This window comes from Alosa alosa, chromosome 7 (assembly GCF_017589495.1).
Source record: "Alosa alosa isolate M-15738 ecotype Scorff River chromosome 7, AALO_Geno_1.1, whole genome shotgun sequence".
In the NCBI taxonomy this organism is placed as follows: Eukaryota; Metazoa; Chordata; class Actinopteri; order Clupeiformes; family Clupeidae; genus Alosa; species Alosa alosa.
In genome coordinates, this window is record NC_063195.1 from 27,035,514 (window position 1) to 27,107,602 (window position 72,089).

Below are 72,089 nucleotides of genomic sequence, written 5' to 3' on the forward strand. Positions count from 1 at the left end.
TGATTCTGCATGCAGTAGCCTTCTATGTTTCTGTGGCAATATCACTGTGACAGCAGTGTTATCAAGTGAAAGCACCTGCAGCATTGCCACAAAAAAAAAAAACACCTGAGCCGTTGGAATAAAGCGTCAGGTCAACGAGTAATGTCACTGTGAAAAACATCTCGTCTTCTGACAACATCAAAGCCACCATTAATCCCAACAATATTTTTTCCCCCCAGAGAGAAACAAAAATGTTGGTATGGATTAATCATTTAGATAATTTACAATTAGAAATACAATAAATGTATGTATAGATTTGACCTGCCCTTCCCTACAGTCATATTTTATGGCTTTTACCCATACACACAAAACAACAATGGCAACAACAGTAACCGTGGCCATTAATAACCCATCTGGATTCAGAATGAGGTGAGCATTTGAAAATGAGCTTCCATCCCAACTTCATTACCTGTATTTGAATGTATTTCCTTCTGAATTTAATTGTTTAGCAGACCCCTTTTGTCTGAAGCGGTTCTGTGAGGCCTCCATTTGAGCTGTTTGTGGGTATGAAGCCCTTGGCTCCTTAGCACTTTACGTCACCAGTCCGGCTAATGGGCCTTTAGCCTGTTAGCCTAAATAGGCCCCATGGTGAACCAGTTCAGGGCGGCACCCTCCAGACATGGATGGGCTGTGGAGTATGTTCCAGACTGCTTGTTTGGAAAGACTTCAGATGCACTTTTTGAGGAATGCAATGGTGAGACTGATTTGCTCAGCAATCACATGCCTCTCTCTAGAAGCTTCCATTTCTCTTTCTGTATATGCAGGCTGTGCTGTTTAACAAACTGATATTGACGATAACAAACAAACTAAACACTTGACACAAAAAAAAGAGGCAACCTATGTATGAATGTGTACTGTGGTTCCTATCGTCGCTGTGAAGTCTTCCTCCTCGTTGGCACAATTAGCAGATGACCTCAGGTCAGTTTGAGACGGTTGATCTAGATACTTGAGCTCTGGGCCACAAATAAGGAGGGCTGATTCTGCAATAGACAACAGCAAGTCAAACTTATCCTAATTTTTTTTTCAGTGGTTGAGTGTGTTATCAGATGCAACCAGGAGAGGGCGTACATTGAACGTGTGTATATAGCTTCTCTATTCCATGAATGCATTACTTTTTGATTGTGGTGGTGTATTACAGTGACATCTACTTTTGAGGTTTGCATATGAACTGTTCTTTATGAAATAATTCGCTTATTAAGCCTTGGTTTTCTAAAAAGATTAGCAACAGGAGAATGGCAACTCTTTGTGTGATATATTTATTTATATCAACCAATGCATAAAATAAGAATTTACTACATGGTGAGGCAATATATTTTATCCTTGTTATTTAACGTATAGGCTATGATAATATTTTGATAAGTAGGCATATCGTAGTTCATTAAAAGTGCATTAACTTTAAAGTGAATTTGTGTCTAATGAATTTGCTCTGAGAAGTGAGAATTGGAGAGTGGTTGTGTGCACGAGATGGTTTCAGTGAATTGGCACTTATTTGATCAACCTGTCAGATTTTGGCAGTTCTCAAAAAATGTGTAGTTGTCAACTATAATGGTGTGAACAAACAGTGACATATATTACGTCCGCAGACAACAATAATGTTAACAGCATCAAATAAGCAGATTCACAGCCATGAATTTGCATTTGGCTACTGTTTTGACCGTAGCTGTAAGATTTAAACAGTAACTATGGCTACTGTTAGTGGAATGTTTGGTGATTTGCTTGATTGCTTCTGTATCTGCGGTATTGCAATAAAAACACTGGCTCTAATGCAAGGATGAATGCAGTGTATGAGAGTGCAGTGAGTGCTGAGGGACATTACATCTTCAGTGCTACTTGTTGCATTTAGCACACAGAAAACAAGTGCTTTTGGTTGGTTAATAATGAAGGGAAGGTGACAAGTGAGTTGAGATACATATCCTATGGTCAAAAAGTAACCCTGGTCCAGGATTATGAAGCAATGTCTTTTTTTTTTTTTTTTTTGGGTGGGTCGCCAAAGATGACAAAAAAAAGTTACCGATGTGCTTTGCAGTTGGGTGCCTGAGACTTGTAATGTTAGCCCTTTCAACCTTTCCTATCTATGCAGTCCTCTTCATGTGCTTGAATTAGTGCTGCTTGAACACTTGAAAAATGACTCCACTTTCTTCAGTTTGGGTTGGGGCCCATTTTACATTTCAAAAAGAAATTATATGCATTTTATTATCCAATGATGAGATAATTTAAATAAAAGGCTAAATTCATAATCTCATTTGTTGTTTTTTTTCTAACATGAACATCAGTTTGTATGTTTGAATTATATAATTTAATGTGGAACTTAGAGTGCAAATTACTTTCACATTTACATCCAAAGCATCAAATATAACAGGCATTTCAGTAGAAAAGTGCAGTACAGTAACAAGCACTAAGAACCTGAGAAGTGGTCTCTTACATTACACATTACACATCCACATTACATCCACATTACATGTAGAATATATGTAAGGGATAATGCACGCACAGCGGAGGGGTCTTGTTCCGCCCTGAAGGGACTTATTTTCCCAATAATGACCGGCGTTCTATACATTATCCCGCTTATTACACGGCTACTTGCCAAAGCGAAACAATAAACTCCCCACGAAGTGACTCTTTAGCCTACATAACCTAGCCTATTTGTTACTGTTTCATCGTGGGTTTTGGTGAGAAACAAATAGTTCGACAACAGCACACGCTGAACTTGAATCAAACATTCTTTAGAACACAGCTCATTAACCGTCTGCTTTCACTTTTGAATGAAGTTCCAGTCCTTGCGTAGTGATATGAAAGACGTGAAATAGAAGCACAAAGCCCATTTTCCTTGACAGCGGTTTGTTATACTTAGCAACGGTCTGTTATTGAGAATTAGCAGACCACCGAACATTGGGAAGGCCCATTCAAGTGAATGGAGCATTCTCCAGCATTATGAAGAGCCGTGTAATAATCCAATGTATTGTGTACCTTATATAGATATATAAGCATATTCTGTATATATTTTCATGATTCACTATAAATATGTCTCTCACCAAAGCAGCCTGGTGGTTACAAAGCGGCCTAGTGGTCACAACTACAAGTGTGTTTGTAGACATGTGCAAAAGGCCTAGTAGCACTTCTGAAAGTATTGTCCGGTCCTCTTTGAGGGCAACGTGTAAAGCCATTCAAAGCAAGAGTATTCAGCTGAAGGAATTTTGCCCAATGAAGAATGGTCCATCAAAGCCATTTTGAAAGCAGTCACGCCATCTACTGGTCGTCCCCAGCATTTACACTAAGCGAATCCTCTGCCATGTAGAATCCTGCTGTTAGATCAGACGTTTTTTGTCGACATTTTTGTCGTCTGTAGTCCCATGTCACGCCAGCTCGGCGCGCTTACTCTCCATGCACGTTCCCTGAGGTCAGTGACCTCGACGACCCAGCCGACGACAGGTTGTCCGTGACTCTGTCGCTCTGCTCTCCTCACGCACCTGCGCGGCACAGGTGCCTATGCATGGGAGCTGGTGATGATGTTGTGGATGAGCTGAAGAGAGAGGCCGCAGGGCTGGAGCGGGTCGTACTCGGCGAAGACGTGGCACATGTTCTCCGCGCCGGCCTCCACACCTTTAGCCACGATCCCAAACATCCTGCAGGGAGGAGGGAAAGACAGGACACACTTAACTAACATGGCTCTCCTGTTACAGACACACTTAACTAACATGGCTCTCCTGCTACAGACACACTTAACTAACATGGCTCTCCTGCTACAGACACACTTAACTAACATGGCTCTCCTGCTACAGACACACTTAACTAACATGGCTCTCCTGTTACAGACACACTTAACTAACATGGCTCTCCTGCTACAGACACCCTTAACATGGCTCTCCTGCTACAGACACACTTAACTAACATGGCTCTCCTGCTACAGACACACTTAACATGGCTCTCCTGCTACAGACACACTTAACTAACATGGCTCTCCTGCTACAGACACCCTTAACTAACATGGCTCTCCTGCTACAGACACACCGTAACATGGCTCTCCTGCTACAGACACACTTAACGTGAATAACATGGCTCTCCTGCTAACATTAACATGGCTCTCCTGCTACAGACACCCTTAACATGGCTCTCCTGCTACAGACACACTTAACTAACATGGCTCTCCTGCTACAGACACACTTAACTAACATGGCTCTCCTGCTACAGACACACTTAACATGGCTCTCCTGCTACAGACACACTTACTAACATGGCTCTCCTGCTACAGACACCCTTAACATGGCTCTCCTGCTACAGACACACTTAACTAACATGGCTCTCCTGCTACAGTCATAAAAATATGCAGTATTTCATTTACGGATAGTCTAGTTTCACTTTTAGATTCTATTTATTTTGTACTAATAACTTAGATAAAATTAACTTAGATGGAATTCTTACCTGACTGATTTGCAGCTTTTCTGCCACCTACAGGAAAGAGTGACACATGTACAACATTACATTAGCAGCTATACTACAATCTTAGATAAAAACTGGTCTAAACCAGCCCAGGCTGCGGCTAGAACCCTGGCCCAGATCTTTTTTATCAGACCAGGGCCATACCGGCTCCTTGGGCACCTGCCACCTTGGTGTTCTAGGCCTGTGTGTAGTGTTTGATCTCTCTCACCTTCTCTCCTCGGGGTCCTCGCCACCATAGCTCAGCAAGTGGACAGGGAAGTGCCGTCTAAAGAAGAGCCTGTTGAAAAAAATAAAGATATAATTTAATGTCCAATTCACATTTCAGATGATGTTGAATGCTTTTGTTTAATTTATATTTCTTGTTTTTATAGCCATGCCCAAACTGGGCAAACATTAAGAGACACTATCTCTAATTGGTGTAGTTAATGCTTTATTGATGTTAAGTCAGTTAAAAGTCAGTCAATGTTAAGTCAGATAAAAGTGCAGTCCATGATTCTTACAAAATCATGTTATTGATGTGTGATCTCAGCAGCCAAATAAAATGACAATCCTCCCTTTCCTGCTACTGAAACAATGTGTTTTATTGACTGACAATGTTTCTGGCTCGATTCAAGCTATTGGTTTAGAAGCGCTGACTGCACCTTTAAGGAAAGTGTCTCATAAAGTGTCATTGGCTCCTGCACTTGAGTTGTCTTACTTTCTCTGAATGTCGGTCAGAGTCACACCCTTGGGTGACACTTTCAGGTTGACCACTGTGGGTGTGGCTGCCGCCTCCTTCTTAAAGACCATAGACACAGCCTTCTGCACAGCGCAGGGGCCCGTCAGCGTCTCCGTGGGAACCGCACATAAATACAGGAAGTTGCATGCTTCGAAGAGAAGATAACACAAACATTAGACAATCAGCAGTCTTCAATGTTGACAGATCAAATCTAATGTACAGAGGAGGAACTTTTTTGTTGCTCTGTTACTTCCCAAAACCCATTACTATTTATGCACTTGTTTCAACATTTACGTTTAAATGCATTTAGTTCTAGTTAAGAACTTTAAATGCTTTTAGTTCTAGATAAGAACTTTAAATGCTTTAAGTTCTAGATAAGAACTTCAAATGCTCTAGTTCTAGTGAAGAACTTTGAATGCTTTTAGTTTTACCACTTCTTCAGGATTGAGGATTGATGTTTGTGTGGTACTGCCTCATTATTGCAATAATCCCACTGATCCTATACAGTATCTGCCTGATTCCTCCATAGTCCCGTGTCCTTACCTGTCTTACTAGGCTCCTCACTGGGGGACGTGGTTGGGGATCCCTCCTCATCTCTCTTAACACCTGTGGGGCAACAAAAGAAAGTCCATCAGTAACTGAAATAATATGTCAATAATATCAGGTAACTTAAAGGTTTGATTCACTCATTTTTAAAAGGCTAAACTATTATTATTGTATATGAATATCTATTTTGATATTGTACGGATGCATGCATGACATTTTGACCTCAGAACTATGTCAGGTAGGATGATACAGTCAGATAGTGAGAGCAAGTAGATGCAAGCATCCTGCGTTACCTTGAGAGTGGATGACGAGTCTGCAGGGTAGTGCGTAAGGAGAAATGGTGTGCTGATAGACCAGGGCAGAGAGACTCCCTGTCAGAGAGAGAGAGACGACACGTGTTAATTACACTTATTAACACTGAACTACTCGAGATTCATCACTAACTATAGCAGCTGCTGCAGAGTTTTTTACATCACAGCAGAAAATAAAATGACTGTGACCTACTTTTTTCATGTAAACAATTCCCATACCTGGCCACAGGGGGGCAGTAGTAAGCCACTAAAGATAATATTGAAAATGTGACCACCTCTGTAGTTGATGAGAGTGAATGGCAATAGCCTACTTTATACATTTGCAAATTTTTCACATTTCAGAGGGTTAATCTCCATATATGAGTTTAAAATTAGAAGAGGACTACTCAACCTCATATTCACATCTCAGTCAGGAAGATTCATACTTTATGTAACTTCATCAATATATTTAATGGATTACAGTAATATTTAACTGTTTTTTTCCAAATGGAAGAGACTCATGAGTAACCTGACTCTCACCAGATGAATTTCGGCTAGGTGGAGCTAGGCGGAACGAAATTCATCTGGCGAGAGATGAATTCCCAAATACTTTTTTATCATGATATATCTCAGATGATGTCATAACTTTTAAAACGCGTCACTTCCTGTGTTCCTGAGTTTGTACTTAGGAATTTGGTGATAACAATCAGTATGATGCACATCTCCACTGTACCTTCGTAAAAGGGCTTGTGCAATGCATGTCTTTGGTTATCACTTCTTGGGTGGTCTTCCATTTTGATTCTAGTCTATTTGATTTTATTATTAATGCCTCACGACATGCTTCAGCCTGTAAAACATTCCTCTTTGTCACTACAGTATTTAATGCTTTGGAAATATGTTTGTTATTTTAATTTTGTTAAATTATGTTAGGGAAACGTTATCAATCATAATAGTGTTTCAATTAAGATAAGGATTATATAAGCCTGATTGATTCTAAAAAATGTACTTTATTTTGATCAAATGATCCTGATCCTGTCCATTTATAGCCATGCGCTGGCTTTGGCTAAGCCTAAGGAGTGTTGTGTCATCAGCACTGTCTGCATGCCCAAGAGTGACAAACACAAAGGCATGCACACTCCCAAAGGCATACACACACACACACACACACACACACACACACACACACACACACACAGCCCTTATGACTCTGCACTGTTGAGGTGAGTGAGGGTAAATATGATAGGGCAAGGATCAAGGATATGGCCTCTTTAAAGTGGGGTGTGAGCGTTTGAGCGTGAGTGTGCAGGGTGGGAGTGTTTGGGGGTGGAGTGAGGGTGTGTGGGGGCTGGTGTCCAAGTAAGAGTATTATAAAAGTGTTGAAGCACTGCTATTGCAAATTTCTGAATCCTTAGCATGTGTGAGTCAGAGTGATTTGAACTGATAAGAGTATATGAAAGTGTTGAAGCACGGCTATCGCAGATTTCAGATTAGGATGTGTAAGTCAGGGTGCCATTCACTGATAAGGCAGGTAAACAGACATCAGTCAGTCCCATAGCGACAGTGCCCATGGCGTCATCCAGTGTGAGTGACATGACAGCCATGAGACACAGAGTGTGTATGGATATGGAACAGAGGTGTGCAGGTTGTATCCAGGTGATAGTGGAACAGCCTGTGTCGCACCACTATTGTACAAGGCTACAACATTTTGCGTAAACCCTGTTTAACAAAAAAACTATAACCAAGACCTACAGTAAGTTGATTGACCGTTATGTGTTCAACCTTTTTCCAGTGGTGACTGAAAATATGGAATAATGTTTAAACCAGTCTGTGTCTTTGCAAATACAGTGTATTATTAACTTAGTATATGTAATTTTCATAATCATTGTCAACACTCTCTATATTAGCTGCTGTGGTTGTTGCACAATGATGCTTTTAGGAAACACATCGATGGTACTGCAGCACCTGGTTTGGTCCATGTTTCCAGTGGGTTCAAGCAAGATCAGGGGGAAGCACTCACCGAAGTAGGGCTCATGTGAAGATCCTCTGACACGCACCCCCTTAGCAGAGGACTCGATAAGGAAGTGTTTGATTTGATCTGTGGAATCATCTACCAATGAAACGAGACAGGAAAAGGTCACAAGAGAAGAAGCACTGTGAAATTTTATACAATTTGTGAGAAAACTGAAAAACTACAGCGCCAATAATTGTGGCACGTGTTTTTGTCAAAAATATATATTTATGGTGCATTGTTTTTCCTTAATATTATTTTTTTCCCTTTAAAGGCTAGATTTTTTCCTCATTAGTTTCATTTTGAGATAGATAGATACATAGAGATAGAATATATAAATTGCCAAAATAAAATACCGGTATATAGATTTATTTTACTTCCTCTTTTTTCTTAACTTTAGCAATACGGGTAGCAATACCTGTGGAGGTCACTGTGAGTACGTGAGTACTTTTAATTGTGCGCTGTGGTAAGATACTATATATACATATAGGCTTATCACATGTGCTCTGATTTACGTCACCAAGAGTTACAATAAAACAAAAACATGTGGGAGGACAGTAGGAAATGTGTCTTTGGGCACACCCAGATCAGAAGTAGACTGACCGTCTGCATACAAGTTAAGACTGGAAAGAGGAATCCTGCACACTCAGTGAAAGTCCCTGTTAGTCACTGACTTTTGTCTGAGTTTGTCTGTGTAAGTCATTGTCTCACATTAGCCCAAAGCTACGCGCTCTGAATAAATATTACTCATTGTTTTTGGTTTGTTATGTCCAGTGTCTGGCCTACATGCCTGAAAAGGTGTCAGTTCCTCAATTACTGGTCACTGGTGTTTCATAAGGGAGATAAACCTGTGAGCCAGGTCATTGACGTGTGAATATGTAGACAGTGTGACTCGCAGCGCACACATACCTGGTTTGCAGAGGGAAACAGGATCGGTGGCCGCTGGGTGGATCTTCATCGCTAGGTCAAAGCAGCCCCTGTATGATGTGCTGTCTCTCACTACAAAGGAACCTGGGTCCTGGACACGGAGGATGGCATCAGCTATTGTCAGGTCAAGAGAAAAGAACAATGTTTGTTTTGGTGTTGCCAAGCAGCAATTATTGGGTCATCCATTACAGAGTTGTTGTTGCTGTTGACAATGAACAGTTACGGTACACTGCAAGGAATGTCGTGTTTGATTCCCAAAATCTACAGTTCACCACAGGATCTCCAACATTAGAGTGCAAGCGGACTTAAGTTAATATAGCATTTGAGTCATGTACTGCACAGAGAGAGTACAATATTGCAAAGACTCATGATTATGTACTACAATGAATAACTAACACCATGGCTTCAACGCCCTGCACAGCTGTGATGATATTTTTTTCATATCATTCTCCCTCTGTGGTTTTGCTGCTCAGATAGAAGCTGAGATCATGAAGGACCTTACCTTCTTCACGGGTGATCTGTGGTCGAAACCAGTACTGGGAGGTGTCCATAACAAATTTCATATTAGGTTGGCTGCCTGAAAGTCAAAGATACAGGATAAAATGCATTTGTTTCATATTCAGTTAAAAATACCTGTCTGTGCATATGGGGAATGTAAGTCCCATCACAACTGAACACTGCACTCCTCTAATCAGGACTATTTGACTTTAGTCTCTGATCATGTGTCTCAGTACAATAATGTGAATTAGACCATCCCTGTGTTTGGAACATCAGCTCACCCACTCCATAGTGCACCGAACTGGGGAATAGCTAAATGGTGGCTATTCACTAGTGCGCTATATGGGGAATAGCTAAATGGTGGTTTTCACTAGTGCACTATATAGGGAATAGCTAAATGGTGGTTTTCACTAGTGCACTATATGGGGAATAGCTAAATGGTGGTAATGATAACAATAGTGTTATAGTGGATGTTCCAAACACAGGGCATGGAACAGCAGTGACACACACTACATACCTTGAAATGGCCTCCTGTCCATGGACGTGGGTGTCTCCTGGGGCGACGGTGACCTGGACGTGCTCCTGACGCTCAGGCCGTGGTGGTGGTCTCTGATATGGCCCTCGGGCGTCCCGCTCTGCGGAGCTCCGTTGATGAGAACTACGGGGATATCGGTGAGGGAGCCGGACGGACTGGAGTTGAGGTACGGCGACAGCGGCACGCCATGGAGCTGCCGGCTGCCGTAGGGTCTGTGGGAACGGGACACGTCGCCGAGGGAACCGCACAAGCTGGGCGTCAGACCCTCTGGACTGCTGTCGGTGTCATCGCTGAGGAGCGACTGACAACTGAGAGATAGAGAGAGAGACAGAGAGAGGATAAGAATTGGCATACATGAGTACTTTCAATTGTGCTCTGTGGTAAGATACTATGAAGAAGTGGACTGATCTGGGTGATTCCAGTTAAGACTGAAAAGAGGAATCCTGCATACTCAGTGAAAGTCCCTGTTAGTCACTGACAGAAGACACATATGACTTCATGTCTCAATGCAATAATACAAGTAGCTTTAGACAAAAAGGGTACAGTACATAACAGGGTAGACAAAAGCAAAGGAGAATACATTGATTTTGCAAAATGTCTTCAGCACAGGGGCAGGCTGTACATTGGAATGCATTTCTTTTCTTCATTCTTCTTTATGATTAAAGCACGGTCTGATTCTGATTCATTGGGCACTGCTGTTAATACTAACATTGACTCATCAGTCTCTCACACTGTTAGCACCACTCCCTTTTAAACAACATACCTCTGCCTTCAGTGCATCGGTTAAGGAGCCCATATACTTATTTTTATGATGGTTATTATTGGCCAATTTGCCCTGGTGATTAAACTAACCCTAACATAATTAATACACATATTATTTGCTTATCTGAATACCATTCAAAACATGTCTATTCATATAGAGGTAAGGTGTGTGTGGGGGTGTGGGGGTCAAATATGAGTATTGTTAAGTTTGATCACAAGTCAGTTTTCACAGATTATGTATAGTGTGTACCTATAGTATTGTGTTTGCATTTTTAGGCACACTGTTATGATTGGCAGCAGTAATACATCCTAAAGGCCTTTCAAAGATTGATGATAAGACAACACCATTGTACAGGCAGGTTGCAGAGGAGTGTGGAGAAAGGGCTGGATGCCATCTGTTGCAAAAAGATTGTGGTATTAAACTCAGAACAGGCACTTCCCACTACCACTCACTGCTGTTGTTGTAAGACTTAAAGTCTGCAGCTGCGGATAGATAACAGTTTGAACGTTTCATTCACTGTGATCTCTTAGAAAGATATGACTGTGCTCATTATTTCAGCAAGTGTAATGGCATTATCTGATGAGTATGCTTCTGTTTTCATCAAATGCATCATAATGAAAGCCTGCCAAGCCATGCTGTGCTGTATTCACTCTGCTCTCTCATCAGTCCTTTGACACACGCCAATCAAGTAAATTCGACAAGAGCATTAGCAACTCAATCAGCTGTCATTCAACAAGACCTATTAGTCAGACAGACAAATGACACTAATTAATTTGACATGGATTCAATGCTAGGCAAATAAATAAAATAAAAACATGTCATCCACAAAAATGTGATGTGTTCATAGAACATTATCGAAGCTGACATTAATTAATTACTCAATTAAATAGAAATCTGTGGCATGATTCAATTATTTGTTGAGTGATATGTAATGTGACACATACACAGACTATTATGACATGTCTCCATTGACTATTATGACATGTCTCCATTGACTATTATGACATGTCTCCATTGACTTCACTTCCACTGTCAAATTGAAAGGAAACAAGCCCTCTGTAGGGACAGGCTACAGCTAAAAATACTCCAGTCATCCCTCAGCCATGCTGCTTGGGCCTGAGTGTTTATGTCTCCCGATGACCTGGCTAAGCTATTTACCAACATTAATCCTACCTGTACTATACCAAACACCTCCTCAACCATTTCACCTTGGAGCCCTTCAGCTTCAAAAATGTCATGAGCCATCCCTCACATGCGTTGGCTTGTGAGAGTTAAATCTTCATGGTCCCTGATGGTCTGTTGTCTTGTACTGTAACACTCTCAATCTACTTTGAGAAAAAGGTTTTCTCAGTAGGGCCAAGTGAACAACCTTTTGTTCAGAGATTGTACTTGTTGCCTATTATGATGACCACTCCATTAACCCAGGAGTCCTCCCATGCTCACCTGCCCATGATGTAGCTGGTGTCGGAGCCTGGAGAAGTGGACAGGAGCGAGTTTGCGCTGCCCCGGAGTGAGTTGCGGAACAGCGATAGGTTCCCAGGGGAACCGGCCACCTCCGTCTGTTGGGACGGCGGCTGGGGTCTCCTCCTCTGCACACCTCCCATCATGCCACCTCCCATAATGCCGCAGGGCAGCGGGGGCCGCGAGGAGGGGTTGGAGGAGGGCGAGTCGGAGAAGATGACGGAGCCGTGAGGGCTGACGGAGCCGGCGAGCTGTGGGATGGCCACGATGCGGGTGGCGCCGACGGAGACGGTGGGAGTGCAGGGGGAGACGCGGGCTCTGGAGGAGGTGGAGGTTGCGTAGTCCACCTCCACGGTGGAGGAGCAGCCTCGGGACACCAGCATGCAGGGACCCATGTCCTCCTCCTCGGGGGAGTCCTCTGGAGAGGAGACTACAGAGAAACAAAAGGGTAGATAGAGGTCAGCAGATTAACAACAGATGTGTCTTTACTACTGTACACTTGTGCCTTTACTATTTATTATTATCATATAGTATATATATATATATATATATATATATATATATATATATATATAGCCTGTCTTTTATATACTATATATATATATATATATATATATATATATACATATATATAGCCTGTCTTTTCCCATTGGTTTGTATGTTTCCTTGCATCAAACCGTTTCCTGGCATCCAAACATGACCATGTAATTGTTAGAACCTTACTGTAGGCTACTGTATCGATGATGCATTGGGTGAATTCCAACATTCCAATTCCTGGGAGAGCAATTAGTCAACCACCACAATTCCTGGGAGAGCAATTAGTCAACCACCACAACATTGCATCTCAGACAGCTAATTGTTATTAGTCATTGTCTCCCAACACCTCTGACTGACAGAAGCCTCAGGTGACCTGATCTGATCTGTCAGCCTGTTAAGGGTATTTCCTGTCCAAGTGTTGCCAAGTTGTGTATCTTAAGAGCTGGTTTAAACTACGATCCCAGCATGCTCTAACTGTTTTAAACTACAATCCCAGAATACTTTGCTATTTTTTTTTTTTACTTTACTTCAACAAGGATGAACTCCTTCATACATTCACTGTAGAGTCTGCACCACATCACTTTTAAACATATAGACTTTGCATAAGGTTTGAACACTGCTTTCTCAAGCCCTTAGGGGAGACCGGGGTTGGTTGTAACAATTTGTACTCATGCATGAATTGCTCATCTTCAAAAACTCTTTTAGCAGTAATTCCTACATGAAATGAAAGCTTGGGGTCTTGGCTTTAAATGTGTATAATTTTTACTTTTAGAATGTATTGTAACAGGGAGTAATTAACCATCAAAGACACTCTGACACAATGTGACAATCAGCCCCATCACGGGGTTGGTTGTCACAGGGTATGGGGTTGGTTGTCCCTATGGAGTTTCAATGGGATTTCAGTGATAAAATGGGATCTTAAAAAATGATGTGTAACTTTTTAGTTTTTTAAGATAGAAACTGCAAATAAGTTTTAATATGAATACCACCCCTTTGATAGTTGTCATCAATGCCCCTTATGTCTAAACAATGGGATTAAAGGAGGTGATCAGTTGTACACGCATACACTTCAGTCGTACACGCATACACTTGTCCCAACCCTGTACACACTCACCGGGCCTGGCTTGGCCTTCTATTCAAACACCCCAAAACAAACACGCGGGCCTCCCAGTGGTGCTGGCAAAACACCACACACAGCCTATCAGTCTGAGCGTGGGCTTGGTCTTGTTCAAACTTCACAGCTTTAATAGCTTAATGCCAGGGCACAGATACACTGCACTGAAGCGTGCTGCAGAAACCAAAGCCATGTATATCTTATGCATTTGTCATCATCAGTGCTTTTCATTATGTGACCGTATGCGAACCAGTGGGTAAAAGGGTGGTAATATATCTAAGCCAATATGCTCGAAATGGGATTCCAGACATTGTGAAATAATGTAATATGGCGTTGAAAGTTTTGCATTCACAGGACAGTATGTGCTCTAAAGTTTGCTATGTACCCAAACATTGTTCTCAGTAAAGATGAAGAACGTTTTGGAAGCGGGAGGGGGGAAAAAAGGATCGCTCGAGGCAGCAGGGAGCGGCTCTTTGGCTGGGCATCTGAGCCAAGGCGTTGCCAAAGCAGAATAATTACAGTTTTGCGTAACCGTGGATTGAAAAAAGAAAGAAGACATGGATACTTCTCCATCCCCTGAGGCCCCTGGTAACAGTGGGGTAGGCTACCTGGCTGGTAAGCCACCTGATGCAGCTCTATTTTAAATAACTCCAGATTTGATGGACTGATAAATATGACACCACCATGACACCACCACCAAATATGACGCCACAATTCCCACTATATCTGATTTAATAATTTGATCCTTGAAGGAGAATGCCCTCAGGCAACACATTCTAGTATGAGTAAGGTTTGAAAAATATGTCCACAGTTGGCAGTGTGCTGCTTTTGCTCTCAGCAATTTTTCAGACCTTTTAGCTACGGATTAGTATGGATTATGTGCGCGGACAATTTTACACCTGTTGATCTGTAGGTTGTTGATACTTGTTTTAATGCATGGATTTCATGCCTTTTCATTGCACTCTGTCTCCTCTACTTCTCACTGTCATGTTAAAACAGGTAAGGATTCCAGGCTAACTGTCTGCAGTAGCATCTTTCTGTAGCATCGCTTTGCTAAATAGTCTGTCTGATTCTGCTTGATTTGTCTCCAAACAGTTAGACACCCAAGACTTGTTAAAGATGTGTTATTGTCCAAATATAGTAATAAGTAATAATAGTAATATAATAAAACCATGCATAATGCAAAATAATTGCTTCCATTAGCTGGTTGTGGACCTCTTTGGCTGGGATTAACCAGTGCAGTGAGGTGGCTAACAATGTACAGTATTAGCCATACAGGGAATTTTTAAACAGAGAACTGATTGTTGAACCAGTTCGTAATCAAGGATGTGTCGTCAACAGAGGGTGTTGTGTGTATAACTTTACTGTAGAATTACATAAATTCTGGTGATGAATCGATTTTTTTTTTTTTTTTGTTCAATGGTTCAACATCTGGAGCATAAACCAGAACAGAACTGGTTCTCTGCTGATAGAGTTGGCTGCTGTGGCATCATATATCATGCGTACACTGGTCCAGCCTGTCACATTACTGGCACTGACCACCACTAGAGGACATCTTGGACAAGTCAAGGGGCCTCAGACTTGAGCCTCAAGACCTTTTATTGTCAGCCTGGCCCATACACCAGTATGCAGCAAGGTTGGAAGAGCGTTTCTCGGTGGCCTACGGTGCAGACGTGGTGTAAACATATAGACATGCGCATGCACATGGTTCCTCAGACCACTATATGTAAATACTGCACCTGTGTGTTTGTTCCGTCCAGGACTGTGCCGGGAGATGGGCAGTGGCTCAAACGTGGGGTCCAGCTCCAGGATCATCTGGTTGAGGTTGTCCAGGGAGACGTCCAGGTCCTCCTCGGCCTGGTCCAGGCTCAGGCTCTGGGTGGCCTTCAGCGTGTGATTGGGTAAGAACTGGGACATGTCTGTGGCCATAGGCATTACTCGATTCAGGACAGGAAGTCTGAAATAGCCAAAATAGCCACAATATAACAAAATGTTTTTTTTAGGAACCACAGCTAGGATGATTTAAACCACATTATATATTTTTTTATTTTGACCAAATTGTTTTTAAGAGTGCGATAAGGACAGGTGAATGCTAAGGACAGTGAATGCTGCTCCATACAACGTCAGTTCTAGTGGGGTCATCCCTATCTTCCCTGGGTCCTATGTTCCCCGGGTCCTACAGGACCCGGGGAACATAGAACCCGGGGAACATAGGTACACTCCAGTTCTAGTCAGGTGGTATACATGCTAGAATTAGCAAGTCTTGTTATGGGTAGTGCTACAAGAGGAGAGACTCTCTGAAGAGCTGGGTCTTCAGGAGTTTTTTGAAGGTAGAGAGGGACGCCACTGCTCTGATAGGAACTGGTAGTACATTCCACCAATGGGGAACAACAGATGAGAAAAGTTTGGATTCCCCTGAGCGTACGGGTGGCAAACCCAGACGACGTTCATCTGAAGAGCGCAACGGGCATTCAAGTAAGTGGGTGCAGATGGTGTGAGAGAGATGTGCCAAATGTAGTAATAGTTGTTAACAACAAAAGTCACTTAAACTGTAACTGTACGTGAAACATTTCACAAAGGTGACCAAGAGGCTGCTAAAGATAGTCTCTCATGATTTAGACGTCTGCTGGTCAAGCTCTTCACGCTGATCCCTGGAGGGATGTGACACCCTCAGAGCGTAAGAGGGTGTGGTGGGTGATCTACAGTATGACCACCCACCCCACCCCATTCCCCACCCCCACCCACACAGACACACACACACACACACACACACACACACACACAGACAGACAGACACAGCGGAGGAACACAAACAGGGCAGGGCACACTGTGAGTCACCCATGACTGGGGTGGTTGCCAGGACGACAGCCACTGTGTTTTCCTGCAACAGCAAAACTTCTAGTAATCACAACTTTGACTGAACACAGACTTGCTCACTTCAAAACGCTGACATAACAGGACCGGTCTGCTGTATTGCAACCATACGCAAAAGTTTCTAAAACGCAGGGGCATTGGAACCATTGGACATAATGGCAGACCAGAGAGCAAACACCATGCAATTCATTGCTAATGCCATGTTAGTGTCATGGGCTCAGGTTCCACACAGGAGCCCACAAGATGTCCACCCACACTGCCCCTTTTGAAGACATTTTATAGACCCATGACATGAGAAGGACCATTATTTGGTCCGGTCGGGAGGTAATGTCATACTGTTATAAATCAATGCAGTGTGACCAAACAAAATATGCTAAAAATCTTTTGGAAACACATGTACTTGCTTTAACTATGTTACTGAGAAAAGAAACTTAAAAAAAGATCAGAAGAAATTACCATACACATCTTGCGCCAGATTGTTAGGCTACGTATAAATGCTACCTCCAGGCTACAAGGAGTGATAAAACAACACAGACTTTTTTTCATCTGCCAGATTTCTGACTAGCCTTCTGCATTATTGAATTACTCAACCATGAAATGTTATGTTTGAGTAAAGTCAAAATCACTGATTGATGACATGCTGTAAAAGGCCTTCAACTAACACGGTGCATCCAGCAACCTAAACACTGACATTATATATTTCTGAGAGGTAGCCTACTAGCTAAATCAAACATTTTACTTTATACCCTTGGTAATTTAAATATGTGATCTTAACTATACATTTTGTTTTCATACAATATATAACTATGTTTGAGTATTTATCAAGTTAGTGTTACATAAATTCTATTTTAACAGAGTACGGTAATTAGCACACTACACAGTAGTAAAGGTTGAGAATGACAGTCAATAACTTACTTCTCAGGAATAAATGAATCAATTCTCACCTGATGTGAATCTTGTTCTCTTCTTGTAAGTTTTCTCTGTGGGCTTGGTCAGGTTGTATCCCTGATACACTACTGTCAAGCTGTGGTTGCACTCTCTTTTTATGGATAAGCCCCACCCTGGCTCGCATGAGCCAATCAGAAGTCCAGCCCCCTTCTTCCGCTGTGTGATAGTGGTACTGAATGTGGTCACTGTTGGACTGCTGAGGTCACCAACATGTAAAAAATGGAAGGTAGAGGTTGTGTTGTTTCCACACATACACACACACACACACACGCACACGCACACAATTTAATCTTCCCCCATTTCATTATCCCCCGTAGAATCCAGCTCTTCTGAATCATGTGATTGATTGAAAATACAAGTACAGACAACAGGACCTTACCTTATGGCTGTATTTACTTTACTGGCATGATGGTTGTGTTCATGTTCTTTGTTTAGCCAGTGAAAAAATCTTAATTTCTACATGATGCAATATAATTCTAGTACAAACCTGAATCAGAAAAAGTTGGGACGTTGTGTAAAAAGCAAATAAAAACAGAATGTGATAATATACAAGTCGTATAAACCCATATTTACAAGTAAAAAGGACAACATATCAAATGTTGACAATGAAAATTTGTACTATTTCATGGAAAATATATAATCATTTTGAATTTTATGCCAGCAACATGTTCCAAAAAAAGTTGGGACAAAATTCTGTAAATGTTTAGGAACTGAGAAGACCAGTTACTAGAGTTTTGAAAATTAGATGTCCCATTCCTGCCCGATATAGGATTTCAGTTGCTCAACAGTATAAGGTATTCCTAATCATGTTTTTCATTCAATGATGCACCTAATTTGACAGGTCTGGATCTTACTTTAGCACCTGGACTCTTGCTCTATGGAGAAATACTCGTTAAATATGTGCAGCATATACAAAAACATTGCCTGGATGGCAGTATGTAGCTCAAAACCTGTATACATCATTCCGAATTGATTGTGCATTGCCAAATGCTAAACTGATGTTGGGTTTCGAATTGATGTTGGGTTTCGAATTGAGGACCAAAACAAGTTGGATAGGTTGGATACTTGGATAGGCCCTCTCATCTTTAGCCCAGATGAGTCAATGATTTGCAAAATTAATTGCAAATTTTGATGGGTCTTTTTCCACATCACCTCAGTCCATTTTAAACAAGCTCAGGCCCAGATAAGACGTTGGTATTTATGTACCGTGTCTAAATACAGTTTTGGCTGTTGCATGGTAAAGTTTAGCATTATACTCTAGCAAGTTAACTCGAGCACAGTTTGAATATTAAACTGTGCTGATAGACAGTGATTATCAGAGGTTTTCCTGCCCATACAATGATTTTCTTTACAGAAACAGGTTTGCTTTTAATACAGTGCTATCTGAGGTCCAAAAGACCACAGCCATCCAATATTGTTTTTCAGCTCTATCCCTATAGTTTTCAAAGATTTCTCTGAATATTGTAATGATATTATGTAGATGATAAACTCTCCAAATACTTCACAATTTCATGTTAAGAAGCATTAAAATGGCAATGTTTCATCATTTGTCCACACAGGTTAACACAGAGTGATGAATACCCCTAGATATTTACTTCTGAGAGACTCTGCCTCTCTGAGATGCTCTTTTTCATAAATCATGTTGCCAGTTACTCTAATTAGTTGTGAAACATTCCTCCTTTTGTTTTCTTTATCATTGCACAACTTTTCCAGCATTTTGTTGTCCCCGTCCCAATTTTTTTTCATGAAATAGTAAAATTTGTCATTTTCAACATTTGATATGTTGTTTGTGTCTTTTTGGTAACTAAATATAAGTTTGTGAGATTTACAGATTACATTCTGTTTTTATTCGCATTTTACACAACGTCCCAACTTTTCCTGATTTGGGGTTGTAAATCAATTTAAGTTTAGTAGCTGAATTATCAAACAGAATGTGCAAAACATGTACATGAATAAAAAGAGGATAGACCCATCAATATATCATGTACCCAAAATTGACTTTTCTCTTATTTTATGGCAGGTCAAGATATAATCTGCAGCTAGGCATGAGCAGTTTGCTTCCTCTCCCATAGAATACTGTACATACTTTCATTTCTGTCAGGTCCATTAAAGTCAAGAACAACACAGACAATAATTTCTTTAGGAAATTGTATCGAATATATTACAAATTAAATTTGGCGGAATGGCTCTGCTCCGAGGAGTCCCCAGACCTCTCATGAGCACCATGAAAAAGCAGTTAGGAACAAACTAAAGCAGCTTTAAATTAGGCGTCCTGTTTGCGTGTAGCTATTTAGAAGCAAGGGGAGTTGACCAGCTGATGCGCTGACGCTGATCAGCTGATACGACCTTGTTGATCAACAGCGGTCTTGACTACTTGGCCAGAACTGACACTGGACGCTCAATTTGTGGAGATAGATTTTCAAATTCTTTGTTTTTTGAATTCAGCAAAAAAAAAAAATCTTATATGTGCATATCTAAGATGTTCCTCGTTTTCTACATTGTTTATCCAGAAACTACAGTTTCTCATATTTCTAGGCACCGGATATTTGTGTATGTCTGCCCATTCTATGTGTAGGCTAAGGTCACTGATTTTGTAGTTTGTCAGTGTTGTTCTTTTTTTCTATATTTGATGTTGCAATACAATGCAACAGGGTTGTGTATATCTCCAAATTGTTATTACTTTTTATTTTTTACTTCCAGAATTTAGTATAATGCATCTGATTTGTGCTGTCAATTTATTTTAGCAAAACATTTGGCATCTAACTTTGATTGTTGGCATGTGATAGTTTATGTTATTTTTGTTTACAATTTGGAATAAGGGACTTGTACTTGAACGCCTTATGGTGGTACATGTAGGTGTCAGTATTGCTTCTTTAGCCAGGTGTAACCCAAATTTAGAGGCAGGCCAGGTTGGGTGATGTTCTATGTACACCGAAGACATCTTTGCAGATGTGTAACTGAAGGTGAAGGTCTCTCTATCTCTCTCTCTCTCTCTCTCTCTCTCTCTCTCTCCACTCACCCACTTACTCACTCACTCACTCACTCACTCACTCACACACACACACACACACACACACACACAGAATGCAGTTTAGCAGTGCTCAAATGAAGCCTTTCTTCTCTTGTTCAAAGCACAGGAAGGACACACTAAAGCTGTACACTGCAAACAGCCTGCTAGTAGAACCTTCTCTAAATACACATCTCACCCCACAGCCACAGAGAGACCACACACACACACACACACACACACACACACACAGCACACATCCTCAATAAAACATACATTAAAAAATGAACAATGCCGCCTTACCTATTTCCCTCTTATTCAAAATATGTGGGTTCATTTTGACGTACTGTGTGTGTGTGTGTGTGTGTGTGTCTCTGCGTTTTGTGTCTTGTACCATCTCAGTGACTCCAGATGACCCTAGGGGGACTGAAAGTCACTCTAACCTCTTCCAAGGCACCAGAAAGTGATCAACAGAAGGTTCAAACTGGTTTTATTGTGCAATGTTCACATAATTGATTACATCATTTGTCTGTGTGTGTGTGTGTGTGTGTGTATGTGTGTTTGTGTGTGTGTGTTACAAGAAGTAAGCACTATGTACATAGACAGACAGTATCTGCATGCTAGGATATGGTAAAAATAATATACATGACAGATACATTTATTACAAAAGGTGATAGGTACTGTAGGAATAATGTAGGTGTCAGAAGTGGATACTGTATTTACAGGTCTTACAGGAAATTACAAAAATAAGGATGGAAGATAAAACATTGAAGATAAAAAAAATATTAATACTATATGAAATGAAAACAGAAAAAGTGCTATCGCTCAAACATTCAAACATCAATGAAACTATTATTCGACCAATGTTTCAGTGGTGTGTGAAATACAGGGTTGAATACCATGTGAATGAACACGAATGTGCTGCCTTGGAATTTAGAATCATCATGAAACCTAGGGGCCACAGTACTTAGCAAGCTCGTTGCTCTTTGTTTTGACCAACCCCTTATTTGTGTGAACCCCTTTGTTTGTGTTTACCCCTTATTCGTGTCAACCCCTTGTTTGTGTCAACCCCTTGTTCCTGTTCCTGTTGTCACGGTGAGAAGGAGGTGGTGGTCTCGGTCTCCATGGCGCCCAGGGAACGTCTGCGTGTGCAGGAGGTGAGCTCGTAGAAGAGTGCGGGGCTCATGCAGCCCAGGTCCTTCAGCAACTTGAGCAGGTCGTGACGGAACTTGACGCCGATAAAGGCGTACAGGAAGGGGTTGACGCAGCAGCGTAGGAAGGCCAGTGCGCTGGTGACGTCGATGGCGTACATCAAGGCGTTGTCCAGGAAGCAATCCTTGGTGCCCCCAGTGGCTGTGTTCACGGTCTTCAGCACCAGCACGATGTTGTACGGTATCTGGCAGATCAGGAAGACGCTCACCACTGCGAAGATGACCTTGACGGCCTTGTTCTTCTCGAAGCTCCTGGCCAGGGCCAGGGTTCGGACGATGCTGCTGTAGCAGAACACCATGACCAGGGCAGGCACGGCGAAGCCCAGCACCATCTGGGTGACCTGCATGCCCACCACCAGCTGCTTGGACTGGTTGTAGTACAGGTCGCACGTGTCGTTGGCGCTGACGTGCGTGTAGATCATCTCCGGGATGGAGAAAAGCACGGCCACCAGCCAGATGACCAGGCTGGACACTTTGCTCACGTAGATGGCCCTCGAGCGGCAGCGGTGGGCCGAAACGGCCTTGGTGATGGCGAAGTAGCGGTCCACGCTGATGCTGGTGAGCAGGAACATGCCGCTGAAGAACGTGACACGGTACACGGCGTGCATGGCCTTGCACAGGAACGTGCCCAGAACCCACTTGGCCATGATGCTGGCAGCCCAGAATGGGAGGGTCAGGGCAAAGAGCAGGTCGGCGATGCCCAGGCTGAGCAGGTAGATGTCAGTCATGGTCTTCAGCCTGCTGAAGTAGATGTATGTGAGGATGACCAGAGAGTTGCCCACGAGCGCCATGAAGCAGATGACTGAGTAGACGGTGGGGAGGAACCAGGCCCGGAACTGACGGTTGTCCCCCTTCTCACAGAGGTACTCGACATTTGCGTAATCGTACGTGCCCACATAATAGTCTTCTTTAACGTCATAGGTGTAATCTGTAGTAAGACCCACGTCGGTCGCGTTGTCCACTGATGGGATGGTCTGTAAAGAAGGGGAGAGAAGAAGAGGTGCTGCAGTAATTAACAACTGTGGTGTTAATTAACATCCACGACCCATTAAAATGATTAATATGTTAGTTGCTTTTGACCAAACACACTTGTATTCCTGCAACTTGAGTTGCATTCATCATTATCAGTGACTTTGAGATGTTTGATTGGGATGTGGTTGTCTTTAAAATTGTGTGTTTGACCATAAAAATATTTCAGTTCAATTTGTTCTGATTGAATGATGATGACTATATGCCTACTGATGATTAAAATTCTCCAGAATAAGAACTTGTTGTCCAATAACAGTGGGAATATCACTGCTCAAAAAGTTGCCACATGCATCATCAGAATTATTACTTTTAAGTTTACCTTTTCCTATAATCAATTTATCACAGCTTCTCGGAATACTGTTGATGTGCCTTCAAGTTAATTGGTTTTTGTTTCGCAGCATTTGAGTCCAACTTACCGAATCTGGAACCATTCCTGGGCTATTTGGTGACATCATTTCTGTGGTGTTCTCTTGCCCAACACATTCCTTCAAGACAGAATTAAAAAAAAAAAACAACATGATAGCTCACTTTTATACACGACGGACCAGGACTGATTATGTAAAGGGATCTAGTAATGAATGAGTGCTGTTAAATTAAGATTTTTTTTTCAAAGCCCAACATAGTCCCAAAGTCTCTTGTACACTTCTTCATCTCCTGTGTGCACGGTGGCAAAAAGAGAGCCGATATACTTACTGTGAGCTGGCAGGCCAAGAGCAGATGGACGAGCCCAAAGACTTTGACTGCAGGAAAGAGAGAGACTATGTATCAATACAAACTGAAACAGACACTTAAAATGGGGCCAATGTTGCAAAGAAATGGATTTTTAATATGTGCTAATTCAGATGAAGGGATATCTCTGTAGAACCCATGGATTTTTAATATGTGCTGATTCAGATGAAGTTCTCTGTGGTTCTCTGTAGAACCCATGGGCTGCATGACTCATGCAGCGAGTGTGAAACAAGTTCAGACAGTTTAGTCGCGATTCCATCGTCAACAAGAATCAAGTAAATAGGGATTTACCCTGTCGCCTGACTTTCTTTCTCTCTCTCTTTTTCTCTGTACCTGTAAGTTTCCTGTTCTCTCACCTCATATCTCTCTCTCTCTCTCTCTCTCTCTCTCTCTCTCTCTCTCTCTCTCTCTCGCGTGTTAATGCATGTTTGTGCATGTGCAAACACAGATACTGTAAAGACTGAGGTGACAGTCAACATGAGCACCCTGGAAAAGAACCCTGAGCCACCACATCACCTTGCTCTGCTCAAAACGCTACTACTGCTGACCGCCTCCTAGCTAGCAGACTAAACCCGTCTCAGCACCCAGCCACACACTGACACAAACCCCAGAACATATGTATGTACTCTCGTTGGTCTGTCTGTAAGTCTATCCATCTGTCTGTCTGTCTGTCTCTGCACTGAGGGGGAATATATTGTATTTTGGCTTAGATCATTCCAGCTGGAAGTCTGTCTATGACTCCTCCTGGCTGCAGATGAGCATGTAGTGTAGAAGAAGTTTTGAATGATATTTAACACTCAGATTGTGTGGTTTTTATGATGTTTCGCCATGATGCTACTGAGTGGAAGAGTGCAAACTGTTTTGTTGTACAAACACATCATCACAAACACATAATCACAAATATGCACGCCCACACACACACACACACACACACACACACACACACACATGGACACGCACACACACACACACACACACACACACACACACACACACACACACACAAATACACACATGAAAGTTCACAAACTCAGACCCACAAAACACAACACCGCCATGCAAGTATAAATACTTACATAGTGGTGTTCTCTAAACAAGCTGCCATCTTCCTTTTTACGTTACAGTTTTTCTCAGTCACTTTGGTGCATTTCCCGAATCAATATGCACATTTTATGCCAATGAAATGGTCAGTGCAATCAAAATGACAAGTCATGATGCCATTGTTTATGTCAAGCTGGTCAAACTGTTTTGTCTTGTTGTCAATTTGACAGTTTACTCTGTATTTTAATAGTATTTTCTAATGAACAATGCGCACGACAGCACTATTTTCTATTTTCAAAACTACAAAGTTACACACTATTGTATGTGGAGGGAGTTGATTGCAAAACAGTGGATATGCTTCAAAGCTTTTATAAAGCATTGTGCAAATGACCAATATACCATAAAAAACACCCCTTGGCCAGACGTTCCTGTCTGTCAGGTCACATATATTTATATATGCTAGACAGACTATGACAACTAGTTATGACAGCTAGTTCAACATATTTGCATGTTTGACACAAGTGATGAAATAAGGCCAATTTGTTTTATAGGGTAGGACTATTCAGCAGGGGACCAGTATAGTGCATTCTGAACAACAAAATCAGTTGCATGGATGTACAAAACCATTGCTATTTGTTCAAAATGGGGAGAAACTGCTTCAATGATGTGCACAAGTAATAAGATGATATGGAGTTTGAAGACACACACACACCTTAATACAAATTGGCGCTACTGTGTCCTACAAAATGCGCTCCACAAAAGTAGCACCACTTAAGACAAAATTCATCTCTTCTCTGAGCTCCAAGCTTCTCATAACCTCCATATCTCAAGCTCACCTCATTTAATTACATGTGACACGTGGCAACCTGCCATGAAGCCCCTTTCTCTACTACGACATACATTCCAAAATTCTTAACCAATACAAGTTCAAATCACATACTTTCCTAATGCACAGATAAGAGGTTTTTCCTTTCATGCATGCATTTTTTTTTTTTTAATGTATTTATCCTTTATCCCATTGAGATCTTACATCTTTGTTTCAAAGGAGCCTACAAAGGACAGGACAGCAGAAATGCAACTGGACACTGCTATCACCACTCAATAAGTTGACCCAGTCTGACATGCACACAGAAATCAGCAAGCGTCAGGATGCACATGCTGCCCACAGTGTAAGTAGTAGTATTACCCAGGGTGGGTAATGTGTGTGCGGTTGGCACTGACTCACCCGTGCTGATGATCATTGTGCTGGTCGTGGTTGGAGTGCAGTGGGCCTTGCGCGGGGGGACAATGACCGGTGAGCGCCTGGCAGAGGATGCGGTTGCCGAGCGCTGGAGTGGAAACAACAGCCCTGTCCTGTCTCTGACTAAGGTGAGTTGAGTGTGAGTTCAAAGAGGAAGAGGACAGACGGATGATAGGTGCTTCCTCTCTCCTGTCACGCACACGCGCGCACAGAGTCGCATACGCACACACACACACACACACACACACACACACACACACACACACACGCACGTGCGCACGGGCATACTCTCCACCCCCTCCTCTCTGTCCTCCTCCCTCCTAGAGGTAGATGTAGTTGTGAAACTTGAGGGACCTTTTGGAGAGAGAGAGAGAGAGAGAGAGAGAGAGAGCAAGAGAAAAAAACACAGGTTGATCTTGTGGTCGATGTTTGTGTTCTTACTCTGAGTTGTTGGGGAGGGGGGTTTGTCGAGTTCTCTCCAAGGCACCAAGTGTTGATTGTTTTTTGACTTCAAAATAAGATTCACACGCAGCGAAAAAACAAAGAGTAAAGCACCTGTGTCATATCTGGAGCCGGTGTGTGGTGCAATGACAATTACAGTACCGTTTTTGCTCAAGATCACCACATATGTGGGCATTTATAACCTAGATTCATTTTTGTCATTTGCCAGCTGGTCGGTGGCATATATTGCGTCACTAATATTTTCAAGAGACCTTTAGATAAAACTAAAATGAATTATTGTTTAAAAACATAATCACAAGTTTCTGTAAGACAAATTCCTTTTGATTTCATGACAGAACTCATTGAAAAAACACAGGAGGAACTACAGCCTGACTAAACCACAGATAATGATCAGTCTTAATCTGGGGATTTTGTGCACTGGCAGTGTGGTACGGCTGTGATTTGCACTACAGTTGATGGTGTTGCTGATCATTAAGCTGATAAGGTGATATCTTCTCATATCAAAATGAGTGAACAAAAGTGATAGAAAATAATTTCTTATCAGTCTGTCTAGAGATTTACAGTCTCTGCAGTTTCAGGTTAGGAACAATTTTACTCTATCTAGTGATCATTGCTAATCTCTCATCTCTAAAGCCAGCAGGCCTTAAACTACAATTCCCATAAAAGGACCAAGTCCGCCCAGTGCATCCTTTATTCTGGAGGCCAGCAGACAGTATTTGGCTGTTCAGTATCTGTGGTTTGAAATGTAGTATAGGAAGAGTTTACCCTTCAGTGTATATGGTATTTTGTGATGTATGTATATGGTCTTTTGTGAGTATGTATATGGTATTTTGTGATTTATGTATATGGTATTTTGTAATGTATGTATATGGTATTTTGTGATGTATGTATATTTTGTAATGTATGTATATGGTATTTTGTAATGTATGTATATAGTATTTTGTGATGTATGTACTCTGTAAAATGTTGATTCAGAATGTAGCGGCACATCTGGTCTTTAATCAGCCAAAGAAGACACATTTAACTAATTTGTTAGTTACTCTTCATTGGCTTTCAATTGCAGCTAGAATTAAATTCAAACACTCTGGTTTGAAATACTGGGGCAGTATTTCTAATACATGTATTTAAAATATGTATTTCAAATACAAAAATACTATTTTGTCATTTGTATTTTATTGGGTTGAAGAAAATGACTCTGTATTTTGTATCAAAATACTATTGTACTTTTATATTTTAAAAATACTGCAATCTATGTGATGACAAGTAAGATGCTAAGTAAGGGATAATGCCCAACGAGGTGTCCATTATCAGAAATAAATGGACGACGCGGAGGCGTGAACCGTTTATTTCTGATAATGGACGCATTGAAGGGCATTATCCCGTTTATACCATGGTCACTAGAGCCCAACCGATAAAGGATTTTGAAGGCAGATACCGATACAAATATTTGATGATTTAAAAATCCGATATTCCGATATATCGGCCGATATATATATTTTTTTTTCAGAAACGCGCAACAAAACAGATTTCCCTAACATTAGTTATTTGTACTTATTTATGAGTATTGACTAAAATAATATGATAATGCATTTAAAAAACAAACTTGTTTATTTTTAAATAATATTGTCACAGAGGAACATCAAAATATATTCAAGTTCTGATAAATAAAAATAGAAACTTAAGATATGAAACTTAGTCTTTTGAACAAAAACACAATAACAACAACCAAATCAAAGTTACCAGTATTAAGACTTAGTAAGCTTCATAAATATAACTTTGAACTAAGACTTAATAATTACAAAAAATAATGATGACATTATTACTATCATCATCATTTGTATTATCATTAAACAAGATAAAGGTCACTCTTAAATGTTTGAGTGTGCGTGTGTAATAATTAGTCCCTATGCCTTATAAGCTACCTTATAATTACAATGTCAGTTTGCTTATCCCTTTACCTGCACTTTTAAAATGATTTCCATCAAGCTACATCGAACCATTTTCATCAGTTGCTGCCTGCCTTCTAAAACCTACTATTTAGTGATCTAAATCCATTATGTAACTCGTTAATGCTGCAGCTGACAGTCTGAAACGCACACTTGGCGTCATTGGATTTCACACACGTGTAAAAGAAAAGCTAACTTTTATGCAAAGCTACGTTTGATACTTTTTCTCTGTCTAAAAGTTCACTCCTCGCACGTCTAACTTACATTTTACAATGCAGGGACTATCTACAGATATACTAGTTATAAATCATTACTTTATTTAGGCAGAATAAGTTCGTTGTGGTTTCCAAGCTCATTAATGTTAACGTTAGCGGTCTTCCACTGATATTCATGGCATTAGCTAGCTTTGTGGTTAGCTAGTCTATGATGAGCCCAGGCGCGCGGGAACCTATTTTTGACCAGGGGTGCTGAATAACAAAAATAATGGATGTCCGACGATTTCTCTCCTCCTGGACATGTTTGGGATTTTGACTGCTAAATACATCATTTTAGTGCGGTGTGCGGGTGATAGAGAGAAGTTTTAGGGATCAATAAAGTATATCTATCTATCTATCTATCTATGTCCTGGGCAGCCACAAATTCCAATGTTCCTCGACAGCACTCCGACTCCAGTGCACCCACAGAAGCGCACTTGACATCATTAGCCTATTTCAGTATAGCTAAGGAAAATTACTTTTCTGATCGTCAAAACCACACCAGAGATGTTTGGCTTTAAATATAGGCTAATAATCAGGCTGCAATGATCTCGCAAATAATTCCTGAATAGCCTAAAGTGTGTCGTCTCCACAGCAAGAATGTGTCCTAATAATTTCTATCTGCGACTAGTGAAATGATTTCACTAGCTATAATTTATTAATTTTGCAAAACTGTACAACACAATTAAAGTTTCTTTCAGCTTATCCCCATGCTTTTTTGAACGTATAAATCGCACGGAATATGTAGGCCTGTATCGATCGTCGGCCTACACACTTGATCGCTATCACCAGAGCCAGTTTACAGATTAGACATTCTCTGGCTATCACCTAGCTGAAACCACGCTACGGTTCTTACAGTAACTGACTCACGTTCACGTTGATCTCTATAACTGTTAATTTTTAGTAGCCTATATTCCAACCAATCCATAACCCTTTTTTGCTATTTGACTCATCATTTCACATACACAAATATAAATAATGACAGACAGCGAATTACTGTAGTAGCCTAATTATTTAAAAATATAGGCCTAGGCTATATAACACATTTTAAAAATCTATCTCCTGCCAGCAAGGGGTGCTGCAGCACCCTCAGCACCCCCCTTCCCGCGCCCTTGGATGAGCCCTAATTTAGCAATGGATAAAGTCATACTGCAAATTGTAAAATATACGCTTTCAAAATAACAGGCCGGGGAGAGATGATACGTCTCACTTGCATGTGGATAATCCTGAAAACAATTATGCCAAGGAATTCATTGCACTAATCGATACTTTCTCCCTTACACAGCATGTACAGGGGCCAACACACTCTCTCGGCCATACCCTCGACCTTGTTATCACAAAGGGTCTCGATGTCTCTACAGCTGTTAAAGACCTGGCCTTATCTGATCATTTCTGCGTGTTCTTTGATGTGTCTATGTCCCCACACACTCAAAACACAGCTATGATGGTAAAAAGGAGAATCATAAATGATCAGACAAGTGCTCTCTTTGAGCAAGCACTTTCACTAAAAAGTCAAGTCAACTGTCAGACTCGGAAGACTTATTTAATCACTTTAATAGCAAACATTATGGATGACATTGCTCCATTACAATTCAAGAAAGTTAAGGATGAACAGAAAGCACCATGGAAACAAAATCACAACAAAAATCCAGTGGTTAAACTAAAAAGAGAGTGTAGGAAGACCGAAAGGAAATGGCATAAATACAAACTTCAGATCCACGATGAAATCCATAAAGAGATGCTCCACACATATAACTCTGAAATATGCAAAAGCAAGACAGTCTTTCTTTTTTATAACATTATCAATAGAAGTTCAAATAACACTCGTATTCTATTTTCAACTGTTGATAAGTTAACAAATCCCCCTCACAATTAGCCTGAACTTCTCTCAACTAATAAATGCAATGAGTTTTTCATCTTTTTTTTTAAAGGTAAAATTGACAAAATCAGACTCAACATATCTGCTCAATTACAAATTCAACAACCTGAACTTCCAGCAACAAACAGAGGGAAACTAAACTTGATGTCAGAGTTCAGCTTGATAGACTACTGAAACACTTGAAAAAAAGCGGTACAGAATCTCAGCTCTTCCACATGTGTCTTAGACACTCTGCCTACAATTTCTTCAAAACTGTTTTTCACCTCATAGCGGCGGATGTCCTTCAAATTGTAAATGTATCACTGCTGTCTGGCACTTTTCCTAAGTCACTGAAAACAGCTGTTGTAAAGCCACTTCTCAAGAAGAATAACCTGGATGCCTCCATGCTAAACAATTACAGGCCCATATCCAATCTACCTTTTATTGGCAAAATTATGGAAAAAGTAATCTTTAATCAATTAACCACCTTCCTAACATCAAATGGGTATTTTGATTACTTTCAGTCTGGTTTTCGGGCAAATCACAGCACTGAAACAGCTCTCATTAAAGTTTCCAATGACATACGCCTCAACACAGATTCAGGTAAAACATCAGTCCTAGTGCTACTGGACCTTAGTGCAGCATTTGACACTGTTGATCACAATATTTTACTACACAGACTAGAACACTGGGTTGGATTTACAGGCATAGTTATCAGCTGGCTAAAATCATATCTACAAGAAAGGAGCTTTGTTGCCATCGAAACTGTACCTCAACACTAACGCCTTGACCTGTGGTGTTCCCCAGGGGTCGATCTTGGGGCCACTATTATTTAACCTCTATATGCTACCACTTGGACAAATCATTCAAAATAATTTGATTTCATATCATAGCTATGCAGATGACACACAAATTTACTTAGCTCTATCACCAAATGACTATGGTCCTCTTGAATCTATGTCTCAGTGTATAGAACAAATCAACACCTGGATGTCTCAATTTTCTTCAGCTGAACAAAGAAAAAACTGAAGTAATTATATTTGGTAAAAATGAGGAAAGACTTAGGGTTGCCACTCTCCTTGACACAAAAGGGTTGAAGGCAAAGGATACTGTTAAAAATCTTGGTTTATTAATTGACAGTGATCTAAATTTCAACAGCCACGTGAAAGCGATAACTAAATCAGCTTTTTACCACCTCAAAAATATTGCCAAACTCAGAGGGCTGATGTCAAAACATGACTTAGAAAAACTCATTCATGCATTTATCTCCAGCAGGGTTGATTACTGCAATGGACTGTTCACAGGCCTTCCTAAAAAGACTATTAAACAGCTTCAGGTGATACAAAATGCAGCAGCTAGGACTCTAACAAAAACTAAAAGAACTGACCACATTACTCCAATTCTTAAGTCCTTGCACTGGCTTCCAGTAAGTCACAGAATTGACTTTAAAGCACTATTGCTTGTTTATAAATCAGTAAATGGAGCAGGACCTAAATACTTGTCAGACATGCTTCAGCAGTACACACCTTCTCGTCCTCTCTGGTCCCATGTGAAAAACCTGCTAGTAAAACCTACAGTTAGAACTAAACATGATGAAGCAGCTTCACTCTCGGCTTATTTAACAGCAGCAAAATTGGACATTGTTTTCACAAATTTTGTCATGCTTATTTGAGTTAAGAGAACTGATGGGAATGTTCTTTTAATTGTTATTTCAAGCAATGTATGTCTCGTGACCAAATCACCATGAACACACTTCACTGATGATCTCACTCGCGGATAACTGGTTCTTTCTGCCCGACTCGCTGGATCAGCAGGTTGCAGGATGTGTGGCACGTTATACACGAGTGTTGCCAGCAGGGACGGTGTAGAGTGCGCTCTGGTGGACAAACTACACAACGCCAACACTCATGACATGGTTGAAGGGTGTTCCGTTTTTATTTTATTTTTAAAATATTAATTTATCGGCCATTATAAATGCCGATACCGATAGTTTGGAAAATACCTAATATCGGCCGATAATATCGGCCTGCCAATAAATCGGTCGGGCTCTAATGGTCACTTACGAAGTTGGATCTGACAAACTTTTGGATCAAGTCTGGAAATTGTTGTGTAATTTGAGCAGGCTCACAACAGCCGGACCGATAAATAAGGTTAGCTACTGACAATAGTAGTAGTTAGCCACAATGATAGCATTAGCTAATGCCATTGTTTGTCTAGGGTGACCATTCTTACAGCTTGATGGACTTTTACAGCTTGATGGACTTTAGGGCCCCCAGGCAGCGCTGCCATACCTAACCCTAATTGTGATCCTATACCTAACCCTAACCCTAATTGTAATCCTATACCTAAACCTAACCCTAATTGTGATCCAACTGTACCTAACCCTAATTGTAATCCTATACCTAAACCTAACCCTAATTGTAATCCTATACCTAAACGTAACCCTTGCCTAACCTTAGTGATTATGAGATTCTCGATTACGCTGCCTTGAAGTCGACGGTGGGGTCCAAAAGACCATATATCAATCCTAAGCCCTCTATGCGGACCTAAGTAGAGTGTCCTTCTTTGTGGGTTCCACAAGTGCTCCACAGCAAATGAGGCTCATAAGTAGTGATTGATGATAAAAAAAAACAGCATATTCTCTGCGGTCGCAGATAAGGGGGGCAGATACAGATAGCAAGCAGCACTTGCTGCACTTGCTGAAAGGTTGCGCTGGGTTGAGTGAATGGCCCAAAGACTTATGTTGTGGTAATGCTATTTCTGCTACTTTATGGTACACATATAGCCCCCACTTCCCCTTTTCAAGACAAATTGCGTGTTCATGTCTAAACCCTGAGTTGGGTCATGGCACCAATGCCCTGTGCTGATTTGCATGGCTCAGCCCTGCACTCGCCCGGACACAAACCCACAAACAGCAGCACCTTGGATAGGGGAGTCAAGCGTGCTAACAATCGATCTAAAAGCCTGGTCTGCTGGCTCTCTTACTAGCACAACTCTTAAAGCAACACCAAAGCACTTTTCCTCTGTCGCACGCACACTATTTGTTTATCCAGCACCGGCTTTGATAATAGCGATTTCCACAGACAAGGTAGACAATTTTGCATAATTTTATGAAAGTATGATGTATTAAGACATCAGAAGCAAGTCAATTTGTAGTTTCTTATCTCTCATCACAGATCCGCTACCCGATCTGGCAAACTTACATAGTGCGGTTATAGCCGATAGAGGGCCGCGAAGCGAATGCAGAAGTGCCGTTCACCCTGTTACGAGTTGATGAACAACTGAAACCATTTTGGAAACATTATTTTAAGGTACAAAAAACTCTTTGGTGTTGCTTTAAGGTGTTGGGAAGGAAATTCACACAGCATACACACTACACAGATATGTACCAGCAGGCTACAGTACAGACATTGGGGGCGTGTCCTCACTTTGGCTAATTTGTCCTCACTTTATAGATAACTTGTCCTCCTTTTCAGAGTCTGGTTGGTGGTCACCCTTGTTCTGCTACATTATAGCACACATCACATATAGCCTTATACTTCCCCTTTTAAACACAAATTATGACTATCAACTGGTCTTATATTTCTGCACAGAACAACTTTGGGCTTCAGGGATCTAAAAAGAGGGTATTTGGTATTTTATTTTAAAATAGGCTACGTCCTGATGCATGTTTGCCCTCCCTGTATGTATTGAAACACATAAACAAAATGTAATCAAGTAATCTTTGACAATGTAACTATAATCTGATTACACATTTCTGTTATGTAATCTGGTCTGATTATAGTTACTTGTTTTTTTGTAATCTGATTACGTAATCCAGATTACTTGTAATCAGTTACTACCCAACCCTGCCCACAATACTGTTACAAGAATGCCTTCTAGCTATTTAATTAGACACATTTTCCCCAAGAATAGTGTACGAAGACCCTCCTAATAATATAATAATTAATTCGGGAGGCACAAATTACTAGTAATAATCCTAGTGTGAAAGTCGGTCAGAGGCTACAGTGCTGACCTGGATCACTATGCTCACCTGGACAAAACACCTTACCAAAGCGACAGAGGGTTCAGGGTGTGCTAAGGTTAGCTGTCTAACTTGTAGTGTAATGTAATGTAAATACAATTTAAAATACCGATTTTATAAACTACTTAGAAAATACAAAATACACAGAAAAACTACTCAATACAGTAACGTGAGTAAATGTATTTCGTTACGTTCCACCTCTGCTAATTCCAGACTAATAATACAATCAGTGATCCATCACAATACAATACAATGGTCAGTTCTTCTGGTAACATGCCTACTTTCAACTGATTAGCCCCCACGGCACCAGAGACTAATCCTAGCCGTTCCCCATGGCACATCATAACCTGGGGGATATCTAAAGAAATGCTAGAAAGCTACGGGTCAAAGCTTAACAATTTATTTGTCAGGTATAAGTTACTCATCCAATACATTTTAGAAGTACATCTAAATTAATGTAAAAGTTACGAAAACAGGTTAAAGGAACATTTAGGAAACCATATAAAACAATCAGAGAATGAACATACCAGCTCAGGGGATGATGGCTACACACCAAAGTGGTGCGGGAGATTCTGACTACAGAATGGCTCCAAGAATAATCTGTGAACTTCCCTTAAATAGGCTACCCAGTTTGTGATTGGTTACATTGATATGGATCACATGACCCATCCTCAGGTCAGTTGATTTGGGATCACATGAGGAGGTCAGCTGATGAGACTTGAGACCATTGTTGTAGTGAGAGTGAATCAATCAAGACATGACAAGGTATACATTTGATTACATTTCCTGGCCCTATAGTTAACTGTTCCTGTGGACATGTGACAATAGGCCCACACTTGATCAAGAGTCCATATATGATTGAAAGGATTATCACCAGCCTGGTAATTAGGATCTTTACAGTTTTAATAACAAATGTCTAAATGGCATATGCACATCTGGCAACACAGACCACACAGTGAGTGACACACCCATGCTTCAGACTCACACATTCACCACTCGAGATATGTTTTCACGCTGTACTTTCAACTATAGCAACAGTAATTGGTCATTCCAGTTACTACCATCAGGCAGACAGTATAATCTTAGACAGTAGGATCTTCTCCAACACACATCCTCTACATACTTACAGCACACTGCCCCCACCTACACACTACACACACACACACAGTCACTGCTCCACTCCCCTCCCGCCCACACACACATCTTCACTGTCATCACTCACATACATCATACATACAGTACTCTGCTTTATAGTAAGTCCCTGCCCCCCCCCATACATACACAGCACATTATTTCATCAGGAAGCTTCTCCAACACACATCCCCAACATACTTACAGCACACTGCCCACACACACACAGTCACTGCTCCACTCCCCTCCCACCCACACACACATCTTCACTGTCATCACTCACATATATCATACATACAGTACTCTGCTTGCAATAGTAAGTCCCTGCCCCCACATACACACAGCACATTATTTCATCAGGAAGCTTCTCCAACACACATCTCCAACATACTTACAGCACACTGCCCCCCCCCCCCCCCCATACACAGCACATTTGTCTCATGAGGGAAGCTTCTCCAACACACATACTGCACACTGCCCTCTCCCCCACATACACAGCACACTATCCCATCTCCCCTGTCATCCCCCCAACACACACACCAAGACCCCTGGCAGTTGGGTTAGCCCCTTGAGCCGTGGATCTGCCCAAGGTTTCTTCCTTGGTAAAGGAGTTTTTCCTTGCCCCTGTTGCTCTTGGGTGCTCCTTGTTGGTGCCCCCCACCCAATCCCAATCCTCCCCCCATTTTTGTATGCAGCCCTTGCCACTTAATCTACTAAACCCCTCTTCTACTGCACTTTTTTACCTCCCCATTAATGCACAAATAGGCTGACACCAGACATAATTTCACTGCATTTCTTACTTCCAGTAACTATATGCATGTGACAATAAACGTCCTTGTATCCTTGTATCCTTGTAACGTACCACTGGCCCAGAGGAACATTTACAAGAATTTACATGCCTTCTGCAATAGCCATTCTGAACAGCGCAAAAGGAACACTTCTCAGCCCCTGTCTTGTATATGTCAGACCACTATGTTGGCTACACACATTATTACCCAAAACAACTCAATAACAGTGCAAGATGCAAATGAAATGCCGTTCAGATGGGGGTCGGGCCTCTTGGTGCTGAATAGCGTCTCTTCTAGGAATAGCTGCTGTGCTTTCTCTTAGATCATTGGCTGTTTGTATTATCGTACAGACAGATAATAATCAATAATAATCACCCGATAGTGCCTGCCATGAATAGGAACAGTATACAGTGCATCTCAAAAAATGTGAATATGGAAGAACTCCATTGCCCTGCACACACTGAGAGATTAAAGGCTCAGAAAACCATTACCGGTGTTTTACTTAATTAGCTGATTAGATCTCATCTTAGGGCAACATTTCTGTATTATAAATTCTTAATTCTAATAGTTTGAGATTCTGAATGTTTGATTTCCATTAACTGTAAACCTTTATCATCAGGATTAGAATTATATATAATAAATATAACAATAAAAAAGGCTTAAAATATGTCACTGACTGTGTATTAAATCGAGATTATGAAAGTTTCACTTTTTGAAATAAATTATGAAAAAAAAAACTTTCCATGACATTATATATCATTATTAAATGAATAAATACATAAAAGTGTCTAATTTCATTTTTTTTTTTTTCATTTACTGAAAACAGATCTGGCTTCAACAAAAATATCAACAAAAAAAATCACATCAAAGCAAAGTACCCCCGCCTCCCTTCTCTTGCATATTTGCTGCTGGTGCTCTTCCTTCCGTAAGCCCACCCCAAACACCGTCACCGCATGTGATGTGCCTGCCTCACTATTGTACGGTTCTTGCAGCTTAACCCACTACAATCAATGGTGTAAGCTAGATTTACCCACATTATTATCCAACACACAACTCAACGTGACTCTTGCGTGGGAGCGTCAGCTGTGGTTTTACAACATCTCCAGTGTGTATAAGGGGAAAAAAAGTGAAAATAAGGGGAAAAAAAGTGAAAATACCAAAAACAAAGTGTGGGAGTGTGGCGAATGGTACAGAGTTAGTTCACACATGGCCACTTTTTGAGATGGGGCCTCTTCTGTCTGAAAACAGGGCATCTTGTTGGGATCCGCCTCTTCTAACTGCTCAGCCCTGTAGGGACAGCACTGGTCTGGGTGATATAAGGGACAGCACTGGTCTGGGTGATATAAGGGACAGCACTGGTCTGGGTGATATAAGGGACAAACACACCTAGTACATCAGACCCCAGTCAGGGCAGCAGATCAAGGGCTACAGGGGCAGAGACTACAGACAACTAAACTACAACTCAGCCAGAACTCAGCCAGAGCTGGACCAGAACACAGCTGGAACTGAGCCAGACCTGAAACAGAACTGAGCCAGGTCCAGACCATAGTCATTTGCATTGTCTGGGTTCTGAAGAATAAAACACATCAGCTGTGAGAGATGGGGAGTGGGTCATGGTGCAGAGGCAGTAACATCTCGTCTTTCTCAGCCTCTCTCACTTGAATAACAGATACTGGCTGTCATTCCTGTAGTTTCATATCGTACTCAGGCAGAAAACAGTTCAAGCAGGTGGAAGATCAGTTCTCATGGGGATTTTTGTTTGAAATGGCATAATGCATGTCATTTTTGAACTGCACACTGAAAGGGAAACAACTGTAGCCTATGCATGGTACACAAACAACACAAAAAATATAAATGCCTGCGATTAAATTAATTACACCACATTCAAAATCCATCGGATCACCCCCCCATCATCACCACCACACTCACACACATGCACACTCTCACACACAACGAGCACAGACAAAGAGACACACACACACACAGGCCCCTACCTCCAACCCCACCTCCCCTGTTGCGTTAAGGTGTGCAGGTGTGGTTTTGGTGTTCGGCTTTCACTTCTGCCAGCAAAGGCACTCCGGAGAGAGAGCACTGTAACCGCACCTCAGGTGTGCAGTGTGAGTGCAGGGCAAAGGCAAATGCTTCATGCATGCATGCACAACACACACACACACACACACAACTCTTGTGAGCAGGTGTCCAATTAATTTTCCAAAAAAAAAAAAATCCTAGTTGCTGTGGTTGAGGCAAGACAGCACTTCAAATATAAGTGATGATTGAAATATAAAGAGATTCACCCAGACCATTTGAGCCAAGACCTGAGTACAGAACACAAGAACACACACACACACACACAAAACTGTTGTGAGCAGGCGTCCAATTCATTTTCAAAAACAAAAAAAAAATCATAGTTGCTGTGGTTGAGGCAAGACAGCACTTCAAATATAAGTAATGATTGAAATATAAAGGGATTCACCCAGACCATTTGAGCCAAGACCTGAGTACAGAACACACACGCACACACACACACGGTGCACTGTATAGTAATAGTGAAGGCAGCCAGCAACCATATGGGGCCTCTCTGAATATGAGCCTGCTGCAAAACAGGAAACCCACTAGAACCTCAACTGTACGGCGAGACTATGTGAAGGGGCCCCAGTGTTCCAATATGTCTGTTGTTTCTGTATTGATTCATTGCTGGTGCTGTACCAACAGGTGGCCAGTGACAGCAGAACACCGGTGCCTTTCCACTATACTCCTCTACTGATTGATTAGCAACTCCTTCTTCAGAAGAAAAGGGAGCGCTAAAGGGGAGAATAAGCAAATAATATTAACCAGGAGAGGCCTAGCCCCAAACCTTTGTCGTCTTACTCACTTCCTGTAGTCGTGGTTTAGTCACCTTTTCATGGAAGTAGTGTAAACATATAGCGTGACTGGTGTGAGATTTGCGTTTCTGTTTCATGTTTCATCATGCCCTTTGCATTTAAATGTATATGATTTTTTGCTGTTTTGACAGCAGTGCTTTCATGTATAACCAACTTGAAAGGCCTGAAATACTTGTAAAAAAAATCACAGCACCATTTTGATGACACTGGTAAGATGTTTTTTTATTATTATTTATTTTCGGTGTACAAAAATTTATTGGCACAGTATAAATATGAAAAAGGAAATCATGTTGCAAAATCCATTCTTCAACACAGCTTTCCAAGTGGCTTTGTCATGAGATGATCCTGTGTAACCAGGGTGATAGGATGAGCTTCTTGTGATCATGATATATCTTTTAAAAGAACTGCTCAGGATAGGCTAACACTAACAGCAGCTAACCAGGCTAGTTTAGAATGATGCTAAGAGATGTCGCTACACTGCTAATGCTGAAGGAGGCTTAACGCCACTAAGCGTGACCCTAACAGCTAGCTACTACACACGATTTCGCATTAGCACTGAACACAAGCGCAGCATTTCAACACTGTTTTGTGTAACTGTGTGCCACCCGATAGCTGTTTAGCAGACAGAGATAAGCATAAAAACCACTGATAGCAATGTCACCTGACTTCAATGCTGAGAACCAACACATGTTAAGCACACTGACAACGCACACAAAACAATTTGTAGCATTGCAGCTAACTCACAGCTATCAGTACCTCTGCACGCTGCATTGTTGCTAAAGAATGCAATTGGCCAGCCTGGCTCAGGAGGCTCTTAACTCAGTTCATCAGTCATCCCATCCATCCCCCTCCCATCTGCTAGCTGCTAATCTTGAATGCTATTGATGAATGCTACCTCGCTTGTGAGTTCCTTAGGGGAGGGTCGGGGGGGGCCCTAGAAAGCTCGATTGAGATTGCCTGAGCTAGCACCATCCACAGCACTGAGTTAGCTCTTCCTAGCACATCGCTACGGCACAACACAGCACCTATACAACTGGCACAGACACTAAAATCTACTGCTGGGGAAGCAAAGCAATCATAAATAACACACCAAGACTAAGTACAAACTCCTGAGACAACGGCAACACATAATACTAATACAGAGAGCATACAACAGCACATTCCAAGAATAAGGGCCCATATAAACTGCCCCCTTGTTTCTTTCTGCTTTAGCAAAACAGAGGGTGAAAATTAAGTAAGAATGGGGGGCGGGGGCAAGAAATAAGTAAGCAGCGCAGAAGTGTCTCAGCTGAATTCAATAAGCAAATCATTTATCGGGCAAGGCCACTGAATAAGCACGTATCCTTTGATGTTGTTTGTCTTCATGTTTGCAGAGCCTTGCAGCAGGAAGTCTCAGTGCTCTCACTACCCTGCCACCATCTTGCCTTTTGAGGCTCAGTCTGCATTTGCATGCACATGATGTAACCGTTTACTGAACACGGTGTACCGGATGTCCACCGCACCAACCTGCCTCACGGGAAGTGACAGGTACAGGTCAACGTGATAATTATTTCATCGAGAGACAACAGCCACAGGTATAAACCTATGTGTGAACACAGCATATGAACATACAGGAAAACACTAAACTGTGTGTGGGGCCAGGCCCAGGTGTTACTCTTTGTGTGCAATACCATAGCTGTACACTGCAACAGCACAACAATGGCCTACCGAAAACACAACTGCACCCATTTAAAAAGTAGAAATAAAATAATAATGCTAATAACGAAGTGACATATTCCAGTCAAACTTGTACATGACCCCATGCAATATTGTTTCCATTCCTATTAAAAACAGCACTCGACACTGTGCAGACCAAAAGCTGATGACGAGCAGAGCTCTCGACTACGGCCAAAGAGGTCATGTGTGCGGAGTCATTTGCGCAAAAAAGAGCAAGTCCATGATTTAAAAAACAAACAAACAAACAGAACAATGTTAACACTGATATGCAGATTGTGTGTGTGTGTGTGTGTGTGTGTGTGTGTGCGTACACATGTGTTTGTGTGTTCTTTGTGTGTCGGTGCGTTATTTTTGTCATCTCATATCAGTGAAGACAAGTGCAATAGTGACTGGGGGACAGTTGGACAAGTGGTGGCTCAGCTTGGAGACGCCTTTCCAGCATGAAGTCTCTCATGAGGAGACTTGATTGGCTGGGTGGGTGGGTTTTTTAATTGGACGGTGGATCGGTGGACCCGTAGTCTTGGGGAGTGAGACGGAGTAGGGGTGGGGAGAAGGCGCGGGGGGGCTGTTCAGTGCGGGGCGACCTCCTCCTGAGGACCCTTCGAAGGTGGACTCGGGGTGCGTGGTCTCCTCGGTGGGGGTGCAGGGGGTTTCGGAGCCGGTGTTGCTGTCGCTGGTACACTCCTCCATGGTGGCCTCGGCCACACTCTCCTTGTCCTCCTGGGCGGCCTCCTCGCTGGCCGCCGGGGCCTCCTGCTCCTCTGGAGCTTTCGACTTCTCGGCTGGAATTAGCACAACGTCAGAGAAGACACACATCAGTATCGGGAAGTCATACTGCATAAACTGTAGCTGTGACTTTATACAGCTGTTGAAGATTCAAGCACGGAACAAATGACAATGGCAAAAAAAACAACCACACATGTGCACAACATAAATCAGTCTGACCTGTCAATAGGCACAAAAAGTGACATCATCGGAATGGTTCTCTGGTAGAATTGTATCACCGCAATAGTCCCCAGACAAAAAATTTTACCGGCAGATTATGAGTCAGAGACACTGCTTCTATACGTTTCATGGAGTCAAATCACCAAAAATATATCTGAGGAGCAGAATTTCTGTTTTTCAGGTTGGAACTGGAACTGAAAATACCGCAATCCATGTGCTTTTTTCCTGTTTACACTTTCATGCTGCACATCGGAACTGTGCCACATTTACCTGCCGGTCTAAACGTAGTCTCTGACATAGTACTTTACCACCTACCATTTAATCTATGAGGTAAATTAATTTCGGCACTTTACGATTTTTTAAGGACTTCATGTGTATTTCACCAGTGGGCAATTCCACTGTTCACGGAAAGAGGTGACCACAGCTCTGTATCGCCCCATAAAAAAGCACCATGTCAGTGAAAAGACTCGGGCTGTTGACACTTGATTTTGCACACCGGTGGCAATGGGTCTGAATGAAACACAGGAATTCAGAGATTAAGCGATTGAGTGTCCCAATACTTTAGTCCACATAGTGTAGTCTCGGGCTGTTTACCAGTGTCTGTGGGTTTGGTGTCCGAGGCAGGCTCCTCATCTTCTTCTTTCTTGCTGCCGTCACTTTGGGAGAGTGGGGGGGCCTTGCCGAGGCCCGGGGGCTTCGTCTTGTCAGAGGAGGAGGAGGTGGGGCTTGCAGGTTGTTCCGGCTCCTCGGACATCTCCCGCTCCCGTTCCGCCATGCGCTTGCGGGAGGCCTCCTCGGCGGCGGCCATTTCCGCAGAGATCTTTTCCATGTCCACCTCCACCTTCATACAGCACAGCTGGACGCAGATAGACATACATGCAGAGAGAGAGAGAGAGAGAGAGAAAAGAGAGAGAGAGAGAAAAAAACAGTGAGAAGATGAAGATAAATAGGGATTGATGGAGAGAGAGAGGCGGAATAGTAGTCATGGGTGGGGGTAGACAAATTGATAAGCCAGATGTATAAAAGAGGGGACAGATACCTGTGCATTGATAGAGAGGCAGAATGGAAAACATAGTGAGGTAGACAAATGGATGCAGAGCAAAAGCAGAATGAAGGAATGGACAGAGACAGAGGAAGGTAGAGAGAGACAGGTGGACATGGATAGGGAGAATGAAGATGAATGCACATAGTAACACTCAGGGCGCTGTAGAGCACATGATGCAAGTCTGTGTAGACATTCCCACACTACAGTACTGTGACCTAAATTCTATTGCTGAAATCATGCCAACGGATGTGGCGGAGACTCTGTTTAACGTTCTACAGCTGTGGGTGAGAACACATCAGCCTTTAATGATCACTGTGAATACCTTCTTAATAATGAACTTAGACTTCAAATAATATGCCCCTCACTGGAGTATCCACAGGACAAAACTGTATAACTTTGAAATGTTGACTTCCCTCTAGCACTGGGCCTAATTTTCTTCAAATCATATGATATACAAATCAATCAGTTTTGAACCCTCTATGAAAGCATTTTTTGTTCTTTTTTTTTTTTTTTAACTTTTTTAATGAAAATTGCCCGTTACCATGGCATCAAAAGCAATATTTGTCATTCCCTGCAGTCTAATAAGGCAATTCAATTCTCACAGAAATTCATTATTCTACTTTATCCTTATCATGTTATTACTATTTTCTTTATGTACTTAAATAACTTAAAAATGCTGTAGATCTGAATTCAGAATAATACCTGAACTGCTTTATGTTCATATTCTGTTTGATGTATAGTCACACAGATCTATTCATCATGAGATTATGAAAAGAAATCAAATGGTTGTGCCAAGAGAAACAAATGAAACTGTTGTGGCATGTGAAGCATGCTCTGACATTTTCTGCTGTTGTGCAAATGAAAAGCTGCCGTGTGCCTGAACAGCTGGAGACTTCGCTCACTGCCTTGCACAAAAGACAGACTGAGGAAGTCATTCATCCCCAGGGCAATTGAACTGTTCAATGCATCACTTAAGGGAAGAGGAGAAATAGACTTCTCCGCATAGTCTGTCTGCCTCTTCACCACCTTCATGTCTTGAACTGTCTGTCCACTAGCCACTTTACCATTGTCTTCTGCCTCACTGTTTCCGTGCTTTATTAGCACATATGCACAACCCTTCCCTCCATGCCACAGCCGAACTGTGACCACACTTATACCTTTCTTAATATAGTTATTTATACATAGATATATAGACTTTATTCTTGCACTGTTGCACTGTTTGACTTACTCATTTGCACCATCACCATGGCACTCATTCACAAAGAGCACCTTACCTTACCTTATGCACAGAGAACCACAGGCTCAGTCCCTGCTTCAGTCATTGCAAGCGCACCTGATTGATTAATCACCCACTTTGTGGATACAGTTTTTTTGGAATTGATTTAGATTAAGTTTTATTTATTATAATTTGTATTTTAGCATATTCTTTATCTTCTACAGTCCTTATTGCTTAGTTGTGTTTTTTTATATTATATACTTTTAATTACTTTTTCTGCTGTTAGTGAATGTGTGTGTGTATGTCTGTATGCTACTGTGACCTTGAATTTCCCCTAGGGATCAAGAAAGTATCTATCTATCTATCTATCTATCTATCTGCTCGAGTAGACGCACTGCTGGCGCTCACTGCCCTCTAGCCGAGCTAACTGGCTCCACCTCATGGACACAGTAGGACTTGTCCCTTAGGTGCCTCTTCTCCACCTCGTATCTGTCGATCTCATCTCATTGAGCAAGGCACCTAACCCCTCACTGCTCCCCGAGCGCCGCAGTTGTTGCTTCACCTCACTGTGTGTTCACTGTGTGCTGAGTTTGTTTCACTAATTCACAAATTGGGATAAGTGCAGAGACCAAATTTCCATCAAGGGATCAAAAGAGTATATATACTTATACTTATTTTTCAATTGTCAGTTCTATTTTTCTATATCATTACACTTGACAATCCAACTTCGATAATTAGGTCAGAAAAAAAAAATGAAACATTATTTACAAATATTTTGCTGAAAGTACACAACAAAGGTGCTTCTCCCCTACCCTTTTCAGCTCATTGGTGAATGCCTCAGTTGCTTCCAGAAATTTCCTCTTCTTGAGCTGGTGACGGTCTTCAATCTGCAACAGTTCAGCCTCCAGCTTTCTCTACAGGTCAGACGTCATCCACACAACACTCTGGACATTAACATCACTCAAACATAAATAAAAACACTTACAATACCGTACAATAGTCTCAAGATCTGTACATTATGAATATGTGGATGTATAATTTGTTGTATAACCTGATGTGTAATCTCTCTCAGACTAGTGGTTTTCAAACCTAGCTCCTAGTGGTGTTCCTTCACTAGGCTAAAAGCAAAGTCCTTACTCAGGTAGACCAGTAGAAGTAAAGCCATGGAAACCCTGTTCATTTTATTAATAACTTTGACGGACACCCTGGCAGTGGCCGTTACCCTGAGCGGAACCTGGAGGTGGGGTTACCTGGTGAGGTGAGAGATGGTGTGTGTGTGTGTGTGTGTGTGTGTGTGTGTGTGTGTGGAATCTGGAGGTCAGAGATGGCGTGTGTGTGTGTGTGTGTGTGTGTGTATGTGTGTGCGCGCGTGTGTGAGCAGAACCTGCAGGTGGGCTTACCTGGTGCACCATGAGCGACTGGACCTGGCGCTTGAGCACCTGCATGCGTGCCGTGGTGACGACGGAGCGCACGTCCGGGACCACGCTGTCGCTCAGGATCTCGCTGATGAGGCGGTGATTACGCTGGAAACGGGCCGCGGCCGAGTGCTTCATGGAAAAACCATCGTCGTAATCTGCAAAAGGTGGGGAGGAGAGGAATAAAGCCGCCACACCGCACATTACTGAAACGGAACCTTCCACCCAGGCAGGTATGCACGCGGATGCAAGGCCACGCGTCAACCCATCCCACAACGCAGTATACTTCCAGTACGACTTTTCACCAATATTTAATCTAGCTGGCATGTCATCATAATGGCTGTATCAACACACCAGTCACATAGTTAGAATCCTCTTGTGGGATCATAGGAGAAATGACTAGTATACAAAGGTATGGTACAACCATGAATGATACCATGGCAATCTATTCTGTAAAGTGTGAACATGATACATGAGAACTGTTTGGTTAAACCAGCTGTATTCCAAGTCCTGTTCCCTCTCTTTCAAATATTTTTTTTATTTTTGTAATTTTCCACTCTCTTAGACTCCCCACACCATTATAGTCCACTTCAAAAGCAAATGGTTATGTCATACCAGTTCACTTTATATTTGATACAAAACAATACTTGACAAAAAGTGTTATGACACTGAGCTGCATTGTTTTCCCCCCACACAGACTGATTATGGAGCAACAAAGATGACAGCTGGCGGACAGAGAGACAGCTCACTGGCAGTTCCAGAGAGACAAAGTGCAACTGCATCACTGAGAATCTGACAGTCTATTTCTCCACTGTTTCTTCTCACATGGTATTGCACAACCGGATGAAAACTGAAGGACAAACTGCCAAAACATATTAACCTCAAAGGATGAAATCAAAATGTAATAAAAGCTACATGTTAATTTGGCTTGCTTCATGATATAGGCATAGTCCATCGAAGACTGCCACCATCAAACTTTATAGAACTAGAAGAATAATTTAATTTATTGATGTTTATAGTGTAATATCACCATTGCCATAGTCTCAAAGGGCTAGTAGTTGACCAAAATGTTGGGAAAAAAGAAAGGTTTTTAGTCTGGATTTAAAACAGTCCACAGAGCCCGATTCTCTGATATGTAAAGGGAGGCTATTCCAGAGGGTAGGTGCACGGTACGCAAATGACCTGTGTCCAGCTGATTTCTTCTTTACGGAAGGAACAATCAGATGGCCAGCACTCATAGAGCGCAGAGCACGTGATGGTGTGTAGGGCTTAAGGAGCTCGCTCAGGTAAACAGATGCAAGATTACGCAAGGCTTTGTATGTTAAAAGAAGGATTTTAAAATCGGATCTGGCTTGTATTGGCAGCCAGTGAAGACAAGCTAAGACTGGTGTAATGTGGCTGTATTTCTTCACTTTCATTAAGACTCTAGCTGCAGTGTTCTGGACAAGTTGGAGACTCCGTGTTGTACTTGCTGGGAGACCAGAGAATAAGGCATTGCAATAATCAAGTCTTGACGACACAAACGGAGAGACAACATGGATCTAATCTTGGCAATATTGCCTAGATGGTGGAAAGTGGATCGAGTGACTGCTTTGATATGGGGCTGGAAAGTAAGATTGGAGTCAAATGTAACACCCAGGTTTTTAACAGTTAGGCTCTCAGAGATAATGCAGTTGTCAATATTTACAGACAGATCATCCGGCAGGTTATTACTCCTAGTTGGTCTCACTATGAGCAGCTCAGTTTTGTCAGCATTTAACAATAGGAAGTTCATACACATCCATTTCTTAATCTCAATCAGACATGTTTGTAATTTCAATAGTGTAGAATTGTCATTTTGCAGCACAGGAACATACAGTTGAGTATCATCAGCATAACAGTGAAAGTTCACACCAAACTTGCTAATTATGGTGCCTAGTGGTAGCATATAAATGGAAAAAAGCATAGGGCCAAGTACAGACCCCTGAGGTACACCACATTTTACATCACACTGTTCAGAGTTGGTGTTGTTGAAGGTTACACACTGGGTTCTGTTTGATAGATAAGAATAAAACCAAGAGAGGACTGACCCTTTGATTCCAATGAGATTCTCAAGACGCCTAAGAAGTATACTATGATCAATCGTGTCAAAGGCTGCACTCAGGTCAAGAAGAAGCAGGAGGGACACTTGGCAAGCATCACTTGCAAGCAATAAGTCATTAGTGACTCTAGTCAAAGCAGTCTCTGTGGAGTGAACAGCTCGGAATCCAGACTGAAATTTCTCAAATAGAGAATTGTGAGATAAGTGGGCCGTGAGTTGTTCCCCAACAGCCCTCTCAAGAACTTTAGACATGAAGGGCAGGTTGGATACGGGTCTGTAGTTCTGCAGGATTTCTGGGTCCATGTTTGGCTTTTTGAGCAGTGGTTTAATTACTGCTGACTTGAAGGCCTTTGGAACAATGCCAAGAGTGAGAGACTTATTAATAATGAGGTGATAAGCACTACTTAGGACAGGGAGCAACTCTTTACACAAAGCAGATGGTATTGGGTCTAACTGACAGGTTGTAGGCTTTGATATTTTTACTATATTTGTAAAGGCATCCAAAGAGACGGATTCAAACTGAGAGAAAACACAGTCTGGATGCAGAGCTAATCCATCAATATCTGTAGTGTCTGAGACATCTGTAATAGTGTCAATTTTCTCTCTAATCAAATCAATTTTTGACATAAAAAAGGTCATGAACTCGTCAGCAGTGAATTCTGTGCTAGAGACGGGGGCATGTGATCTTGTGAGTTTGCTGACAGTATCAAACAGAAACCTAGGGTTGTTTGTGTTGGAGTTAATCAGGTTTGAGAAATATGTTGCTCTTGTAGCAAAAAGGGAGTCTTTATACTTTTTAAAACTAGCTACCCAGGCCGACCGGTCAGTTTCAAGTCTTGACACTCGCCATTTTTGGCTCCAACTTTCTGCAGGTCCTTTTTCAGCGCCGCGAGTGTTTGTTGTAAACCATGGCACTGATTTTTGTGCGAGTGCGCTTTTCGGACGCCAGGGGAGCAGCTTAATCGATCGCCTGGATCAGTGCAGTGTTTAGATTGTCTGTTAACTCATCAAGAGATGATATCTTTGAACAACAGAATATAATGTCAGGCAGCCGCTCGGCTAATAAACGCTTGGCGTTATTGTCAATGCGGCGAGAGTTATGGATATCGGGGCGGTGATCCTTCCATGGCATGTGAACAGGGACAGTAAAGGAGACGCATGCATGATCCGATACAGGGACAGGTTCTACTGATAGAGCGTTTACATCAATCCCTCTTGTAAGGACAAGGTCAAGTGTGTTACCGTGGGTATGGGTGGGGTCTTTCACATGTTGGGTGAAATCGAGACATGTTATTAAATCGAGAAGTCCATGGATTTACGGTCTGAGGGATTATTAACATGGAAGTTAAAATCTCCTAGTAGCAGGACTATACTACTAGTTTTTAGTTACTGTTGCGATATTATATATCTATTATATATCTTTCGACAGCAGTATTTAATCTAGATGGCATGTGATCAAAATGGCGGTATCAGTCACATGGTTACAATCCTCTTCTGGGATCATAGGATAAATAACTAAACGATGAACATATATAGTAATATATGCTGTGTACACCAGCTATATTCCAAGACCTGTCTCCTCTCTTTCAGATTTTGGAAATGTTCCACGTCAAAAGCAAATGATTATGTGATACCAGTTCACTAAGCAGACTGAAAATGAACGTATTGTTATACTTTACATTTGATTCAAAAAGATACTTGGTAAAGACACTGAACTGTGTTGTTTTTTTCTTCAGACAGATTGATCATAGGGCAAAAGAGATGAAGTCACTGCCATTCCCGGCCGTTCCAGAGAGGCAAAATGCAACTGCATCACTGAGACACTGACAGTCCATTTCTCCACTGTTTTTATATTTGTCTCGCCTGCCTGGGATTGCACAAACTAATGAGAACTGAACTGAACAACAAAAGTTTTGCCAAAACCTCAAAGGACGTTCTATGGTGAAACAAGAAATTTATAAAAGCAACATGACTTACTCACTTCACTTGCATCATGCCACTTCCTATAGGAATAATCAACTGGAGACTGATACCAGAGAATGTCTAATATGTCCGTAGACGGGCCCTGCTGATACCATGGAACTTCATATCACTTTTCCTACCAGATAGCCTGATAGCTTTTAGCTACTGTTGCTCAAAAACCTTAGAACTAACGGTTCTTTCAAGTGATGTGTATTTCATTGATTTACATGTGTGTTAAGAATCAGAATCTTTAAATCTCAAAAAGAATGTTGCTATTTAAAGATTGTGAGTGGGCATTTTGTGATGTGTAAGATTAGACCACGCACCTTTCATAACAGGGAAGTCCTTCTATGAGGTCACCCTCTGAAGATAGATCTGGCAAAACCTGAACACATTTTCACAAGACAATCTGCTTGGGGAGTTCCTGAATAATATGGCACTAGATCAGTGGTGTCTCTATTCAACCACAAACAGCTCCCACTAAGCCAAACGCTCTTCATCTGTTAAAAAAGTTACATTTTTATGCAGTTGCTTTTTGTCCAATCAGGAGGTCTTTCTTATGAGTCGTTCATTGACCAGAGCAGTGGTTCCATCCCAATACAATGAGGAGTTGTTATTGGTCACAGTTCTTATCCTGATTCATATTTGTCATTTTCTTTTTGGTCTTACAGATGAACTACGACAAAAAAAACAAGAGGACGCACTGATGGTTCTGTGAGACGGGCGGTTTTGGAGCGGGCAGTAACAATGAGCCCCACTCACCGTCGGGGTCCTCGGCCGGCTGGATGGTGAGGTAGGGCTCGCCTTTGTCGAGACGTGACTGCCGCTGCCGGCTCTCCTCCTCCAGGGCGGCCTCGGCGCGGTTCTTGGCGTTGACGTAGGCCAGGTACGCGGGGGAGTTGTGGTAAGCCTTCATGCTCTCATTGTACTCGATCTGCAGGGAGAAGGCGGGATGAGGAACCGAGAGGGAGGAGGTCGAACAGGACAGACAACCCATCCGCGGAGAAAAGCTAAACAAAACAGCCAAACAACCCTGAGGTCCCTCAAGACACACGCAACAAAGTTTGCCACGTGACTTAAAACTGGCAGCCGAACAAACAAACAAACAACAAAACCCTCAAATCTCCTTCTACCACAAAGGACCTACTCAGAAGAGTTACAGAGGTTAGACTATGTTTGACTGGAGGGAGCAGGCCAGAGGATAAAAACAAAACACAGAACAAATCAAAACAATAAGAAGGAACAGTTCAACAACAGTCCAAGCCACTTCCGCCAGTCACCCCAAACCACCCCATTCGACACCTCGTAAAAAAAACCAACCTTCTCTGCTTCGTAGTCATTCAAATATTCCTGTTTCTCCTCATCAGTGAGGTCCCTCCACATGCCACCGATTATCTTCCCAATTTCCCATAGCTTCAGATCGGGATTGGAGGCTTTTACTTGGTCCCAGACCTGGTGATGAGAACCAGACATGGGCATGGGGTCGGGTTGGGTTGGGTTGGGTTGGGTTGATTCTGTTGGTCTGTCGGTCAGGGGTGTTGGGGTGAGGTGGGGTCGGGGTTTAGCAACTATATACAGGTTACAAACCAGAGACTGCTGGGGGTTTTTCTTACGGGCCGATTTCACTTCAAAAGAAGACAAAATACTGGCTTCTTCCCCAGTTCTTGTATGTCACAGGTTTTTTTTTTTTTTTTTGCTAAAATGTGTTTTGTTTTAGCTCCTCAGACTTTGAACTCTTTTGTTACTAAGTGAGTGTGTCTGAGTGAATATCTCCCAAATCCAAAGAGGCTGAGTGTAGTTTTTTTCAGGTCATTGCAATTGCCCTGATGTTGCGCAAAACGTTTGACCAAGGAATTACCCGCCAATTGAATGCCTAACGTGTCAGAAACTAACAGCACGATTTGCTATATGCATGCCATAGGTTTCCCAAAACCAATCAGTGGGCCAACGCAAAATGGTAGAAATCAGGTGGATAGGGGGGACCTACGTATCCCTATATTTGTGTATAATTGTAGACACTCACATAATTACAAACCCAGCTGAAAAAATAGGGCTCATGATTAAATGAGCCAGACTAGAATGAGTGAATAAAAGTAGAAAGCAGCTGTGATACACTTACCTTCCTACTATATCGCATGTAGGGCATCAAAGGCTTGTCTGGTGGCTTGGGTGGTTTGGGGATGGCAATGCCTGATGCATTCTAAAAGGCAAGCGAATAAGCAAACACACATTTACCAGCCAAATACAGACAGACAAATATGAATAAATGATAATGATAGCTAAGCTGACCCCTACTCTTTCATTTATTTTCTTCCAGAGGCATGTGTTTTTGTTTTGTTTTGTTTTTTTGTGCGGTCCTGAACTCTTATTTTGAGAAATTCCACTCCATCAAGGAAAAAGTTCAGACGAAGTACAGCTTAATAAGAAGCCAGTCCCCTTACACCGAGAGTTTATTTCAACATATTTTGACATTCTAGGTCTCTGGCTGCCATCGTTTTTATGACTAGTTTGGTGTTTGACGAAGTCATAGATGTTATGAAGAAAATAGCTCTGTGTGACATTGTGTTATCCATGAATAATGGCATTGTTATCATTGGCCTTGATATCAGTAGAACTACCTTACAAGTTTTTGTCCAGCTAAAGAGTTAATGATAGCTACGACACAATAATCTTGCCACAGAACAGTTTCACCCAAAATACGGATACGGTAAGCTCTTACAATGACGTCATATGTGGTTAATTCTATTTCTCCTTTCGGCCCACCTGAGGGGATAATTAGAGTTGATCAAGGAAGTTGTAAGATTCCAATCTGAGCTAATAGTGTGTAGCTATCTGTTAGCAATACCCAAACACCCACTTCTAACATCATTATAATTTGCAGTGTAGACTGTCCATGAGAAGTGTAGCAAGTTAGCTTTGTAAAGTGAATTCAGACTCCCTGGCTTTGAGCTGTGCCACTGTTCTCTGGGTATTTTCTTGGGTACCTCCTCCACCTCAGTCTACATCCCCCATCAATGGTCCTACCGTTACCCGACTGTTGCTGCCAGGGTTTCCTCCCAGCCTGTAGTTGTTGTAGGCCAGGTGGCTATATGGGTTGTAGCCCACAAACCCGGGAGTGTTGGGCATTTGCTGATGAGGAAACAAATGAGACAAGAAACACGGATGAGAAATGAACACAAGAGAGGAGGGGGGAGGGGGGGGGGAGAAAACAAGCAAGGAAATTAAAAGCATATCTAGTTAATCAAGAAATAAAAAAGTAAACACAGAAGACATAAAAAATAAAATAAAAACATGAAAGAAGACAAACAGTAAAGCCAGCTAAATAAACAAAAAATAACAATGGTCTGGGGTCATGCCAAAGCAACATGTGTTGAACAGTCAAACCAGCAAAAAGCAACACCAAGTGCCTTGGCATTATTGACATCCCCTACAATAGAAACCATATTATGTGTTAACACACATGCAGTGACTGTCCGTGTGGCCGCTTCAATTCTATATTGTGGGATTACACCAGTAATGAATGGCAATACACAAACTAGGCATGGCTGCAGACAGGCATCAGACTGAGCTACACCACCTTAAAACAAACAGACAGACACCACAAGTCTGCAACAGAAGTAAGCTTCAGGTAATGGCCACACGTGTGTCAACAATAACAGAGGCTCTAGTGTAACAATCACAAGTTGAAATGAAAAAGCATAATACATAGGGAGGTCCCTTTCTAAACTTGGATCCATCTTGTTTGCTGGCTGCAATACTTACTGTCATGGGGGCAGGGGTGGGGGGAGGGGCAAAGGAAGGCCTCTCTGTTATAAGGAAACAAAAAAAGGGAGGGGGGGAGAGATTAATGACAAAGGCAATGAGCCCTTATTAAATGAGATTTAAAGAAATATATATCAGTGATGATTGTCTCAAAAATTACAATTTCAGACAACCTTCTTTCCAATTAGTCATACAAAATGTATTAAATTACAAATGTGGTTAACAGGAGTTTTCATTATCCATAGTGGCAAGAAATGGGGAGATAAAAAAAAATGAATTTAATTTAATTTTTGCCTTAAGTTAAGTTTTTTCATGAGAAACAAAATGTTGAAATGCTGTAATGTCCTATTAAGCCTAGTGCACTTTACTAGGAGAGCCAAGCCATACATCCCATCACACTAATGGCAATGAAACGACAGGTTCATGACAACAATAAAGGATGCATGTAGCCTATCCCCCAAATCATAACCATATGCTACTTAACACTATGGGCATTATGGACTAAACCTTACTGGGCATAAATTCCTTCTACTAAGAGAATGAAAAAATACCAATAGTCTGAAACCTGCACAAAAACTATCTACACCAAATTGCAACAGCAAAACACATGACCTATATCCAAGCCACGTAGATATTAATCTACAACGTCTACATTTAGCTATCAATGTATCCAATGCACTAAAACCAATCCTTACTTGACATCTTGGCAGATGGGTGAAATCAGCCTATTCCAGGAACTCTGTCTGTAATAAACACATTATTTAGAATGAAAAAGAATGACGCATTATACGCTAGCGTTTCTCTGTGAGACGCCGTAGAGGCACTGCTGATAATGAAATGGACAGAGATGCCAATGATGCCAAACAACGTCTTTGAAGCAGTGTGTGTATACAATGGGAGCTGGGAGGAAACGTGCAGCCCAAGACAGCTGGCAAAACAGCCTAGTTGCCTGCTTTAACCTATCTTGGTAGCTATAGTTTTACGTGTATTTTAAGTTCCTGTGTGTGTACATGTATTTGTATTGCTACACAAAAAATCTCATCAATTAGCTGCTATGTCTAGAAGCTAGCTACTGACGGTATATGGGAATAAGAAACATTGGCGTATGTAGTGCTAGCTTGCTAACGGTAACATCAAAAGCTCTCGCAACATTTAGCAAGCTAACTGTCGGTAATTCTGTCTAGGCATCACAAACTATTTTGAGGGAAAATATTATTTTGAAGTAATGTAAGGTAGCAGTGATTTTGTTTCGCATGATTAAACGCAATGGTGGTAACGTTGATGCCAATTGGACTGACTTATTTAGTATCTAGAAGCTAGACAAATTAATAAAGACTCCTGTTCATTTTTAATTACAACTGCTTTGATAGCATACGCTAGTGGATTTTTACAGGCGGGGACGTTAAGTTAACTTAGCTCACGTTAATCAAGTGTTAAGCTTTGATACGTGTTAGCCCTTTGTGTAAGTAACGTCAATCATATGCTTTAGCCAACGTTAATTAACGTTAGCTGGCTAACGTCAGCTGTCAAGTTCTGAACAATTGCAACCTTAACGTTACGATAATTTAACAAAGGGGTCTAGCTTGACTTTCATCAACATTGGCTTGATAACTATGCTAACTAACAAGTTAATCACTTGACAATAAAGAGCTAACAGTATGCCCTACTGGTACCATAACGTTACATCCAGTTAACATTAGCTTCTAGCTCGATAACCTGTCCTTCCCTGTACGACTAAACAAGATAACAGTAGCACTATGCCTATGTGAATAAAGACGCTAAACTGACGAACCTTTGTCCAGATAAGCCTGAGCACAACGTTACAACGTCTGCTATTTTAGTATATTTACATGAATGTTAAGAATTTGCGTACTTAAGTTACCATGAAGGTTGTCTCGCTAACGTTAACATTTAGCTGGCTTAATGATTTAAATTAGCTGGCAACACAAGGCAGCTAACGGTATCTGAGGTAGCAAGCTAGCTAGGTGACCAAATCCTGACTGTCGCTATAACGTTTGTTTTCGGCTTAAATGCCAAAATGTCAAGCCTGCTTAGAATGATTCTCACCTCACTACATGATATTTTGCTCGTTTTAATTACGAAGTATGTTGATATAAATATATATATATATTTCATAGAAATGCTAACGTTAATGATTGAAATCGGAGGACAGCTCACCCCAAAATCCCTTTGTTCCGAGCCCTGCAAACTGAATTATCGGGTACAAGCACCACAGACTCGAATTAAGCTCCAGCAAATAGATGGAAGTCTCTAGAATGTGTGTATTATTTTTTTAATTTCAGCACGATGACAGGAGGCGCTCAGATAACTACAGAGACTTTAACAGAAAACACAATCCATCACATGCACAAGCGACAACTGCTTTGCTCTTGCCACATTATGTGTCATACCATAATTATGGATGTTTTCAGAGAAGACACTTGACAGATGTTTGACGTCTTCCACATGTGGATGGTTGCAACCAGTTTGAATTTCATTGTTTGCCTGATCTTTTAGTAACCTACTTAACATAGCAGTAAAAAGTGGGGCTTTTGTTCTATTCTGCAAGAGTTAGGCATTTGTAAATGTAGGCCTATAAAATGGGAATTAGGCTATCCTGGTGGAGATCAGTTGCAAAACGGATTAGGCTAAATATTAAGCTATTTATTCTACATTTGAGCTCATAAGTTTATGAACCCATGTTAAAGTTGACTAAAACGAGGAATACAAAATCATCTTTTGGAAATTTGATCTTAATGCCTTAAGTTAAAAAATGATGAAATATCCAACCTTTTAAGGACACCAAGCTTCTTTGTGAATGAATAATGTATCGTAAATAAATAAATGTTCTTCCTTAAAATACAGTGGGCATAAGTATTCACACCCCTATGTTAAATTCCCATAGAGGCAGGCAGATTTTTATTTTTCAAGGCCAGTTATTTCATGGATCCAGGGTATCACATCCTGATAAAGTTCCCTTGGTCTTTGGAATTAAAATAGCCCCACATCATCACATACCCTTCTCCATACCTAGAGATTGGCATGGTTTTATTTCAGTTAGCCTAATAGCTGGTTTGATTTGCATTGAGAGATGATCTTATGGAAAGTACCCCATGCTAATCGTGAGAATGAATAGCAATAAGTTTTTCTGTTCCCTGTTGCATTAGGCTTACTGTTTATAGCCTATTATGTTAGTGTATGAAAGATGTCAACATCTTTTAATGGCTTCATAAATGGCAATAATATATAAGCCTAAGTGTTTGAACGATGACAACATATTTCAATGGCTTCACCAGACTTAATTTTTGGCTAAATGGTATTGACTACAATAGTTTGTGATGATTGTCACAACAATAACAATTAAAGAGTTTTTTTTTTTCCAATAAATTCAATATTTACTGTGTAACAGGAATCAGCACTGCCAAACTAGAAATACAACCCCAATAGCTTGTAGTTCAAGCTCTGAATGATCGAAATATTGGCTAGCTTAACCTTGAATGTCCAATTGATGATACACTCCTGTCCTGAACATCATGAGGCCTGCATGACTGAATTCCCACGGGTGTGAAACAACACTCCCCTTTGCTGATAGGCCTACACAAGCCCCAAAATTCTTGCCTAATGTATTTTGTGCCTTGTCGAAGGACAAGCCAAATGTTCTCCATCACAATCATTCAGGGTCCTCTCAGGGAGAATATTATTGTATCATATTATCTTTTTTTTCCGAAGGTGATGGCCTAGTGCCCTAGCAAGTATGACAGCACCGTTTCTCGGATCACACACATAATAGGCCTTTGGAGTGCAGCTGCGGCCGCCTTCGCTCTGTGTTGTTACAGCAAGGATGCCGCGCATTCCTCTGACATTCTAGAACAGCGCTCCTTGTCAATAATCACAACGCTATCCCGCCTTAATGCAGCAGAGTCCAAGCAGATACACACACAGCCATGTTTTGCTGCGCGAGAACGGACGGAAAGTCTGTTGATTGGAAGTAGGGCCCCTAATCATAACCATCATGACAGTCAAAAGCGCATCGTCACTCATCAAAAGCTTATTTAAATTTAGTAGGATGTCCAGTCCACATTGGGAGGGTTTTCGTTATCAAACATCGGGCGCGTGGCGCAAGGTGTTCCTAGGTTTTTTTAATCAGTCATGGGTGTGTTTGGGGCGTATAAAATCATTTAAACCAATGAGAATGACATCTGCCATTCCCTTTACCGGGCAAAGCGCGATGTCAAATAAATTGGTATTTTGACATTCAACGGCACATTTGAAGGAGGCTGCTTGCGAGACCGTATGGAATAGTCATTCCACTAAACCATGCTTTACTAAAACCTAGCATAGCCTTCACACATTTGCACTTTATTATTTGAACTCATTGGCAAAGTGAAACTAACTTCACCATGGTGTCAGTCAGCGACAAGACAGTTATAGGCCTATGCAGTTACTTTCACTGTTGACTGACAATGGGTTACCATCGAAAACATAGGAAAAAGTTTATCCTGCAGAGGAGTTGCTTATATCTCGTGACAGTGCGTCTTCAGCTGTGCTCCATACTGTACGTGTCTCTCGCCTCTCCCCTAATCACTTTTAACCGTCATTACCAATTTGCAAATGATGGTGAATAACTACTCATCATGAGATGTACAGTATTTCGTAATACCTTTATTCTAATTATGTTTCCAATTGTAATCGTGCAATTTGTAATGTTTTGCATCGATGTGCGCTGGTGTGCGTTCATGAATGATAGAAGGATGGTGCGTGCACCTGCCAATATGACTGTTGACAATGCACTCTTAAAATAACATATAAACAACTCGCCATAGACTTCTGACCAGGTGTACAATAGCGATTTTTAGACAATGCGCCCCTAGGTTGTTAATTGCCACACCCCTGGGCGCATTGTTTAAAAAAATAAACGTGCAAAATACCGAATTAAACTTTGCACGGGGGGGAAACGAGTTTTACGCCATGCGCCAGGGTACAGACCTCTATGTTGCACACTGCTCAGGCAGACAAAATCATTAGGTTGTGAAACCATGACCCTAATGTACGACGGAGTATTAGGGCCACACATGAAGGAAAAAATATTTTTGCCATGACTAGATTAAACTCGACATGTCAACATTAAACTAGACATTTTGAGAATAAAGTTGAAATGTAATATCGACTTTAATCTCGACGTATCGACTTTAATCTCGACGTGTCGACATTAAACTCAACATTTTGAGAATAAAGTTAGTTTGGAGAGAGAACGACCGCTCGGGACGATTGAAAGGGAGGACGAATGAAACAATGCAACAAGTGCAACAATGATTAGACGTAGGCCTATGTGGACAAAACATAGAACATATTAACCTACGTTGCTCAGCCAAATACTTTGCTGTTAGGTCCTTATCACGGAGTTACAAGCGATAAACGAGATGGTCAAAAGCCTAAACGTCATTAGCGGTTTATTTATTGTAGGCCTATTATTAAACTGTTGTTTTTCATCTAAAGGTTCAACTTCATACTTATGCACTAGACTAGGCAAACTAGGCACTCTCCCCAATCTTAGACTTTCACGTTGCTTGTTTGTAATGGATGCAAAACAGCCTATTGCTGAATGTCTATGGAGGGACGAATGAAGCTGTCCTCCCGACCACCCCATGTAGGCTAGTAGCCTACAGTACATGCACACATATGCACACATAGTGCATAAATAAAGTGCATGCACACATATTCTCTCACGGGATCAAAATAGTATATATGCTTAGGCTATACCTGTGTTTCTAGCCTCCTATTCGTATTGCAGGTGAGACATGGAAAAGAAGTTTTAGAAAAATCAGTTTTGCCATGTTATCCTATGGAGAGTGACGGCCGGTGGGTCATGAAGGGCAGTTATTTGGATGTGCAGTGGCCTTACCCACGTAAAACAGAGTGAAATAACATTTTGTATAGAAACATTATATCATTGGATACATATATTTTTCTAGCTATTTAGCCTAAACGGCATAGTGCATGGTATTTCCATAACCGCGAGACATCACTTCACGATGACGGCAATAATCAGTTACAGTAACAAACAAGACGCAATCTATCTGAATATCTGCAATCTAGCAATCTATCTGAAATAACACCTATTTGAAGCCCATTTTTCATGTAACATAGTGTGTATTAGTGTAGGCTATATAGCTTAAACTGTGTAGGCTATGTTTAAACAGTAGAGCCTATTGCGAGTTTAATGTCAGCATGTCGACTTTAAAGTCGACACGTCGAGATTAAAGTAGATATGATATTTCAACTTTATTCTCAATGTCGAGTTTAATGTCGACATGTCGACTTTAAAGTCAACATGTCAAATTTAATCTCACCATGGCAAATTTTTATTTTTTTTTCTTCATGTGTGGCCCTAATACTCCGTCGTACTAATGTCTGAGATGTCAAAACACGGTTTTGGAAGATCAATTGTGTGTCTAATAAGTTGCTCCAGGGACAAGGTAATCCCTTGTAATATAGTTGACATATGTAAGTCGCTTTGGCTAAAAATGCATCAGCCAAATGTAATGTAATAATAAAGTTGCACCACTTAGATGATGTAATGACTATCACTGTTTTGACCATGTCTGAAACATGAAAGAAATCACCCTATAAGCCAGTGATGCTCAAACCTTTCCTGCCATTCCTCACTTTGGAATTTGGGAATTTTCAAGCCCCATCTGACCCCATCACCCCATAGGCTACATCATTATGAAATTGATAAGGTCACCATATAAACAGTTACCTTTTTACCTGGCTTACCATTAACCCTTAAAGGTGTAGGTTTTTGAACGTTCTAAGTTCCGCAACAATTGAAGGTTCTAAAATTCTATGTTGAATTCAATGAACCCAGATATTCTTTAGAGCGTTCATTTCTCAACATTCCCATCACACCGGTGTGACGGTACTCCTTTAAGGGTTAATCCTATATGGAATACTAAAAGTAGATGTGTTAGACCCCTCAGTTGGCCAGAGGCAGTTTGATTATGATGACGTAATGGTGTTTCAGCTTTTCATGTCTGGTGAAAGTCTACCTACTTGCTCCAACCAGGCCTAGAGCCAACTTGGTATCATGGTTTTGCGTAAATATACACGCCACTTCAAAAATAGCCACCTGGCGTGTTATCTGCACGCATTTTGTGCTATCTGCGTGTCTGTCAATGTCGCGTAAACATACAGTACACACCTCTTATCGTCTCACTTACGCATGTATATCAACGCCAAGTATATGGCTCCCTCTAAGGTTAGGTTTATGGTTAGGTTATAGCATTGATAAACACGCCAAAATGCTATTATGCGTTAGATAACACGCTAGTGGCCGTTGACGTGTCATACATGCACAGTTCATGATATCAGTCTGCCTAGAGCCTTGGTGTCATACTGGACAATACACTTTCATTTGCACACATAAACAGTATGTCTCGAAGTGCCTTGTTCCATCTAAGGAACATTGCACAGCTTCGCCCAGCGCTCACCCAGAGTGCAGAAGTCCTTGTCAATGCATATGTGACCTCCCGCCTTGACTACTCTAATTCCATTTTGTCTGGAATACTTAATAAGCTACTCCATCGGTTCCAACTCATTCAGAATTCTGCAGCGAGGATTATAACATGCTCCAAATCCACTAGCCATGTAACACCATTGCTTATGCAACTGCACTGGCTTCCAGTTGCAAGGCACCTAACACCTCACTGCTCCCCGAGCGCTGCTGTAGCAGGCAGCTCACTGCGTCGGGATTAGAGTGTGCTTCACCTCACTGTGTGCTGTGTGTGTTTCACTAATTCACGGATTGGGATAAATGCAGAGACCAAATTTCCCTCACAGGATCAAAAGAGTATTTATACTTATACTTATACTTAAATGTAAGCCTACTTTCTGAAACAGATAGGCCTAGTTTCGGTCTTTGAGTCACAGTGTCTGCAATGGACAGAGATAGAAAGAGAGTTTCCAGAATTTTTTGCAGAGCTGGAAAGAATATCTACTAAGTCACACCTGTGCATATGACATCTAAAGTATTACATAGAAGGCTACAATGCTGCCATTAAAAATCATGTGGTTTGGGATTTGTTTCCATTTTCTACCACCACTAATGAAAGTCAACCATGAAAGAAGACAAAACCATCTGTAACTGTCTGAATGAATAAAATGAACACTCAATGTATTGCCATTACTCATTTATTTAAGCAATCACCCCCACCAGGGTGTAAGGACCAATGATTTTACAAATATTCTTCTAGCGTAATTGTTGCCAAGCAACTCTGCAACTCAGACTCTCTCTCTGTCCATTGCAGTTTATGTTCAGAATTAAGTGGCTGTCAACAATGCCTTTCAGTTAGCACGAGTCTCGCCACTATCTAGCATTATGCTCGGAAACAACTGTGGAATTTCCAGCGCTCCTGGACACAAGGAGGCCAGTCGCATTGGAACACAAGCGCAGGAATCCACCTTAAGCCCCGCAGACTTCCCATTTGGGATTAGTCACAGGAATTTTCTCCCCCTTCGCACCAGTGTCTTCCCATTCAGAGCAGAGCTTCCAAAGCCTACGGAGCTCAACCAAAATAGACTCAGGCAGTGGAACTAAACAGCCTTGAAAGCTTACTCTGGTGGTGCACCATGGGTATATTTTTAGAGGGCGATGGCAGTTCCATTATTATGATGTATCATTCCTGAGGTATTCCTTGGACAAATGCCGTGGCTATTATCGTTGAACGTGTGCACCTAACTGGGGTGTGAAATAATGTTTAAGTCAACAAGTATTTGAGACACAAGGACATGGGCAACCACAAGAATCTGACCTGTTCAGTCAACCGGTTAACAGCGAGATCACGTGGTGGACCAATTTCAAAAAACAAACAGAGAAATGAACATGTATGAGCTGATGTTTCAGAATCTCTTTTCTCTTCAATTGTGGTCCAGAGAACTTGTAGAAACCAACTTCAGATTCATAATCTGTCTTGAGCTAGAAAGCATGACTTTGCCCCCTGATGCTGTGGTTGGCTCTCAGAGTTGGTCTCTGAAGACTCTAAGCCGTGCAATCAGTGTTCATAATCTCTTTGCATTTCTCAGGTTTTGCTGGAATGCTGAAACAATATTTTTTTCCTCGAAAAATAGTTCCTGGTTAGTGTTTTCTTGTGCAAATACAACATTCCAGCAATGACCAATGACTTAGCTTTAATGTCAGTGCTTGCACGAAGGTGAGACTGATAGGTAAGACTGAAGGTGACTGACTTGGTAGTTTGTGTTTAGATGAGGACATCTACAGCTTCTTTAGATACAAAGCGCATGTTTGTCAAATCTACATGAACAAAGCATAATTGGGATATGTCAATTATTATGTTAGCATGTTAGCATTTATTTTATTCTATCTTGTTTAAAGACGTATAGTTCTTGTAATGCAAGAATTTCTTGGTGAATGGTTTTTGCTCAGCAGGGGTTGCTAGAATTAAACCCCTCCTTTCCGTGTTCCTGGGGGAACATGTTGATTGGGCAAAATTGTTTATGGGTTGGTCCGAGCCACTACCTTAATATTTATTTTCTGTGTACAGTGCCAAGCCAATGTAAACAGATTATTTTCACTCACTGAACAGACGGTTGGAGAACTGTGAAGACCAGCATTTGAGTCAGTTTCATTCTCCACTATGGAGGTATACAACATCAAACCTTTGGACACACACACCTACTCTTTCATTCAAGTCAGTTTAATACGTTTTGGAGGTACATTACAATACCAAACACACACACCTACACATTTTTCTTTATTTGGATTATTTCATAACAAGACCACTGAAAACAACAAAAGTATGACACAACACAACCGTCCCTTATACAGAATATTTCTGGATCATCCAGATTCCTTGGTCTCTTGAGCTCACACCACTGGTTTTCTATGTACAACCCCAAAACAGAAAAAGTTGGGACATTGTGTAAAATGTGAATAAAAACAGAATGTAATAATCTGCAAATCTCTTCAACTCATATTTAGTTGCAAAAAGGACACACAACATATTAAATGTTGAAAATGACAAATTTGACTTCCACAAACTTGTGTGCACAAATGATGAAACAATGTAATTTTAATGCTTCTTAACATGAAATTGTGACCTATTTGGGGAGTTAATCATCTACAGGACATAATATTTTTAAAACATTCAGAGAATTCAGAGAAATCTTTGCAAACAAAGAAAAGAGCTGAAAAACAAATTGAAGACTACGTTTACACAAAGCAGGGTATTTTCCTAAACGAATATCTGGCCATCTACGTTTGCAAATAAAATTGCATTTACACAAGAACGTTTTTTTTTTTTTTTTTTTTAAATGTGTTTACACGAACCCGTGTACATACATGCTGTCATGAGCACGCCAAACCACAGTGGCAGTCTTACGATAAGCTCAAGCTCACATTAACCAATCAGAATCCTGAAAAGTTGCCCGAGCCACCGGGAACGGAAGTGTACTCTCTTCTTCGGATAGCAGCGGTAAAGCAAGTTGTTGTCGATACAGTAGGCCTACACATTCTTCTGTGCTCCTCCACATAAAAGAGGAGCTGAATTTGAAAATGCAAACAGACAAAAAGGGTCTGCATAAACGCGATGGCTATTCTGAGCGCGTCCATGATCACCTCAGCCCCAAAATGTGAAGTCGCATGTGAGAACATGTAAATGTAAACATTGGTCGCACATTTGGTGTACTTCTGTCGATACTGTGGCGTTGGCTGCCCAAAACTCCGTTTACCACAGTTTACAACCTAACGCGATAACGAAGTTTTCCAAAAAAATCACTTTGGCTGAGTTTTTTTGATAACCGCTTTTACGGGCTTAATTCTCCGTCTCATGCGTCTAAAATGAAAGGCTCAAACATAGGGAAATGTCTTCGTTTATAAAAATACACATGCTCGTGTAAACGGGGTCGAAGTCTATGGTCTTTTGGACCTCAGATGGCACTGCATCAATACCAGACCTGTTTCCAGACCTGTCATTGTATGGGCTCAGGAAAACCTCTGATAAACATTGTCTATGTGCACAGTTTGATACTCAGTTCAAAAGCTGCAGCCAAAATTGTAACAGCTAAATTTGTATTGAGACATGATACAGAAAATACCACCCTTCTATCTGGGCCTGAGCTTGTTTAAAATGGACTGGGGTAACATGGAAAAAGGTCCTGTGGTTATACCAATCAAAGTTTGCCATTCTTTTTGGAAATCATGGACTCATCTGGGCATATCCAAGTACCCAACCTATCCAACTTGTTTTAGTGCTCAGTTTGACACCCAACATCTATGACTGTGTGGAGGAGCATTAGTGCCTATGGGCATCTTGCCCATTTGGCAAAGCACAATCAATTCTGAATGATGTATACAGGTTTTGAGCAACATATACTGCCATCTAGGCAATGTCTTTTCCAGGGACGACCTTGAATATTTCAGGAAAACAATGCCAAAATGAATTTTGCACATACTTAAATAGTATTTATCCATAGAGGAAGAGTCCAGGTGCTAAGATGGCCTGTCTGCAGTCCAGATCTGTCAAATTAGGTGCATAATGGGATGAAAAACATGACTAGGAATACCCCATACTGTTGAGCAACTGAAACCCTATATCGGGGAGTAATGGGACATTTCATTCTCAAAACTGTAGCAAATGGTCTCCTCAGTTCATAAACATTTACAGAATTTTCTTAAATGTAGCGGTAAAGCGGCACAGTGGTAAACATGCTCCCATCCCAAATTTTTTTTGAAACATGTTGCTGGCATCAAATTCAAAATTAACATATGTTTTCCATGAAATAGTCCAAATTTTCCTTTTCAACATTTGATATGTTATCTATGTCCTTTTTGATGCTAAATATGGGTTTACGAGACTTGTATATTATCACGTTATGTTTTTACTTGCATTTTACACAACATCCCAACTTTTTCTGTTTTGGGGTTGTAGCATAGATCAGTAGGGTTGGGTATCGTTTGGGTTTTATCCGATACCGGTGCTAAATCGATACTTTTAAAACGGTGCCGGTGCCTGAACCGGTACTTTGTTTTTAAAATGTTTTAAATTAAAATGGCCTAAAGCATGAATTGCTTTAGCAAGCGTGGGGGATGTGGGTGTTATAACGTACGCACTTTTGCTGGAACACGATTCTATCCCCCACACTTTTTGTCAGATTAAAATGAAAGTAAAATATGGAAATAAACGCCCCGTAAAAGAGTTGGAACCGTGATCTACCATAACGCATTACACAGAGAGACACATAGGTCTGTTGATTGGATTGAACGGTCATCCAGCCAATCACATCAAGTTAGCCAGTGAAGAACCAGAGCCGCTCTGATCAAATTCAAAGTGTGCGTCTTTTAAGACTGTGCTGCTGCTTGGGTCTACATTATAACGTCTGCAGTGAGCAGATTTCAGGTTGAATTGAAATGATGATTGTTACCGCATTATGCTAATTTAGTAAACCAAAATTGCCGGTCTGACTGACAGTTTTTGTCACAATGTAGAAAGTGAAAGCTGGGGTGCGTGTCATCAACTAGGTTATACATAGCCCAGTCAGCACACATACGTCTCCAAGACCTTGGAAAAGATCTGAACAGCTTAATTACATTGCGTTCCATTTAGAATGTCTTATTTAATCTAATCTTACAAATGTCGGCGGCATTTCACTGTCAATGTGTCGTAGGGCTACATCTACTAGAGATCTTAATGTAAATACAATCACGTTCCATTTAGAACATCTTATTTTGATCTTACAAACAGCGGCGTCAAGACACATTTGAGTTCTACATCTGAGAACTAAGATTTCCATCATGTAGAACTCAAATAGAACGCTTATGAGCGCTCATGCAATGTGTGCGTCCCTGCAGCAAGTGAAACTGGAGGTACCGTGGGCTAGAATCAACAATAGTTTAAACAACAACGTGGCTTCCTGTAACTTTCAATGGAAAAAGCATAGAAACTGGTAACCATAATCTTTAAATTGAATAGTGAAGTGATAGCAGGTAGATCATGTAGGCCTACATGTCACATGAGCCACACATATGAGGGGCGCTGCTTCTTCTGTCCCTCCCAAACTGCATTAAAATGGTGTGTTTAGCAATCAGAATTTCAAATTTTTTTCGGGGGAGAAACTCCCGGACACCAATATAGTCCGCACCCCTCTCAGAAAATACTTACAACGTCCCTGTAGGGAGTTATTGGCCAGATTGTTTCATTTTCCTATCCCACAACCCCCACACTTTTAAAAAGCTTGATACGCCTCTGACTATGGCTATGTGCTAACACCAGTCAGCTGAGTTTAATTAGCGATAACGTACGGAGATGGTTTCGTAGCCTCTTAGACAGCTCAGTGACATCAGGTATGTAACCTACATATTTATGTTTTTGCCAGCTAACTTTTAACATGATTTTCATAGTCATTGTGATGCTATATGGGCCTCATGCACATGAAAGATTAATATCATGCCATTATGTTGTTTAGAACACACCGTGAAATAAAGTTTTCACCTTACAACTTTGCTGATAACATTTCAAATAAATGCCAGTTAGCGCATTAGCAAGGATGATGTGTATAGGCCATGGGTTCCCAAAGTGGGGGTCGGGGGACGCCGAGGGGTGGGTTGCGAAATTATTTCCATAAATCAAATAAATTTGCGCAGCAACAATGTACATATGTTTACAACAGTTTGTGGATATTACCCTGACTGAGATATTCTTCTGTTAAAATGGAAATTAAAGTAATGTTTCAAAGTTAAGTTTGCACGACAGCAATAATGTGCACTCATGTTACATGCATATTATTTTTTGACTAAGGTATTCTGCTTTTATCATATAGTAAATTTCTATATGTAAAATCATAACAGGCTGCTCTGTTCTTTTGTGTTGTCGTTAAGATCGTGTTTGGATAAGCCTAGTGCGTATGGCCGGTGCGCACATTTTATTTTATTTTATTTTTTGAGTCACATCCAGGGATAGTGGGGGTCGCCAGTCTCTGGCACGGTTATTTTGGGGGTCGCCGGTTGAAAAGTTTGGGAACCCCTGGTATAGGCTACTGTTGATGTTGTTTCATAGCCTTTTGCTTGTGTATAGTTAGGCCCACTGCTAGATATTGACGGGAGCTCGCCAAATTGCTTTAAAGTATGCTACTTGGGCTCACGCAAGCTGTCAAACACTGTCCACTCGCCTATGGGGTGCACCCCTCTGGTTTATATATCCAGTGTTTATGTTAGCTAACTGTATCTGGATGTGTTGCTATCAGAGCAAGAGATGGCACATAAAATGCAGTGATGCCTCGTATAAAAAAATAAAATAAATAAAACGCAATTTAAGCACCGAAATGAGGCACCGAAATCAACATTGTTATTCGGTGCAGTTACTACCGTTTGCGTAGGCACCGGTGCCATATTAGAACCGTGTTTCGGTGCCCAACCCTATAGATCAGAGAGTCAGATATGATCATGGCAGAAACTTAATTGTGTGCATAGTAAACCATTATTGCACTGATATGGAAGTACATCTGACCTGTTCATTGACCTGCTGGGTGATCCAAACATGACCCGCTTTCGTCATGGCAGAGGCATCCAGACTTTAAATGTCCATGGAGTTCATGAACCCTAATAAGGTTCTCAGGGCCTTTGAATGAGCAGCTACAGAACACTGCAGTCACTCCACCATACTTATAATTAGGCAAGTTGTTTTAGTCTGTCTTCTATGTACACCAAATCCACCTTGAAATCCAAGTCCACCTTTGTTGGCACAAAGCTGAGTTTTCTTTTCATCTGATCATAGAGCACAATTCAAGGTAAAATCCCAACATCATTGAGCAACTCCTGGCATTTACAGTTATTGTTAAATCACAAGAAAATCCCTTTCCTGGCAAGCCTTTTAAATGATCTGTTGCGTGTATGGCACTTATTTTTTAGCTGCGTCTCTCCAACAGTGATCTATAGAGATTTTTTGCATCTTACTTGTTGTGTGTAGGGGCAGACATGAACAGTGTTTGGAATAACGTTAGGTAATGACATTATTTTTTCAGTAACGGGTAATCTAACTAATTACTTTTCCCATCGTTACAACGCCGTTAACGTTACTGGACGTTAAATGCGGTGCGTTACTATGCATTGATTGAATAAACTGTGTAATCCGAACGCACCCCTGGCTCACAGCCAGTGAGGAGGTGGGTTATGATTGGCTAAGGCAGAGTCATGTTTCATGATAGCCAATCAGAGCCAGTGTTTTTACACACTTGCCAGCACACGCGCCACACACACGCAACAGCTAAAGTAGAGATTCGACGAAACGGCAGAGGTCAGGACTCAGGAGCAATCCGATGAAAGATGGCAAGTTGGCAAGTGGAGATATAAGCCCTACTTCAAATTCATTGTGGTCAAAGGCAAGAACGTGCATGTAATGTGTACATTATGTCCAGGAGCGAAGACTTTGTTGAAATCCATTATATATACTTATACTTGATAAACTTTCCCTGGTAACGAGTTACTCTTACCATAGAGTAAATTTAGTTACTAACTCAGTTACTTTTTGGAACAAGTAGTGAGTAACTATAGCTAATTACTTTTTTAAAGTAACGTTCCCAACACTGGACATGAGTCCTTTTCCAAGCAAGTTTGTAACAGTTCCATTTGATTGGAACATCTTATTGCTTTAACTGTAATTATGGACATTTTCAGACAAGTGCCTGTTATACTCATGTCCTGACTTTCTGAGGTCAATACACTTACCATCTTTACATTTTTTCATCTCACAATAAATTTGCTTCCCTTTAAGATTAGGATTTTTCCTTATTGTTTTCATTGTGAAACTAAGATAAAATGCCAGAAGATGACTATTTTTATACCTCTTTGTAATCATCTTTACCAGAGAAGGCCAATAAATAGATAGGGTGCTGTAATTCCAAATGTGCCATTTCATAGTTTCGACCTTAAGTATTGTTCTACATAATGTAAAAAAGAAGAATGACTTTTAATTGGTGGTGAGAAGTAAAATGACGACCATGTACATATTGGAAACTCAGAAACCCCATAGCCTAAGATGACCTTTCCCCTACCCTTTATTCCTTAAAACCAAGTAACGTCTGCACATGGTTAACTAGGCGTGCAGATTTAACAGGCAGGATGAGTCATAGTTGTGCTCAACAAAAAGAGAAGGGGGTTGGGGGTACTGGGGGCCTTAGTGACTGCCAAAATACTCTTTTTGTTATTTCCTTTTCTGTGTCCATTATGCAAGCATTCAATGTGTGTTTTTTGGTGAGAAATGGTTTGACTCCCTCAACTCCCTAAAATGTCTAACGTCATTTTATGTCAATGCTGATAAATGAGGTCAAGAAACCTGTTACGAAATTATTCTAGTTGGCTTTCTTCAAATAGGGGAGTACAAAACAATAACATTATTACAGTATATGTAATATGAAACGGGGCAGGCCAGGTTCAGCTTTACATATGTTTGTCTTCATTAGTCGGCTTGAAATGAAATAGTCCCATTTTCTGAGAAAGTACTCCAGGGTTCAGTTCTTGACCCTGTCGTGTTATTTAGTGACATTTACTCTTAGAATGATTCTGCATTGGTGTGTCCCTGCACTCACCGTGCTAACATGTCAGTCAGATTCCTCCCCTCTTACTGTAAAACCATGCAAAACCAGAAAGTACTTAGTCATAAATGAATTCCAGCAACAAAAAGGTTGTTGCTCATTGTGAACTCCTTGGCATTCACAAAATAGATATGCTGATATTTCATGGTGAATTCCTGTTGACTGATCCACTCTGATTCAGCAATTCTGAGTTGTAAAACCAAATTACAAATACTTTATTTATCTGCTCATGTGTCTGCCAGTATACAGTGGACTCTTATACATGTACCTCTGACAAGGGACACGGACCTACAGAGCCTTTGTCCAATCCAATTTTTTGTTTTTTACAAAACAGCCATTGGCCCCTCAAGACTGACCCCTTCAAACTCTGTTTGATCCCTCTATGAATGAGATAAGACTAAGATTGCCTTATTTGTGTATGCTCCACTAATATTTACGATACATCATCGCCCACAACTTTCAGCCTTGTTGTGAATTATATTGCATGTTGCTTATGACGGTGTTCATTTCATATAAGACAACTTGTTACCTATTAGCCTGCTTAGTTAGCCTGTACTACTGTACATACAATAGCTGGTAATGGTGTTTTATTACAATGTACTTGTATTTCAGTCTGCTTCCTTGACATATGCATACCAAAATGTTGCAGAGGTCACTTTTATTAGCAGTATGGGTATCTATTGTATGTGAAGTGAAACCTCTGACCATATTGTACCTGCCCAAACATTTGTGAAAGATCAAAGGATTCTACCCTGTTTTGAGAAAAGCTTTACTTTCATACGATCACAGGGAGAAAGGGAGGGATGGTGACTGCTAGTGTCAGGAGCAGACTGAATGTTTCTAGGTACATTTAAAAAGGAAACTAGCTATTGGAACCCGGCTCATGGGGTTAGTCTTACAACATCACCCACTTACTACAACATCTGGGTGTTGCTGTTTGCCAGGAAAAAGCTGATGGAAAACTTGAATCAGCATGACACCATGCATTTACCCCCTCAAATCCTCAGTTGCACCTTCTCAATATGAAAGTTACACAGTGGCCATTGGCTTCACAGAATACATGACAGAAATGTTTTAATGTTTTTATGTTAGGTTTTTCATTAAGCATCGTGTCATTAAGCATTTTGAGGTAGTTGTGCAGTGTTCATTCAGACATACACTCTCTCTCTCTCTCTCTCTCTCTCTCTCTCTCTCTAAACCGTATTTGTCAGTCTCCTGTTCTCCATCTGCACCCATAAAAGCCTGTCAATCATTTTGGCAAGCAGCTTTCAGCAGCTGTCCAAGGATCAAGGAGGGTGAAGAGCGACACAGCTGTGCACACCACTGCTTCCTGCTCACCACACACACGCACGCACAGACAGGCAGGCCAAGAGAAACCTGAAAGCAAAATACAGGATATATGTGGATGGTGTGCAGTACATAGGCACACGACACTGGACGGTAAGTTTCCAAAAGGAACACACAGGCTGAATGGTTCACATGTGAATATTCATCACACACACCGTGCATGCACGCAGAGAACTCGGAGCCTGATCCACTGCTTCAATGTACCATTAAGGCTTATGATGAGCAGCCAGACGGAACTCTTCTTCCTGGAGTCAATTAGTAACCCAATGCTCTTGGGGGAGGATTACGTGCGGTTTCCATTTTCGGGAGATGACAAACGCTGACCTCACTAAAACCCACTGATCCATCCACCTTCAACATCCCCCCTGCACCCGCACCCCCAGCCGACAGGCTCCAAGTCCCATCACTCTCATCTGACTCATTTCCCTAGCCAATCAGGGAGCTTGTCTGCTCAGAGACAGGGGCCATGTTGCTATGGAGGTTGTGTTGCCAAGGACCAACTTTGCTATTAATGTGGCACTGGGAGAAGGAGGGGGGGGGGGGCGTTGCTAATTGCTCGGATGTTGACTGCGGGGTTTTCCTGTGAGTGTAGTGTAAAAGATGATTGGGGATAGAGTGTCAGGCTTTCTGAAAAGGACCACATCCGCAAGGCTTGGGGAAGCTTCAAACCAGTGCAGAAACAGCATCTGGCATCTGACG

At 41.4% G+C, this 72,089-nt stretch overlaps 3 protein-coding genes across 7 annotated transcripts; all 3 read right to left on the bottom strand.

Moving 5' to 3' along the window:
- Positions 1-2,952: 2,952 nt before the first annotated feature.
- On the bottom strand, positions 2,953-17,749 carry LOC125298613 (tensin-4-like). Its single transcript, XM_048249407.1, has 13 exons — positions 17,692-17,749; positions 15,613-15,830; positions 12,205-12,652; positions 9,981-10,306; positions 9,468-9,542; positions 8,948-9,079; positions 8,048-8,137; positions 6,034-6,111; positions 5,738-5,800; positions 5,174-5,342; positions 4,685-4,753; positions 4,459-4,485; positions 2,953-3,662 (listed from the first exon to the last, which is right to left on the bottom strand). The coding sequence occupies exons 2-13, from the start codon at positions 15,806-15,808 to the stop codon at positions 3,524-3,526; spliced, it is 1,812 nt and encodes a 603-aa protein (XP_048105364.1). The 5' UTR covers positions 15,809-15,830; positions 17,692-17,749; the 3' UTR covers positions 2,953-3,523.
- Positions 17,750-21,175: 3,426 nt separating this feature from the next.
- ccr7 (chemokine (C-C motif) receptor 7) lies at positions 21,176-26,100 on the bottom strand. Its single transcript, XM_048249408.1, has 4 exons — positions 25,938-26,100; positions 23,636-23,682; positions 23,359-23,427; positions 21,176-22,887 (listed from the first exon to the last, which is right to left on the bottom strand). The coding sequence occupies exons 1-4, from the start codon at positions 25,951-25,953 to the stop codon at positions 21,793-21,795; spliced, it is 1,227 nt and encodes a 408-aa protein (XP_048105365.1). The 5' UTR covers positions 25,954-26,100; the 3' UTR covers positions 21,176-21,792.
- Positions 26,101-39,495: 13,395 nt separating this feature from the next.
- LOC125298575 (SWI/SNF-related matrix-associated actin-dependent regulator of chromatin subfamily E member 1-like) lies at positions 39,496-55,842 on the bottom strand. 5 transcript variants are annotated; one of them, XM_048249352.1, is made up of 11 exons: positions 55,620-55,842; positions 54,137-54,184; positions 53,442-53,485; positions 52,710-52,808; positions 51,799-51,879; positions 51,000-51,131; positions 50,442-50,613; positions 45,623-45,795; positions 45,035-45,136; positions 42,556-42,817; positions 39,496-41,798 (listed from the first exon to the last, which is right to left on the bottom strand). In XM_048249352.1, the coding sequence occupies exons 2-11, from the start codon at positions 54,141-54,143 to the stop codon at positions 41,467-41,469; spliced, it is 1,404 nt and encodes a 467-aa protein (XP_048105309.1). In that variant the 5' UTR covers positions 54,144-54,184; positions 55,620-55,842; the 3' UTR covers positions 39,496-41,466. The 5 variants fall into 5 exon arrangements, with proteins under 5 accessions (XP_048105309.1, XP_048105308.1, XP_048105311.1 ...); XM_048249351.1 differs by having other exon boundaries at positions 52,704-52,808; XM_048249354.1 differs by lacking the exon at positions 51,000-51,131.
- Between the last annotated feature and the right edge of the window lie 16,247 nt (positions 55,843-72,089).

Coding starts and splice junctions, on each gene's coding strand:
- LOC125298575 (XM_048249351.1), bottom strand. Junction 45,137..45,622: donor AGTCGCTCATGGTGCACCAG/GTAAGCCCACCT, acceptor TCTGACCTGTAG/AGAAAGCTGGAGGCTGAACT. Junction 42,818..45,034: donor TCACCAATGAGCTGAAAAGG/GTAGGGGAGAAG, acceptor ATCTGCGTCCAG/CTGTGCTGTATGAAGGTGGA.
- LOC125298613 (XM_048249407.1), bottom strand. CDS start 15,808: ATGCCTATGGCCACAGACATGTCCCAGTTCTTACCCAATCACACGCTG. Junction 10,307..12,204: donor ACCAGCTACATCATGGGCAG/GTGAGCATGGGA, acceptor TCTATCTCTCAG/TTGTCAGTCGCTCCTCAGCG. Junction 4,754..5,173: donor CTGACCGACATTCAGAGAAA/GTAAGACAACTC, acceptor TTTTTTCAACAG/GCTCTTCTTTAGACGGCACT.
- ccr7 (XM_048249408.1), bottom strand. Junction 23,428..23,635: donor TCTTGGCCTGCCAGCTCACA/GTAAGTATATCG, acceptor TCTGTCTTGAAG/GAATGTGTTGGGCAAGAGAA. Junction 22,888..23,358: donor CAGGAATGGTTCCAGATTCG/GTAAGTTGGACT, acceptor CCTTCTTTACAG/ACCATCCCATCAGTGGACAA.